Source organism: Calidris pugnax, unplaced genomic scaffold, assembly GCF_001431845.1.
Source record: "Calidris pugnax isolate Ruff unplaced genomic scaffold, ASM143184v1 scaffold187, whole genome shotgun sequence".
Lineage (NCBI taxonomy): Eukaryota > Metazoa > Chordata > Aves > Charadriiformes > Scolopacidae > Calidris > Calidris pugnax.
This window is the reverse complement of record NW_015090969.1, coordinates 1284681-1354567: the sequence shown is the minus strand read 5'-3', so window position 1 is coordinate 1354567 and position 69887 is coordinate 1284681. Positions and strand designations below refer to the sequence as shown.

At 51.4% G+C, this 69887-nt stretch overlaps 2 protein-coding genes across 5 annotated transcripts; both read right to left on the bottom strand.

The window, feature by feature from the left end:
- Positions 1 to 29615: 29615 nt before the first annotated feature.
- Positions 29616 to 47658, bottom strand: KIF23 (kinesin family member 23). 4 transcript variants are annotated; one of them, XM_014952782.1, is made up of 24 exons: positions 47546 to 47658; positions 47350 to 47419; positions 47090 to 47218; positions 44913 to 45018; positions 44101 to 44237; positions 43411 to 43520; positions 42660 to 42830; positions 41669 to 41710; positions 41128 to 41240; positions 40856 to 40977; positions 40236 to 40338; positions 39843 to 39922; positions 39632 to 39751; positions 38975 to 39134; positions 38292 to 38459; positions 37914 to 38071; positions 37362 to 37535; positions 37020 to 37199; positions 36339 to 36644; positions 34125 to 34355; positions 32556 to 32638; positions 32204 to 32285; positions 32017 to 32087; positions 29616 to 30424 (listed from the first exon to the last, which is right to left on the bottom strand). In XM_014952782.1, exons 1-24 carry the CDS (start codon positions 47554 to 47556, stop codon positions 30409 to 30411), a joined length of 2943 nt encoding a protein of 980 aa, XP_014808268.1. In that variant the 5' UTR covers positions 47557 to 47658; the 3' UTR covers positions 29616 to 30408. The 4 variants fall into 4 exon arrangements, with proteins under 4 accessions (XP_014808268.1, XP_014808270.1, XP_014808269.1 ...); XM_014952784.1 differs by lacking the exon at positions 36339 to 36644; XM_014952783.1 differs by lacking the exon at positions 41669 to 41710.
- Positions 47659 to 49754: 2096 nt separating this feature from the next.
- Positions 49755 to 61025, bottom strand: PAQR5 (progestin and adipoQ receptor family member V). Its single transcript, XM_014952677.1, has 7 exons — positions 60839 to 61025; positions 60346 to 60473; positions 60020 to 60225; positions 58875 to 59001; positions 54186 to 54282; positions 52822 to 52963; positions 49755 to 51385 (listed from the first exon to the last, which is right to left on the bottom strand). Exons 1-7 carry the CDS (start codon positions 60887 to 60889, stop codon positions 51153 to 51155), a joined length of 984 nt encoding a protein of 327 aa, XP_014808163.1. The 5' UTR covers positions 60890 to 61025; the 3' UTR covers positions 49755 to 51152.
- Positions 61026 to 69887: the final 8862 nt, after the last annotated feature.

Sequence of the window (69887 nt, the reverse complement as noted above, 5' to 3'; positions counted from 1 at the left end):
GGAGAGAGCAAGAAGGTCTCCCCTCAGCCTCCTCTTCTCCAGGCTGAACACCCCCAGCTCCCTCAGCCTCTCCTCATAAGACTTATTCTCCAGACCCCTCACCAGCTTTGTCGCCCTTCTCTGGCCCCGCTCCAGCACCTCAATGTCTTTTTTATGGTAGGGGGCCCAAAACTGGACACAGTACTCAAGGTAACCTCACAGAAGAGTGTTAAGGAAAATCAGGAGCCCGGGGTGCAAAGGGCCAGGGAAACTCCAGCAGGGAGAACACCCGGAGGAGTGGAGGAGCCTGAGAAGGTGATGGGCTGTGGGAGCCCCGGGTACCAGACAGGAGGAGCTCCCAGTCTCCCCATCACCCCACGCACCCCCAGCTCGGCACAGCCATTCCCCCCTCCCACCAGCCCCTCGCCAGCTATTAGCAGATGAGGATATTACTATTTTACCCTTACTTTGCATAACTATAAATGACAGAGCAAATTGCCACTCGGTGAGAAAACAAGCCTGATGTATTTAAGCCGACAGCGTCTCTTTACATTATGATTATTTATAGCACCGGGGCGGCTTCGCCAGGCGCTACCCGGGGCCGGCAGCTCCCGACCCGCAGAGAGGCTCCTTCAGAACAATAAACCTCCCCCCCCAACAGCTTCCCAGAGCCCGCCAGGGTGCACCCAGCCAAATAAAAGCCAGGGGTGATGACATTTATAAGCACTAAGATCTTAAAGACAGAAAAAATGCTACCGTGGATGAAGGCTTTGAATCAAATTTTAATAAAAAAGCTGGGGTTCCAGCCAAGGGCTGCTCAGCTGGAACATTAAGAAAATTCACACCCTTTACCAGCTCCATTTTTTCCATGGGAGGCTTAAAGAAGCTTCTAATTACACATATGCATATATACAGGTACATATATGTGTATGTACATATATGTGTGGCCTTAAAAAGGAAGAGGAAAAGAACCCATCTAACCTGCCCTTGAACCCCTCCAGGGATGGGGCAGCCACAGCTTCTCTGGCCAACCTGGGCCAGGCTCTCACCACACTCACACCAAACAAGTTCTTCCCCACATCTCAGCTCCATCTCCCCTCTTTCAGGGTCAAACCCTTCCCCCTCCTCCTGTGGCTCCCCTCCCTGATCCAGAGTCCCTCCCCATCTCTCCTGGAGCCCCTTGAGGGACTGGAAGGGGCTATGAGGTCTCCCCGGAGCCTTCTCTTCTCCAGGCTGAACCCCCCCAACTCTCTCAGCCTGTCCTCCCAGCAGAGGGGCTCCATCCATGGGCCATCTCCTCTGGCCCCGCTCCAACAGCTCTATGTCCTTCTGATGGTGGCCCCAGAGCTGGAGGCAGCACTGGGTGGGAGGGGGGCTCCCCAGAGCAGAGCAGAGGGGCAGATTTCCCCCCCCTCACCCTGCTGGCCCAGGATGCAGCCCGGGATGCGGGGGACTTTCTGGGCTGCCAGCACACGTTGCTGGGGCGTATTGAGCTTCTCATCCACCAACACCCCTAAGTTCTGCTCCTCAAGGCTGTTCTCCATCCATTCTCCACCAAACCTGTCTTTGTGCCCAGGTGCAGGACCTTGTCCTTGGCCTAGTTGAACTTCACGAATATTATTGATTGAATACTACTAATAGCACCCCCTGAGCCCTCCCAGCCCCCAGCCCAACCTTCCCTGAAGGAGCACCAACACAGTACCATGGGCTGATACCCCAACACCTTCCCCATCCTCACCGTTGGTGGCTCCTCAGGTGCAGGAGGTGATGTCCTGCAGGGCGCTGGGGACCTCCTCGGGGTGTTGCCATGCCCAGACCCTCACTAGCCAAATGCCACCACTCACCCCCGGCGGGTGCGAGACGGCCGAGTTCGTTAATGTGGCCAAGTTCGTTAATGTGGCCTGACGAGGCAACTCCAAGCTGGTGGAAGGAGGAGCTGGAGGTGGTTCCTTCTCCCTGGAGCGGTGGGACTGTCCCACGCGAGGAGGCTTCCAGGGTGAGAGTGAGCTGACCCACAGGTAGTTATCGTGTCTATCCCGCCTGTTAACACTCACTAATCGGCGTGTGAAAGGGAGCTGAAATCACAGAGCATAATTAAGATGTGAATTCTGATGGGGGGGGGGGGGGGGGGGGAAGGAACGTGGCCTCTCAAGGTCAAAAAACAAACCTAGACAAAAGTGTTATCTCCAGTGTTGCACAGCTGATTGCATCATCTGCATATGAAATGAAATATAATTAATATTTGTCATGCACAGACTGTTGCTGAACTCCCCTCACCCCCGCCCTCCCTCCTTCATTAATCTCCTAGTAACAGCCAGAAAGTTGCATGTGGTAATAAAACACCAAGAACCCTCTCCAGTGATCTGAATTGGAGATAAATCCATTCTCTCGTCAGCAAGCCTAGAAGGCAGAAACTGTAACTTCCCCCGGAGTCAGCGACCTAGCTCGCAACAATTTGCTTAATTAGGAGAAAACAATATTTTTCACTAAATCGGGTGGCTAATGTATATCGTTATAATCTGCCAAGGAAGTGGATTTGCCCTCGTCCGCCGTGCCAAGAAGACAGCTGAACATTATATTTACCTAGAAAGTATCCCTCAGCCCGGCGTTAAGGAGGAGGAGAGACAAATTATCCCTTCACGTTAATGCTCGATGATTCTCTCATCGCGTGTCTGGAGGCCTCTTAGCTCTTACTTCTCTCAGACATAAAACAATGATTTGTCCCAGGTATATTTTTCATCAATCGCATAAAAACTTCCAGTTGATGTTAATGGAGGAAGAGTTTATCTCCGATAGGTCCCAGACAGGCTCATACCAAGGATATGCCAAGTACCCATTAAGCAATCAGACGTAACGGGGCATGTGTTGGAGAGCAATAAAGACACCCCGAGTTGAGGGAAGGTGATTACACAGTGATGAGAAAAGCTCCTTTCAAGCAGCTTTATCCTGAAAAAGGGTTTGGGGAGGGGGTCAGTCCTGCACGGGTACAGGCAGCCCCCCAGCCCTGCACACACTTATTTACTGAAATACCCTCATTTACTGAAAAGCCTCCCAACAAAGAAAACTCCAGCCCAGCTGGAGCTCCTCCAGCCGCGGGGATGCTGCACCCCAAGGCCTCAAACATCCATAAAACCCGCGGGGGCACACACTTAAAACACACAAAACCCCAATAGTTGGCACAAGCGGGGAGCACACAAGGCTGGGACTGGACTGGTTTAAAGCCCAAACTTTAAAATATTGACCAAATTGACCCATGTGGGTTTTTGCACAGACCATCTGTCCCCCCGAGGGACCATCCTTGGACCTTGACAGGACGAGGGGTAATGGTTTTAAACTGGAAGAGGGGAGATGGAGCTGAGCTGTGGGGAAGAACTTGTTTGGTGTGAGGGTGGTGAGAGCCTGGCCCAGGTTGGCCAGAGAAGCTGTGGCTGCCCCATCCCTGGAGGGGTTCAAGGGCAGGTTGGAGGGGGCTTGGAGCAACCTGGGCTGGTGGGAGATGTCCCTGCCCAGGGCAGGGGGTTGGGAACTCGATGATCTTTAAGGTCCCTTCCAACTCCAACCATTCTATGATTCTATGATCCTGTCCCACCATGAGCTGCTCTCCCCACCCACACGGGGCAGAAGGCTCCTGGGATGGAGAAGGGGAGTTTTCCCAGCACTAAATCCTGAATTTCTGCCTGGGTTTGTTTTAAGGTGAAGTTTAGCAGATCTCATTAATATTCCCTCGCCAGCTCTAACCCGAGCACTGACGACTTCTCCCTGGTGTGGTGACTCTGCACTAATTACCAACCTGCCCCAGATGGATGCAAAAGCCAATTTTTTTTTTCCCAGAGTGTGATTTTTCCACCTCCTCCGCCTTTGCTTCTCCACCACAGCCTGCCCTCCTCTGACACCTCCCTGAGCACACGCTGGTGCACCTTCTCTCAAAGAAAAAATAATAAAAAAAAAAATTCAAATTAAAACCAGGCCCACACCTGAAAAAATGTAAAGATCTTGTGAGAAATTGGCAGGGGATGGAGCTGCCCGGGGTCTGCCAGCTTCGCACACCCCAGACCTCACAGCTTCCTGCATCTTGCCCCCATCCAGAGCCACAAGCTGAGTTTTGGTCTTTTTTTGTTATCTTTTTTTTTTTTTTTTTTTTTTTTAAAAGCTGGGCCCAGATCTGAAGTTTCGGCTCCGGTCCTGGCTCTCACACAGCCCCATTCCACTACGTCTTCTCCTTCGCTTCTTATAACTTTTATGAGCCCAGCAAAAGCAGTTGAGGCTTGGAAAGCCCCGTCGTGTTCCCCACGGCGCAGACCTCAGAGGAGACCACACTTTCCCAAAGTTTACTTTTGACTGTAGCTTTCAGCTCAGAAAACAGAGCCTGGCCTTTTCCACCTCGTTTGCTGACTTCTCACTAAACCAGTGAAAACCCCATTTACCGTCCTGTTTATACCAATTCCTTTTTTTTTTTTTTTTTCCCCCTTTTTGGCTGCTTCCCTGCCTTTACAGCCTGTGCCGGTCTGATTTCACAGAGTGCAAATTGGGTGCCTTGTTCTGGGGAAACTGGGGTTTAACCAGCATTTTGCTGGCCTTGGGCTATTTCCAACCCACCCCCCCTCCCCACCGATGCATCACTTACGGGTCTCATTTTTGGGCAGCCTGCAAAAGAAGGGCTGGGGTTCCGCAGAAGAAAATTCCCATGCTGGATATCCAGACATCAAATTTGCAGTTTTTAAACCCAATCTCAGTTTTTAAACCCCCATGAGGAGCAGCACGGCTCAGGCAGAGCCAGCCCACCACCATGCCACCAGCATCGGTCACCCCATCACCCCCGAGATGGAGCAAGCACAGGTCCCCTCCCTGAAACACAGCACAGGGGCTGGCATCGAATCTCTGCTGGGAAGGGAAAAAAATCCCCCTCCAACCTGCCCTTGAACCCCTCCAGGGATGGGGCAGCCACAGCTTCTCTGGCCAACCTGGGCCAGGCTCTCACCACCCTCACACCAAACAAGTTCTTCCCCACAGCTCAGCTCCATCTCCCCTCTTTCAGGGTCAAACCCTTCCCCCTCCTCCTACGGCTCCCCTCCCTGATCCAGAGTCCCTCCCCATCTCTCCTGGAGCCCCTTGAGGGACTGGAAGGGGCTCTGAGGTCTCCCCGGAGCCTTCTCTTCTCCAGGCTGAACCCCCCCGCTCACACACCTCCCCATGCAGGCACACAAAGGAGACCACCCAAAGCTCTGAGCAAGGGCAGCCCTTTCCAAGCCTTTCTGCACATTCCCATGGTTGAAAAACCCACCCCACACCATCCAGCTCCCTCAAAGATGAGCTGCTGTTGCACTGAGCTACTTAAAACTGGCATTGAGGCTCAACAGAGACAGAAATTAAGGATATTCCATCCCAGATGGGGGTATGCATCTCCCTCCTCTCATCTGAAGTGGCTCAGAGAAGCTGCAACTCAAAGTCTCTCATGAAAAGTGAGCACCACGCGGGTGCTGTATTCTTGTAGGACCCTGCATTGAAGACAGATCAGCCCCAGAAGGTCCCCCTGATCCACCTACCCCATGGTCCATCTTCCAGCACGTCCCACAAGAGGCACCTGATGTCCCTGTGCAGACCTGGACCTTCCAAGGCTGCCCAGCCCCGACAAAATTGCTAAAATAGGAAAAGAAAATAGGCAGGTTCAGGAGAGTTAGTGGGGAGATAAACCAAAGGGAGCCCAGGGGAGGGTCCGTGCTTGGGGATCAGCGGTATAATGGGGGAGGAAATTGCGAAGGAATTCCTTGGAATAGGACGTGCTGCTAATGGGTTCCCTCTGCGCCGCCGGAGCCGAGCCTCTCCCCATCTGGATCCAATGCCAGCCTTATCCCAGCACCGGGATGTGTCACGGACAGACGAGCTGTGCTGAGCCACACGGTTTGAGGGAGAGAAGGGAGCAGCACCCGCAAAAATCCCATCGGAAATGAGTGAAACTGCCTCATCCCTCCACATTCCACGTGCAGAGCCGGCCGGGCAGCATGGGACAGGGGCAACGGGGGCTTCTAGCCACCCTCATCCTCCTGGAGTCCATCCCCACCAGGAAATGAGTGAAACTGCCTCATCCCTCCACCTTCCACGTGCAGAGCTGGCCAGGCAGTGCGGGACGGGGGCAACGGGGGCTTCCAGCCACCCTCATCCTCCTGGACCCATCCTCACCCCCCTCGGGAGCATCCCAGGGGATGCCTGCAGTGGGTCGGGAGCTGCGGGGATGGGCAGGGGTGCTGGGGGTCACCCCTGATGCTGCCACGGGTGGTCCCCCCAGGCTGGCAGGGACCATCGTCCCACCACGGTGACACTGCTGGTCCCAGCAAAGCCATCCCTCCGCCAGAGGCAGGGCCTTGGCGTTTGCACAAAAGCAGCCTTTCCAGCAGGGAAATGGCCATTTTCCAGCACGCCATTATTTCTGTTTTATAATGTTTGCGCCGCAGCCAGAGAATGGATCCGCGGAGCCTCTTTGGCACCGGGGAGGGTTAACATTTTCCTCTTGGCACTTGTGCATTGATAGCTGTTAAGTGCAGGCTGCTCCTAGGCCAAAGATATGCCTTTCAATAATCTCTTCCTTTACCATTTCAAAGCCTCGACAATAAGTATTGCTTCCTGGCAATTCCCCTCAGCGGCACAGAACGTGCTCTGCCTGGGAGACAATACTCTCCAAGCAGGAGAAGGCTCTTTGCCGGAGCCTTGTTGTCGTTCCTGCTTTTGTGGTAAAGCAGGAATTCATCTGCTATTATATTTTCATCTCTCTGTCATCTGTTGGTATTGGAAAGCGCGCTCCCCGGGCTTGCTGGACACCACATGAGCTAGTTAATGTTAATAAAAGATTAAATTAACTACGGGATCAGCAAGGCTTTCAAGAAACATATAACATTAGATTAATCCCAGACATGCAGATTATTACACATATTACTGGATTTAAATATCAAATTGAAACCGGAGAAGGAAAAAGGACTGTGCAATATCTGAACTATCCAAGCGTGCCCGTTACCCGGGGAGGAAATAAATCCCCTCGGCCCCTGAAGTCCTGGCTGCTGGAAGAGCGGGGGCCGGAGCGCTGTGCTCACAGCCAGCCCTGCGCAGGGAGAGCCCTTTCTCTGCCATTAGGCATCGATCCAGCCCTTAATGAGGTCAACGGGAGGCTTTCCATGGCCTTCAGCAGCCTCTGGAGCAGCTCCTTCCCAGCAAATCCAAGACTAGGAACCCTTAAGACAAGCACAGCTTCGTCAGCGGGGGCAATTAAGCCCATGCCGGGAGTGGAGGAGCTGCTGCCACCACCAGGCCACCTCCCTGCAGATGGGCAAGCAGGGGAGAAGAAGCATCCTTCTTCCTCTCTTTGCCCCAAGGCTGGCAGCCACCGTTGGAGAGAGCATCACGGGGAGCATCGTGGAGAACAACACAGGGAGCATTCTGGAGAGCATCATGGGGAGCGTCGTGGAGAGCATCACGGGGAGCATCCTGGAGAACATCACGGGGAGCATCGTGGAGAACGTTGTGGAGAACATCCCGGGGAGCATCCCAGCAGCTCTGCAGGAGGACAGGGCAGGGCTGAGCCGGAGGAGCTGGCGGGGGGCTCTGGTTCCAAGCTCAGTCCCACGTTAGGAGCCAAATCTTGATACTGAAAAGATCCTAGCACAAAACCAGCAGGACGCAGCCCCGAGTTACATAAAGCTCCCCGCTGCGTTACAGCCGCAGGCTTGCGGGGTTGTTCCTTGTGCTTCATGGCTTGGAGCCCTGGATGGTTTTCCCATTTGCTGAGAGCCTGTATTTCTCCTAATAAGTCCGATTTCTTCCTCTGGGCTCACCCGTGGCTCAGCCAGCAAAGCACTTGGCTCCAAGCACCTGGCCAGCTCCAGAGGTGGCCACCTCCAGCTCTCCCCACAGGTTGGCTTCTGGGGAGAGAACATCCCACGAAAGGGTCAGAGGAAACATTGCCTGAATATCCACATTTACCCACATTGATGGATTCCTGCCTTCCCTTCCTCGTGGACGATCCAAGTCACACAGTAGCCAAAAGCATCTTGAAGTAGGTTGGTGGTTTTTTTTTTTTTCTCTCCCTATTTTGGTTACATCTGGTGCACAAAAGAGATCCAGAATATTATTAATACGCCAAGAATTTTCCCCGCTTATTGTTTCAAACACAGAGAATGGAGGAAAGAGCATTCGAGGCTGAATTTTTTTGGGGGGTGTGGAAGAAGCCCCACGGAACCAGCGGGATGAAAGCACCGATGGTGCAGGGGCAGGAGGAGATCCCTGGGCTGCTGGACACATCTCACACGGGTTTGAACACCCCGGGGATGAGCCATGGTCCCTCCGTGGCACCAGATCAGCGCCACAACTCACAAAAAAAATTAATGCCCTGAGCTGCAAATGAGCTGGAAGTTGGTGGCGGGCCAGAAGATGGCTTTCCAGCCTCTGCCTGCCGGGGATTTACTCCCCCGACTTACAAACAAGCATCCAAACTCCTGTGCCACACTGACATCTTATGGAAAAAGCATTTGTTACAATTGCAGAGCTGCGGGAGCCGGGGAGGCACTGAAAGGACAGGTTTTTAATATGAATTTTCAATATTAAAGCACCAAATTTTGTTGCCCACATCTCACACGGGTTTGAACACCCCGGGGATGAGCCATGGTCCCTCCGTGGCACCAGATCAGCGCCACAACTCACAAAAAAAATTAATGCCCTGAGCTGCAAATGAGCTGGAAGTTGGTGGCGGGCCAGAAGATGGCTTTCCAGCCTCTGCCTGCCGGGGATTTACTCCCCCGACTTACAAACAAGCATCCAAACTCCTGTGCCACACTGACATCTTATGGAAAAAGCATTTGTTACAATTGCAGAGCTGCGGGAGCCGGGGAGGCACTGAAAGGACAGGTTTTTAATATGAATTTTCAATATTAAAGCACCAAATTTTGTTGCCCGCCTTGTCCCAACAAAACTGTTTCTGTTTGGATAAAGACCAGCTAAATCTTTCCACAATTAAAGCGACGTAAGTGAGACCGTGAGTCCCCTCGGTGCTTGGCACAACCTGGAGGAGGTCTTGTAGCTGTAAATCTAACACTTAACCTCCAGCCTCACTTCTTTCCAGTGATTTTATATTAAAAAATATTTTTAATTAAAAAAAAAAAAAAAAAAAAAAAGAAAAAAAAAAAAAGAAGTCTTTCGGTGCCCTGACCCCTATAGCAAGATACAAAATTAATTGGCTAGAAATTAATGAAGGAAGCAAGAGGGAATCCCGAGTTACCGGGTACAAGATAACGACGTGCACGTGGACCCTCAGGACACTAAAGCCCGCTGGCAAACGGCCACTTTGTCCTTCCCTCCATGGGGAAAAAGAAGAATGTGTGTGAGCAGCGTCACCAGCACTCCCAGTCTGCCCATCACATTTTATAGCCAGGAGATTTTTATTATTATTATTATTTTTGCAGGGGAGCAGAAATAATCCCACTGCAAGTGACTGGGAACCTTATCTGAACCTCCGGGATTGCTTTCAGCATCACTGCCCATGGGTAAACAGAAATCACTCACAATATTTAGCAAAATTGCTTAAAATAAACATCGCAGGGAGCAGCCATCCAGGATGCATCACCCTCCGGGGAGCCCTGCTGCAGCCACTCAGCCAGACCTCGTTACCACCAGACCCCACAGCTCACGAGCTTTAATGCCTTTTACCTCGAAGCCCCCATCCCAGGAACTGGGCACAGGGGGCCATGGGAGCAGGGATGAGCCTCGGAGCAGGCAGCAAACCCTGGGGGGCAGGAGCAGAGCTGGCCTATAGCAAGATACAAAATTAATTGGCTAGAAATTAATGAAGGAAGCAAGAGGGAATCCCGAGTTACCGGGTACAAGATAACAACGTGCAGGTGGACCCTCAGGACACTAAAGCCCGCTGGCAAACGGCCACTTTGTCCTTCCCTCCATGGGGAAAAAGAAGAATGTGTGTGAGCAGCGTCACCAGCACTCCCAGTCTGCCCATCACGTTTTATAGCCAGGAGATTTTTATTATTATTATTATTTTTGCAGGGGAGCAGAAATAATCCCACTGCAAGTGACTGGGAACCTTATCTGAACCTCCGGGATTGCTTTCAGCATCACTGCCCATGGGTAAACAGAAATCACTCACAATATTTAGCAAAATTGCTTAAAATAAACATCGCAGGGAGCAGCCATCCAGGATGCATCACCCTCCGGGGAGCCCTGCTGCAGCCACTCAGCCAGACCTCGTTACCACCAGACCCCACAGCTCACGAGCTTTAATGCCTTTTACCTCGAAGCCCCCATCCCAGGAACTGGGCACAGGGGGCCATGGAAGCTGGGATGAGCCTCGGAGCAGGGATGAGCCTCTGACCAGGCAGCAAACCCCAGAGGGCAGGAGCAGAGCTGGAGGTGCCTGGGGCAGGGGGGTGATGGACATGAGAACTGGAGGGCTTTGGACATGATTTTTCCTTCCCTTCCAAGCGCTGAGGTTTGAGACATCATCTCTTTCAGCGCAGTAAAAGCAGACAGTTCTGCCTTTCTTCCAACCCCCCCAGCTACACTGGTGGGACACCGGTGCCCCCACACCCCCTGGAGCGAGCCTGGCCCCTGCACCCAACCCAAATCCACGGGTGATGGGTCCTGGGGTCTCCCCTGGCACCTCCAGGCACCTGGGAGTCCCCCCTTGACAAACCCTGGCAATAAAAGCTTTGTTAAAATCCTTGGCCAGCCCCAACACACCTTTTTTTTTTTTTTCTTTCCTTTTTTTGCAAATCACTTCTGGGAATTAATCCCCCCCCCTCCTCTTCCCCGCCCCCATTACCTGCTGTGGCCACGAACAACGCCATCACAAGTGTCCTTTAGATAAGGTTGCTGCCACTTAATTAGCTAATATTTGCAGAGCGGCGGCAGATGTCGGCAGCTCCCCCGGCGCCGCGCGTCGCTCCAAGCTGGGAGATGATCCCTCCGTATCGCCCAGGAAAGGATGCAGACCAGCAGGCTCTCCCAGCAGAAATGAGTTTGGCCCCTCCCGAGGCTTTATTATTTATTGCCACCTTTATTATTTATTATTTCAAAGAATAAAGGGGCCAAGGGCAGATTAACCAGAGGCTTACCGAGCCGCTTCTGCATTTCCAGAGACACCTTGGGGTTCTGCCCTAGAGAAAAAGAAGATGTTGAGGAGGAGGATGCAGGGCAAGAGCAGGAGGCTTCGGAGGGGGTTCATCACCCATCAGCCCACCACCCCCAGCAGCGGGATGCCCCATCCTGATGCTCTGTGGATGTGGGATCTCCCTGGACAAGGAAACACCACATCCTGATGCTCTGTGGACATGGGATCTCCCTGGATGAGGAGACACCACATCCCACTGCTCTGTGGACATGGGATCTCCCTGGATGAGGAGATACCACATCCCACTGCTCTGTGGACGTGGCGGATCTCCCTGGATGAGGAGACACCACATCCTGATGCTCTGTGGATGTGGCATCTCCCTGGATAAGGAACCACCACATCCCACTGCTCTGTGGACGTGGTCTCTCTCCTCCTCACTGGACCATCACCCCTGCAGCCCCCAGGGGCTCCCAGCATCCCTGGTCTTAGTCCCCCAAACCATTTCTTGCCTCTCCTTTCACTATTGCCATGATAACACTGCAGGCCGAAACTTGGAGGCTCCAAGTAAAGTAAACACTTTGGAGAAAAGCTGTTTATGGTGAGGCAGTAACTAAAGATACCAGTAGCAATACCCACACTGCAGGGAGAGTAACAGAAAAAGAGACAAATATGCAGAAACCCTGAGAACCAGTGGTCAGAGCACAGGACAGGACGGTCAGAAACCTGGGCTTTGGCCTATGCTTTGGCCCAAAGGGGAGTATTTGGGACAAACTCACCGACTCTCAGTTTCCCACATCCATAAAACTTCCCGGAGGGAGTCCTGTTCACCGGGAGCAAAGGCTGCTCCCACCTCCCGTGGGGCTCACACGAGCCACGGCTTCAGATCTCGGGTCACCTTCTTGGCCGAGGACCCACGGTGCAAAAGTGTAATTACACGATCTCATTTTTAATAAGAAGAGTTCTAAAGAGTTTTTGCTCGGGTCCAGCAGGATCTGGTTCTCTCCGGGAATGTCAGGGCTGAGCAAACAGCTCTGGTTTTGGTTTTTGGGAGCGGAGGGCGCTGGCACGGGGCTGCCTCCAGCAGATGGGAGCGCTGGGTTAGCGAAGCCTCGCCGTAATTTATGCCCTGGTTTGGGAACCCACAGCCCTCCAGGGAGCTCGTCAAATCCACATGGTGGGCCAGAAAGCCAGATCTCCCTGCTGGAGCCCTGCTGGGATCACTGCTCACTCCTTTACCCCCTTCCCACCCCCTGCTCACCAGCAAATCCACCTCCTGGGCTGAAATGGGGTGGTTTGAGGCCGATTCCTGACTGTCACCAGGGAATTTCCAGAACGATGAGCAGAAACCATCAGCCTTATTTCATGCATTTTTAGCCAGACTCTGGTGACTGGAGGTCACAGCCCCTCGCTAATGGGAGGCTTCGCCTGCCCGACCGATGCCCCAAAGCAATTAGCCCCTCACAATGCTGATTATTTCTATATGAAATGGAAAAATGAAAAGTTTTCTTACTCTTGGCAGAAGGTAGTCCCTGTAAAGTAAGTGGGATGGTATTTAACCAATCGCCGTGTCCCCAGTGGGGCTCTCCTTGAGGGAGAACCAGCATCGCTCCATCACAGCCCGTCTCTCTTCCTGGAAAGCCCTGGAAGAGAGGCTTTTAGCCCAAACCCCACACCCGTGAGCTGCCCTGGCATGGTCAGCCACAGAGCCTGCAACCCAACCAGCAACGCCGACCCCAAATAGCGATTGGTTGTCTCCTTAGGTAAGTAAGTGGGATGGTATTTAACCAATCGCCGTGTCCCCAGTGGGGCTCTCCTTGAGGGAGAACCAGCATCGCTCCATCACAGCCCGTCTCTCTTCCTGGAAAACCCTGGGGGCGAGGTTTTTAGCCCAAATCCCACACCCATGAGCCGCCCTGGCATGGTCAGCCACAGAACCTGCAACACAACCAGCAACGCCAACCCCAAATAGCAATTTGTTGTCTCCTCAGAATCACAGAGTAGAATGGTTTGGGTTAGAAGGTACCTTGAAGATCACCGAGTTCCATCCCCCCCCGAGGGAGGCTGTGCTTCACCAGCATAGAAGGGACCTTGAAGATCACCGAGTTCCATCCTCCCCCTCCTCAGGGAGGCCGTGCTTCGCCAGCGCTTCTGACCACCTCTAACCTTCAGCTAGAACACCGTGACATCCGTTTATAAGACCCAGGGATTGTAAAAAAACTACATTAGAGCCCTGGAGCAGCTCAGCCAAGTCAACCACTGAAGGCATCAGCACCTCCCTCGCAGCCCAACCACACAAACCCAGGCTGGCAGCATCCCCCCAGCCCAGGAGGTGCCATCCCACCCCACATACCACCCCAAAGGCCACACTGGCTGCGGGGTGCGAATCATAGAATTGCCCAGGTTGGAAGGGACCTTTGAGATCTTGGAGTCCAAGCATCGACCCAAAACTGACAAACCCACCACTGACCCATGTCCCTCAGCACCACGTCTACCCGGCTTTTAGATACCTCCAGGGATGGGGACTCCACCACTGCCCTGGACAGCCTCTGCCAAGGCTTGGTGACCCTTTCCATGAAAAAATTTTCCCCAGTATCCATCCTAAACCTCCCCTGGTGCAACTTGAGGCTGTTTCCTCTTGTCCCATCACCTGTTCCTTGCCCAGGGCTGGAGACACAGCAGCATGAACTCAGGAGCAGGCTGAGGAGCCCCATGTCCTCTGTACGGGACCTCAGCAGGTTCTGCCACCACTCAGCAGATGCCAAACCAGCCCAAGCCAGAAGGACCCGGTGTCTGCCCCCACATGGAGGGGTCCTCCCAAAGCACAGTGATTTTTTGGCATGAGAACGTACTTATCGGCCCGCAGTTTATGTGGGGCTGTGCTCCTTCAATGTCCTTTAAAGCACTTGCCTCCTGATTCGGAAGGGAGACTTGAAATAAAAATTAAAAGGCAAACAAAACCAGTGTCTCCACTTAAAAGCCCTTTAAAGGCTTGGAAATGATTAATGTGTTTAAACTATAAACTGTAGCTGTTTTAAGAGAAGATAAATACGAGATCAAGACTTCTGACTGCACAAACAGTGCCAAGGCGTAAGTAAACAGCCGTGACAAGTTTAGTGCTCTTGTGGAGACGGAGTTCTGTGTAGGACACGTGTGCTCTGTGCCACCTCTGTGGGATTTAAAGAGGAAGCATCGGGCTGACACCAAAGAGAGTGACCCACAATGAAGCTTCTTCTCAGCCGGCAGCACCACGCAAGGTCAGAGCATCCCTCTTGTCCTGGGGTCTGGGAAGAGCAGCTGAGGGTGGTTTCCAGCCAGAAGGAAGCAGAGCAGCAACACCTGGGTTTGTTAGAAAGGTTAATGAGCTATTGGCAGAAGAAGACTGGCACCCAGCACCTGTATCTGCCTGGGGGAGGCCGTCCATGGACAATGTGCAGGATGCACCAGTGCACCTCGCTCAAGGCAGGACAGGTTCCTCTCCCAGCTCCCCAGGGAACACATTGCAGCACCAAGATTAGTGGAATTTATAGAATGGTTTGGGTGGGAAGGGACCTCAAAGCCCCCCCAGTGCCACCCCCTGCCCTGGGCAGGGACACCTCCCACCAGCCCAGGTTGCTCCAAGCCCCCTCCAACCTGCCCTTGAACCCCTCCAGGGATGGGGCAGCCACAGCTTCTCGGGGCAACCTGGGCCAGGCTCTCACCACCCTCACACCAAACAAGTTCTTCCCCACAGCTCAGCTCCATCTCCCCTCTTTCAGGGGCAAACCCTTTCCCCTCCTCCTGGGGCTCCTCTCCCTCACCAAGAGCCCTCCCCATCTCTCCTGTAGGGACTGGAAGGGGCTCCAAGGTCTCCCCAACGAGTCATTGCTGTTGATTGTCAGCTTCTCCTTCCAAATCCATCCAGGCAAAACACCCTGCTCCAGATCTCGCCACAGAATCATCTAGGCTGGAAGAGACCCTCGGGATCATCGAGTCCAACCGTCTACCCTACTCTAAAGTTCTCCCCTACACCATATCCCCCAACATCACATCTAAACTAGCCAGAGCACTAGTTCAACTCAGCCAGGGACAAAACCAGGGTGACAGAGGGAAGCCATCTCTGTCTGGTGCCTCCTGCCACCACGGCAGGGGCAGTGCCATGAGGCTGGAGGTGACACAGGTGGTGCATCCCCTCTTTGATGGGAACAGGATGGCAGAGCTGCAACCCACAGATGCACTGGTCCGTGCTGGGAAGGGGCTCTCAAAGCTCCTCATCCCCTTTGTAGCCCAAGAGCAGCGTGAGCAGCGATGGACAGGAGGGGACATGGTGGGAGGGACAGGCAGAAGCCCCTGACCCACGTCAGGAACACAACCCCCATGTCCCCAGGAGTAAAACCCATGCTCCGTGGCGCTGGTTGCTCTGTTTGGTGTTAAACCTGAGACAGAAAAACCCGTGTGCCTCCCTCAGAGCCCTGGTGGGACCCCACCGCTCTCCCCACCCCCAGGGCTGGCAAGTGACAAATCTTCCCTCCAGCCTTGGCAGATGGTGAAATACTTTCTAAGAGGAAGGAGGAAAAGAAGCAATAACAAAGCCATCGCTGCCACAGATGAGTAAAGATCCTTGAACTCCCTCCAGCAAGAGGCACGGTGTCCTCCCGGGTGGCTGAACGCTCTGCCTGACAGCTCAGCTCCGTGCTGCTCCTCCACCACCCCCTCCCACCGGCACCAGCTCCAGTCCCTGGAAATCCCAGGATTTACATTCCTGTCTCGCTCAGTGTCCCAGCACCGAGAGCTGGTTCATCCCCGGAGCTGCTGCACCGAGCTGCTCACCCTCCCAGGAGCACCGAGGCAAACCTCCCTGCCCTTCCCACCACCAGATTGACATCTATTTTTCCCCTTCAACACCTGAAGAACCTTCACCCTCATTTTTCCCCCCAGGAGAAGGGCTGGAGCTGTTCCATTTATCACTGCTCCCCACCTTGCCATCCGCACCTCGCCAGCTGGAGGTCCCCGATGTGCTGGTGTCACCATGAGCCGTGGCCCAGTTCCCTGGTCTTTTCCTCGATGATCCAAGTTGGAACCAAGTGGTCCTTAAGGTCCCCTCCAACCCAAACCGCTCTGGGATTCCAAGTCAGAGCTGCAGGGACAAAGAGAAGGCACAAAACATAAAGACCAGCAGATCTGAGAGCGAATAAACTCCTTTATGGGCCTCATCCTGAAGAGCAGGATGCCAAAGATGAAGATGGAGCCCATACTGGAAACCCCAGTATGATTCCCTCCATGAAACACACAGTGACATCCCATGAGGAGCCCAGCGGGAATGGTTTTGGGAAGCAAGGAACATGTGGACATGGACAGGGGGATGAGGATGCCCCTTGCTGTGCAGCAGGAATAAGAAGGGAAGGGAAGGGAAGGGAAGGGAAGGGAAGGGAAGGGAAGGGAAGGGAAGGGAAGGGAAGGGAAGGGAAGGGAAGGGAAGGGAAGGGAAGGGAAGGGAAGGGAAGGGAAGGGAAGGGACTTCTCTGCTGGAAGATGCACGTGAAGTTGAAAGGGCCATTTAGCAGGTAACTGTCACTTCAAACACCACGGATTATTCAGACGACGGGAGACAAGCCAGCGTAACGCTGCTCATAATCCTGTGTATGCTCAAACACTCTGACGGCTAGATAAATAGACTATTTAATTAAACCAACAAGTCATAGTTTATTTTCACATCACAATAGGTTAAATGACTTTTTATTCCCATTTTCCATATCAACAGAGCAGACTTTTTGGTAATAAAAGCTAAACTCTAATTAACAGCTGGTGTGGTTGTACTTGGCAGCGCGGTGAGTAATTCAGTACAAAGCAAACACATTTACTATAAATGGCTTTTGATTGCAGAGACCAAGGTAATGGATGTTTCGCGGGCGGGTGCCAGCTCCCGCCTGGGTATTGTTTCAGCAGGACGGGGTGAGAGCGGGCACCGGCCTGGCCAGCGAGATGGAAGTGAAAGAAAAACACAACTAAATGGTTTATAAACACAACCCAGCACCCATGGGTGCTGCTGAAATGCCTCTGGGGGAAGGAATTCTCCCCCAGGGCTGGGATGACATCCCCTCAGGATGCTCCCCATCACCAGCGCGGCCTCAAATCACTCCCTGCAGCTACAAATCAACACAGGGATGGGACATAAAACCAGCCCGACTCATCATTTCCTATCATAACCGGGTTTTTATTATTATTATTAATAATTTTTTTTCTCGCTTTTAAATCAGCGCTGCTTTAATAAGTGCCTCGCTGCTGGGGGGCTGCTGCTGTCAGCACGGGGGAAATCAATGGTGTGCCAGCAGCCTCCCCCATCAGCAGCACCCCCCCCCCCTCCCAGCCCCCGGGAACGCTGCCCGTCGCCCCCACCCCCTTTTTAATGGTTTTCATTATTAATGCAGAAAATATTGACAACAGCTTGAAGTCCCCCGGCCATAAAAAAAAAAATAAAAATCAGACTTCCAATCAATCCCTCATGCTTCACTTACTGATTTCCCCATTTCAAATGGTCTCTCTGATGATTTAAATATCACATCCTCATCCTCATCCTCCGTATTGACCTGCTGCTGGGCTGGGGTGGTCCCCACGCTGGGCAGAGCGTGCCCGAGGGATGGGGACCACCAGGAGTTGTCCTCCCCCAAGGTGGCAGCTTCCCTGTAAGGTGCAAGCAGATTTTTCTCCAATTAAAAGGGAGGGAAGGTTTAATTCCATGGTGTTATAGTGGGGCTTAAAAAGCGAGGGGCAGGTGTGGAGGAGGGATGGAGGGTCCCCCAGGGAGCCAGGTCTGCTCTGTGGGATGGGGTTTGGGGTCACCTCCGGAGTAGCTGTGACAGCCTTCCTCTGCTGCCCACCACCGAGGGCAGAAATCACTCCAGATGCTGTATCTGAATCCTCTGTGAAGTTCTGGTCCAGTGGGAGGTCACCATGCTCTGGTGGGAGGTGTCCCACCTGGGCAGGGGGTGGCACTGGGAGGGCTTTAAGGTCCCTTCCCACCCAAACCGTTCAGTGAGTCTATGACTCTGCCCACCTGCTATTGAGCAGAGCATCTTCCTTCCCATCCCCACCCCAGCAATGGGTCAGCTCAGTAAAAATCACCATTTATTTTAATTTTGGGCAGTGCAGGGGGGTTGGGGAGCCTGGGGAATAACAGCTGGGTTCCAGGGGGTGTGAAGAGGGACAGCCCCACACGTGCACCCATGCCGAGCACATCTCCGGGTGGGACACGCCGCTGGCTTTTGCCATCCCCACCAGAACATGAGCCCCAGGAGCACAGCACAGTTTGGGACAAGAGGGAAGAGATTTTCCCAAAGCCCCACGAGCCATGAAATCAGCCAAAAAGGTGATTTGATGACGAAGCTGCAGTTTCCAGCACTAAGGTGGGGGCAGCTGAGAGCAGGGCATGGGAAAGGGGATGGAGCTGCTCCAGGGAGGGGGGATTTGAGCCGCCTTGTTGGGGTATCACAGGAGCTTCGTGGGGAAAAGGCTGGAAGGGTGTTTGGAGATCTGCACCCCCCACAGTAGGCATCTGCCTCCAGCCCCCTCCCAGACCCCAGGGTCCCCAGTGTGTGGGGGATGTACAGCAGCCCATCGGGGGATGCTTTGGCAGGGACACGGCCATGGAAGATGAAGATGATGCATCCAGAGAAGATGATGGAGATGTGTCCTGCAAACCCAGAGCAGTCCCCTGGAGGAGAAGGGGGCTGTGCTCCCACGAGGACAACTCCCCAGCCCCAGCACCCCTATAGCCTCACCTGTACAACACCTATAGGTATCTTTACAGAGCAGCTCCTTTGCAGATGCAGGGAGATGGAGAGGGTGGTTTTAAGCCCAGCAAGAAACCAACAGGCAGCATCCTCCACCCTTGCAATCCCCTGGGAAGGGCTGGGGACAGGGAAGGAGAGCTGCTGCCCTGGGACAGGGCAGGGGTAACAGGCTCCCTGGAGGGTTTCTGCTCCATTTTCCAGCCTCTTCTGAGCAACTGGTCTGGTTTCTGCCACCCTTGAGTGCGAAAGGAGGAACATAATTTTGTGCAGATTCCCCTCTTCCTGCTAAATTGAGCTCTTATTTCTTTTTGTCACCTCTCATTTGCCACCTTTGGTGCTGAGGACCCACCAGGAGAGGGAATCAGGAGACACATTCAGGGCAGATCACCCAACCTCCAAAAACAGAACAAAAACAAAACCCAACACAACGAGGTGATGCTTTTAGAGCCACATCCACTCTGCTGACGGAGAAAGGCAAACTCACCGACGGCAGCCAACCCAGGGGAAAGGAAAAAAATTAAAAAAACCAAACCAAAACAACAAAAAAACCCCCAACGAATCCATAAAAAAACCCCAACCACCACCTGCATTTACTTTGCGTGACCTCTAGCTCCGACTATCGCCGGCGCAGAACAAATACAGAAGGGAAGAGGGGGGAAAAAAACACCGTGTCCTAAAGCAAACAGCAAGGACAAGCTGGATGAGAGTATTTAAGCGGTTATTAGAGAGGGCTTGATTGCAAACCTTGTCGGAGCCCCGCCGAGCATGTGATGTTTGTTTTAGCAGCACTTAGCAGCCGGCCTGGGAAGGAAGAGAACAAAGTGTAGGTGTTATAAAGTCAATATTGTTACAAGGAGGCGTGTGACAAAGGGCCACCGAGCTGCCGGTCAGCGAAATCACTCTCCCCTTTGGGTTTAGGCAGCTCAGCCCAAGTTTATATTATTTCCCCCCCCCCAAAAAACTACTTTTCCAGATGTGCGCGGCGTAAAAGATTAAGATCATAGACCCAACGTGATTATTTCCACCGATGAGATTAATGTGTGGGTTTGGGGTTTGGTTTTTTGGTGATGATTTTTGGGTTTTTTTGTTTGGTTTTGTTGTGTTTTTTTTTTAAACTTAACCAGAAGATGGATTTTTTTAGATTGACTCAAAAGCATGTTTTCCAACAGCTTCACATCCCCAAAGCCGCAGCCCCGCTTTGGGTGGGGAGCTGCTCTCCTCCTCCCATCCCAGTTTTTCCCCTAATAATCCCAAGAAATTAGCCTTTAAATTGAAATTTATCCTGCTGATTGTTGCCAGGAGGCGTATTGAAACGGAAGGCCACAAATCCCACTGGCATCTTCTTGAAGGGCTGGATTCTAAGTAGCAACCTTCAGGAAGAGAAAAAAAAAAAACAAACATAAAAATACTTCTTTTGCACCTGGATCGTTAAAGTATTAAAGCTTCTAATTGCCCATATACCCATCCCTGGGGCAGACACCTCAGAGCTGCCAATCCACACAGAGATTTATTTTAATACTTGCTTTTTGGTTGCCAAAGTTTTGGTGGCCTTTGCCAGAAATGTTGAATTGCAGTTAAAAAAGGGAGGGGAAAAAAAAAATAAGAAAAAAAGAGACGTTCACAGAACCACCCACGCCAATAAAATGGATATTTTTCCATTACAAACAGAATTCCTTATAAAATTATGACCCAAATCACACGGAAGGAACCTGCCACCCCAGCTCAGATGTCATTTATGTCCCCTCTGGACCCCCCCATCTCTGACCCAGCCCCACAGGACTGGGGATCCCTGCGTTTACCCTGGAACCATTGCTCAACACCCCCAAATAAAAATAAAAAAAAAAAAAAAAAGATCACAGCCCATATTTCCTGCTTCCTTCAGGGGAACCACTTGGGCAGGGCCCTTCCAGGTTTCTGCGTTTAAATTCCACCCCAATTTGTGCTTTCGGGGGGAGGATTAACTTTATCCTTATTGCTGCTATTAACCTCTGCCTGCCGGGACACTGGAGGTAAATGAGTAACCTCATTTCTTGGGTAACAAGAAAATCTCCAGCACTGTCGCCAATGCACACAGAGAAGTGATTTTCTTTCCATATGGGAGACTGAACATTTTTGATTATTTTTTTTTTGAGCGCTGTGGATTGTTTTTTTTTTTTATTTTATTTTTTTAAAGGAGCTTCCCAGTTTGCAAATTTTCACATTTTTATTAGGCCTGTGCACCCATCAGGGGCTCGGCCTCCACTCCAGATCCATGTTTTTCCCAATCCATCGCTTCTTTTTTTTTTTTTCCCCCTTCTTTATAAAACCAGAGGTGTCAGCGCCAGAACTGGGGAGGAAGGTGGAAATCCAGGCTGGGATCCCAGCACCGCAGCCTGACCTCTGCCTTTCACACCGCTGGAAATACCATCAGCTTTTTACAAACCCTGCTTTTCCACTTAAACACCCTTTAAAGATGAAATTATCTACGAGAACACCACCACGGTTTTTGTGATACCTGCCCTGCCCGGGGGCAGGGGGGGCTGCATCCCACCCCACCAGCCTTTGCTCAAGCATCCTGCATCCTTTGGCTGTGCCAAACTGGGTACCAAGGTCTCCAGCTCATGGGACACCTCCCCCTGCCCCCCCAAATAGCAGCAAACAGGAAACCACATCCCAAAACCCGCATCATTTGCTCGTTTCTGGGCTTTGTTGCATTTTCAGGCTCCCCCCCCTCCCCTCCAGAGCTCTGCAAATACCAGCTCTGCCTTGTTTATAAAGGCAATGTTGACATTTTGTTATAAACGGTAATGTCAATTTGATAAAGTTAATTACTTATTATTTGGAATCCAATTTGCATGGGAGGTTGAATTCATTAAAAAGCAGATTTTTGTGTTTAAACAAGGGGTGGGGGAGCCATGGGCAGCCCCCCAACGTGTGGGGGGTTTGGGGGGTGTGTGTGTGTGTGCTCCAGCCCCGCTGTCAGAGGGTTCATTAACACGACAGATGAAAGTATTAACGTACCAGAGCTGAGAATTCCCAATGCAATAACGCATTCGGACAGCCCAGGCTCAAGTAAATATTTACTTTGTCTTATTTTTCAACCGAATTTCTTGAAGGGGCTGAGGAACTGCGCTTTTCCAACCCTGCTCTGGTTTCAAGTCCACAGCAAAAACCACCTTCCTGCTCCTACTAATTTTAATATCTGTATTATGCTTAAAATACTTCTATTATTGCCATATTTTTTTTTCATGGGTTCATTCCAACGGCGTTTCTTCTAAACCTCAGAAACCCAAACCCTTGCAGGAGGCACACACCACCCCCCCCTGATTTTTTTCAGCCACCTCTCATCCCTCCATCACACAGCCCTGAAAATATTCAAACCAGCTGATTTTTAGCACATCACAGGCAGAGAGGAAGCCCCAGACCTGCTGGCCCCTCACCCACAGCCAAAGCCACGTGCACTCACCTTCTTCTCTGGGAAACGTGGGGGTTTATTCAATAGGAAAGAGTGGTTCTTCTCAAAAGAATCTAATAAAACCCCACGTTTCCTAGTGAATAAATTTTCATAGAATCATAGAATGGTTGGGTTGGAAAGGACCTTAAAGATCATTGAGTTCCAACCCCCTGCCCTGGGCAGGGACACCTCCCACCACACCACGTTGCTCCAAGTCCCCTCCAACCTGGCCTTGAACCCCTCCAGGGATGGGGCATTGTCTTCCCAAAGCCCCTGTGCTGCTCAGTGCTCCTAAAATCCCCAGGGCATCCACCAAAGTGCTGCTCAACCCCCATCTCTCCTGACGTGGCTGTTTGGGGGATGACAGCTGGAGGACACAACACAAAACGGGAGCAGCAAAGCCCCCAGACCCACCACCAAAGAGCAGGTCCTTCTCCAGAGCTCAAGCTGGGGGCTGGGGAGGAAGAAGGTAACGAAGCCCGCGTGACCCATCATCACCCCCCAGGTGCGTGGGGGTCCCAGAGGTGTTTGGGGACAGACAGAGGAGGGGAGCAGAGGTGGTGACAACACAGCTGAGCACCATTGGCCACCACCACGTGTGGACCAGGAGCCACATGGGACCCATGGCGGGGGTGGGATGGGGCTGGGGAAGAGGGAGCAGAGCGAGGGGCTGCTGTGGGACCCCCAAACACCCCTTACCAGGCAGAGGGCACATGAAGGGCTGCCAAGGCTGGGAGCAGAGCAGGGAAAAAGCGCATCCAAGCCCAAGAAGCCAACAAATGGGTACAAAAACCATCTCCAGGACCAGCAGAAGGGGTGGTTCAGAAGGAAACACGGCAGGACACGAGACTCAGCAGGCAAAGCTGCTGGTACCAATGGACGTGTTCTCCGTGAAGGTTAAAGCTCCACCAGCCAACAGGGGTTTAGGGGCTTCACCACAACCCGTGGCTCCACATGCTCCTTTAATTTAATTTCTCTGGCTTTTGTCTGCCCAACACCTTCTACCCCTTTCAACAGCAAAGAACCCAAAGCCCAGAGCTAATATTTATGCCTCAGATCTCCTTGATGATGCAATCTAGTAACAAATCACTACTTAAATAATCCAGCCATTTAATCATCCAGAAATGTGTAGAAATAAGAGGATTAGCCTGCTATCCCGGGGAATTGTATTTTACAGGCTCTATGTTCTTTCCCCCAATAAAACAACAAGAGCAGCTCGTGGTATTTTAGAAATAAATCCAAGTATCCAAAGCTTTGGGAACAACCGAGCTGTGGGGCAGGAGGAGGCTTCTCCACTACCAGCTAAAACTCCTTGCTCACTAATTAAAAGAGTTCTCATCTGAGCTGCAGGTTAAACGACGTGTTTAACCCCTGCACGCCCAGTCTGGGGCAGGAAACATGAATTCTTGGCAGGGGCAAACTGGGAATGGGCCCGTTGCCTTTCCCTGGGGGGTAATTGGGGTGATCCGACTGTGCCAACGCTATCCCTGCCCCGGAGAGTCTCTCTGGCCAAGGACAAACATCTTTCCTAAGGCAAACAACAGTTGTTCCCCACCACCACCCCCCAAGAAGCCTTTTCCTCATCTTTTTATAGGCGCTTCACCCACAAAGCTGACTAGAACAAGAGACAGCGTAATTTTAGCGGGCGGATTATTTTTAAACAGCATCTGAACTGGACATAAATCACAGCAGCCACGGGAGGCAAACGCTATTTCTGGGAAGCAGGGAGCAGCTCGTTGGAAAAGATCCTTACTTGTATGTCCCTTGGGCCGCAGGAGCAGGTCCTGCCCGAAGGAGGACGGTCACCAGTGGTGACCAGTGGTGCTGGGGGGTGGCCACACATAAACCTCTGCCCTGGCCATAAGGAGAGATGAATCACAGAATCTTCTAGGTTGGAAGGGACCTTAAAGATCATCTTGTCCAACCGTCAACCTGACTGACAAAAATAGACACCCACACAACAAACAAGGAGCATCATCACTAAACCAGACCTCCCAGCACTACATCAACCCGTCTTTTGAACACCTCCAGGGATGGGGCCTCAACCACCTCCCTGGGCAGCCCATTCCAATGGCTGAGAACCCTTTCAGTGAAAAAATTTTTCCTAATCTTCAGCCTGAACCTCCCCTGGCGCAACTTGAGGCCATTTCCTCTTGTCCTGTCGCCTGTGATTTGAGAGAAGAGACCGACCCCCACCTCTCTACACCCTCCTTTCAGGGAGTTGGAGAGAGCAATAAGGTCTCCCCTCAGCCTCCTCTTCTCCAGGCTGAACACCCCCAGCTCCCTCAGCCTCTCCTCATAAGACTTGTGCTCCAGACCCCTCACCAGCTTTGTCGCCCTTCTCTGGACCCGCTCCAGCACCTCGATGTCTTTTTTATGGTAGGGTGCCCAAAACTGGACACAGTACTCGAGGTGAGGCCTCACCAGTGCCCAGTACAGGGGGAAGTCCCATCCCTGGGACGCAGACGCTGCCGCGGTGTCACAGCCACCAGCCCTTTTCCCACACCAGTCGCCCTCCCCTTTGCCTGAAGCAGCGAGGTTCGAGGTGGTTTTCATCATCTGCAGAAGCCCTCGGAGGCTGCTCCCCATGTTGTCCCCACACGATGCCACCCTGCTCTGCCAACACTGGCTTTGCCACGGGCCAGTGGTTCATCTGCTGCCAGGATTTCACGCCAGGATTATTGCCTGTAACTCCTCACGCCGGGCCATGAACAACAACTCCAATTTTAATTCCTCCGGGCGATTCTACAGCTTATTCCTGCAACCTCTGGAGAGCCAGCACCCAGCCCCCAAGGACCACTCACAGCCCATCACCGTGGACCTCACTGGGGCCACCCCACCGTGGACCACCCCAGGCCAGTGAGGGCTACCCCATCCCGTAGCCACAATCCAGGCCACACACACTCTGCAATAACTAGGGAGACCACAAAAGGGAGCAGAAAATAGAAAACAGCCGACTGGGCAAGAAAGAAGCAAAATAAGCACTAAAAAGTGAGCGCATCCCAAGGATCTGGTGGTGGATGGTCTCTGGTCCCAGCCTCCATCCTTTGGGGTGTGTTCAGAGCCAGATGAATTCCTGCATCCCTGTCACACACACCTGATGGACAGGGCAGCAGAAGTCAGGTTCTGCTCCATCTCCCCACCACACAGTGAGGACAAGGCAGCAGCACCGAGCGCAGGGCTCTGGGTACCAACACTTGGCCCAAGCAGAGATGTTCTGCAAGAACTTTGAGGCAAAAAGCCAAGTCCCACCTCAGCCAGCCCCACGTTAGCCTCTGAAAAAGCAGGGATTTTGGCCATGCCTTCGACCCCTCTCTGCAAACAGCTTCCTCCCAGCAGGATGGGGAGGAGGGTCCCTGCCCGCGGCTGGGGACAGTGTGGCCATGGGGGTTCAGGAGGAGACCATGTCAGCACCCAAGGGTGAAGCCCCTGGGGAAGCTGCTGAGGTCCAAGAGCAAACGGGCTCCACGAATTCATGTTTCCCCCCAGCTCTCTGGCAGCCAGCTGGGCTCTCAGCGCCGGGCTCAGCCAGAACCCAGCTCCTCACAGCAGCAGAGGGCAGGCACCTCCAGGTTTCTTGCAAAGTGGTTTCCAAAAAATGAAAAAAAGCAGGCAGTAAAACCCCATTAACTTCCCCGGGAAGAGTTCAGCTAATCCTACAGGCTTCTTCCATCCTTAGCTGTGATTCACTGCCGCAGAAGGACCGAGCTGGACCTGGGAGAAGGTGGGTGTCCTCAACTTTCATGCCTTATCTCAACCCGGTTTTGGACAGCAGACATTGGAACAGCCCCAGTTCACTCCAGCTCCCCGTGTCTACGGTTTCAGGGTCGAGCCTGCATGTTTTTCTTCTGCTTTTCATTACTCAGCAGAGGCTGGAGCCAGTTAATGCCAAGAACATCCGAGTGACAGAGTCCAGAGCCTTCACCCTTTGCCAGTAGGAAACTCTGACGACTGGAACTGGCAGGAGGACGGGGCAGCGTTAGCTCCCAGCTTCAGCCCATTGTGGCTGGAATTTGTTACCTCAAAAGGTAAACACGAATTCAGCTCAGTGCTCCTGACAAAGGCTGCCTCACTAAGAAACTAAAGGATGAGCAAACCAGCTGAGATTCTCCTCCTACACCCAGGCCTGCTCACCAAGGCGGGCACCCGCAGCTCATCAGCTCTCAGCCAGACAGAGATGGGACTGGATGTGCTGAAATTCCACAGTTTTCCAGCTACATGAACCAGAAACCACAGGAACCAGCCTCAGAAGAAGGGCACTGCAGAGCTGTCCTCACCACCAGGCTACAGCCCTCTGCACAACAGCCTCATGCATCACCCTGGAGTGGGGCACGATGCTGTCGGCACAATGAGTGGCAGGAACAAGGGGGAACCTGCAATAAACCTTGTTTAAATGAAGAAAAGCACTAATCATGTAAATCATCGTGCCTTTAGTGACTTTGTTTCCGTATATAACCAAGTTCTCCTCAGCAACAGGTTTGTGCATCTCAGCAGCATCCCAGTCCTCCACCTTCCAGGCAAACATTCCCACTGCCGACAGCGAGAGACACCCCAAGGTGCCCTTGGGTTTTGAGCCCCTGTCATAGAAATCGCTTGAGCCCAAGAAATCACTCTATTTTGGGCCAATAACAAAGCCCCCCAAGCTTGCCTGCTAGAAACTTGCACTTTGAGCTATTCCATGGGGCTAATTCCATACTCGCCCTTGGGAAGCGTTAGCTACAATCAGCGCCAAGCTCCAGGGAGAAACAAAGGAGGGAATAAAAAAAAAAAAAGCTGAATTTCCAAAGATGAAAATCCCCCTCCTCCCCAAAATTAAAAAAATTATTTAGAAAGGCTTTTCTACCCTCAGTGAGAGCAGACATGGGAGGGGGCAGCCTCGTTGAGCTATTCCAGCGGGAGCGTGGATGCAGGTCCCCCTCCCGCTGCCGGCTGTTTGCCTTCACGCTTCCCACCGCACGCCAAGGGAGCTGGGGAACGACCAGCACACCCAGAGCCCCACCAGAAACACCAGCCCTTGTTAGCCCAGTACACTGTGTGCTGAAGCCCAGCCCGGGAGGAATCTTTGCAGAGTAAACACCACCAGCAAGAGCAAATATGTGAAGACGACGCAGAGACGGGAAGAAGGGCTTGGGAGGAACGTGATGGAGCAGCACCCAACCCAACCCAACCTTGTTAGACCTGGGCTGCGGGACACAGCCCCCTCCTTCCTCCCAACCTCATGGGCTGTCACCTCCTCCCAACGAGCCCACGGCCTTATCCAAGCCCTGTTTCCCTCCAAACACCACTCTCACTCATTAGGTGTCAATCTTTAAGGCTGTGTCACCCATCGCAGGAGGTGCTCATAGCAGTTGAGTAATTAAGACCTCGAGGGACACGAAGACCAAGTCACCCACTCCAGACAAGGCCAGGTACGTCCTCCCCAGCGAGGTCCACGCATTTATTAACCTTTATAATAGGCCAAGGCAGCCACACAACTGTTTGCTCTGTGCTTCACAGCTTTCTCCTGCAAGACAAGGAATTTCTGAGCAAAGCCCTCGCCAAAACGTTACGCGTCAAAACACCCCACTTGGCAAGGGCTGAGAAATAAACACTTTGGCCACAAATCCTTTGATAGGAAATCCCAGCGTTTCGAGGCGAGCGAATTCCAGCAAAGCCACATCCCGCAGCGGAATGTTTTCCTTCCCAGGGATCCCAACACCAGTTTCTCACATCTCCCCAGTAACACTTCCAGTGTGATTTACACTGATGACAAGATGATCGAACCCAAATCAAAGGTATCACATTTGGCAGCTTGCACTTCATTAACAGTAGATTTAGCGTATGCAAAGGCGTTAATTTAAGCGACAGAAATAGGAGCATGGACCTTATTGAAGTTTTTTTGGCTATTTCTGTTGGCTGCCCCTCCTGTCCCCGCTCCCCCGGAGGAAGGTGGGTGCCAGGGGGATCTCTCCCCCCAGATTTGGGGTATGCCAAGGCTCTGCGAGGTGGGAAGGAGGAATTCCTGCTGCCTTCCCGGGGCAGAGGGATGCGGCCCCGATGGTTATTTCACACCATCTAGTGGCTCCAGCTCATCGTGCAGCTCCAGCAGAACCACCTCCCACCCTTCTCAGCAGCCTCTCAAACCCACCCACGCCTTTCTTCAAGGCTGGTTCTTCCCCCCCCTTTGGTTTTCCTTTTGTTTGCTACTTCTGACTTATTCCCTGTGTTCTCAGATGGCGTGTTAAAGGCATCAGTCTGGCAGTAAATAAAAGTGAAACTACTTCAACCAGCATCCTGAGTACACATAGAATCACAAAATCACTCAGAATAAAAGTGAAACTACTTCAACCAGCATCCTAAGAAAAACATTATGGAATCACAAAAATCACCCAGGTTGGAAGGGACTTTTCAGATCATGGAGTCCAACCATCAGACCAGCAACTGGGAAGGGACTTTTCAGATCATGGAGTCCAACCACCAACCCACCCCTGACCCATGTCCCTCAGCACCACGTCTGTCCGGCTTTTAGATACCTCCAGGGATGGGGACTCCACCACTGCCCTGGGCAGCCTCTGCCAAGGCTTCACAACCCTTTCCATGAAGAAATTGTTCCCAATATCCATCCCAAACCTCCCCTGGTGCAACTTGAGGCCGTTTCCTCTTGTCCCATGGCCTGTTCCTTGGGAGAAGAGACCAACCCCACCTCTCTCCACCCTCCTGAAGGGGGTTGGAGAGAAGGAGGTCTCCCCCCAGCCTCCTTTTCTCCAGGCTGAACACCCCCAGCTCCCTCAGCCTCTCCTCACATCCAACCAGGTGAGGACAACCATAAGGACAGCGTTGGTACCAGCCCTTACTGCCCCTCTGCTGCTCTCTGCTCCACCTCAGGGCCTGAGACCAGTGGAAAAAGATGCTGTTTCCTTAGAATATCAGCCTTTTCATGGTCCATCTGAAAAATAAATTTGTTTATACCAGCTGCAAACAGGCACTCATATCAGTCACTTTTTTTTCTTTAAAACATACTTAAAAAAAACCCAAACAACACGAACTAGGGGATTTCTAAACTACTTTGTAACAAAAGCTTTTTCCAGTGCTGGAAAAAAACCCTCAGCTTCTATGCCTTTTAACTCACTCAAAACAGAACCAACTGCCCTTAAAAGCAAATCAGCAGCCATGAAGACAAGGCTGTCCAACCCATCTCCTGGGATCCAAGCAGATTCCTTGGGTTAAACCCCAGGAATGGCCCAAAAGGTGCCTTTATTCACAGCTCTTTGCACAAGGAGGTAAAATGCGGTCCTTACCTTTGCTTCTGTGGCTTCACAACACGCCTAAGTGACAAAAACATTGTTTGTAAGAGCCATTAAATGAAAATCTTTTATTTTAACACATTTGCAGAGCCACACGTATAAAGTTCACACCGCATCTGTGAGAAAATTACCCTTTTACCCCATATCTACGGATGGAAAACATTTATTTACTCGCGCTACAAAAAGTAGGTCTGATGTGAAGTCACTGCTACTCATCATCTCAGTGTTCTTGCTTCGCTGCTATGAAGGTTTGAAGATTGAAATGGTTTTTGCAAGCTGATTTGCATATTAAATAATCAAAGGTAATTCTTCCAAGAAGAAATCCATATTACTGTGCTGTTGCAAGTTATAATAAAATATGAAATGGCATAGAAACACCCCTAAAGTGCGTTACTGCATCTAAATGAATAGCAGCATTTATGCCTCTTCAAAACAGAAGATCTGACAAGGAAGGGATAGTGACCAGGAGAGAAGTATTTTGCACTATAAAAAAGAAAAAGCTGCAAAAAAATATACGCAAGGCGAAAGCCTTGTGTCATTAGTCTATAAAGGTAGAGCTTAATACCAAGGGCTTCATACATACGAGACAGATGTTCCTCAGAAATCCAGAGGACACACGGCAGAACTCCCCGACACCGACTGGAAACACACACACCCACACACAGCAGCTTCTTTGGGATCCAAAAAAAAATATATATCTCCCATTTAACCATTGCCCAGCACAGGCCGTTATAAAAATATAAGCCTGTAGTGATACTAAAGCAGTGTGTCAAGTTTATCCCTGGCAGCAGATGTTACATCAGTCTGATAAAAGTCAAGAGGATTCCACCACGGTACTACAGCAATTCATGGCTTTCTTCGCCTAAGAAAAAAAAAAAAAGAAAAACACCCAGATTTTAGGAAAAAAGTCAGATTTTACACAGTAGCAGGTTTCCTTAACAGCAGTCAACAGCTGTATTATAGAAGTGTCACATGCTACAATTAACACAAGAAAACTAAAGGGCTTATTTATTAAAAACCAAGACTTTGCTTACTTTTTTGATCAGCCATGAGCTTAAACCAGTTTAATTTCAAATTATTAAACAAGTGTAAATAAATACGGGCTCCACCTCAAGGTACAGGTGAACTAAAGGGTTTCCCACAACACTACTACTAACCAGCAGCAGTAGCCACCTCTGGTGGGTCCCACTGCCTAAAAAGAGATGTAATAAAGCACAGGAAAGGCACGTATCTGTCACCGCTTCAAAGTTTAACAAAACTATCTTGTCTGAAGCGTATCTTTTGTCAGCAAAGTGTTTTCTTAGACATGGGGCTCAGATGTTGGGCACTAACCCTACCAACTGCAGGATCACTTGGCTTTTTTTGCTAGAAATTGCAATTCTGCAGGGGTAAACCTACATTTCTGGGTGTAACTGCCACCAATCCCACCGCGTTAAGGAATGATAGGGCAGCCCTGAAGAATTCAGACTTATATACACATTTGGAAGAGAGGAAAGTTTCTTCCTTAGCAGGTGCCTTCACAATTCCACAGCAGGCAGCAGCTGGAATATTAGCTACATTCCAGTATACCCTTAAGTATATTCCCCAGTTGCCTCAGTTTCCTCCTTCCTAAACCATACTGAAATGAATGCCAAGGTATTTGTAACTTTATTTCATTTAAATTTATCTAAAGATATAAAACTCAGGATATTTTACTACATCAGCACCTGATAAAGCCTGAGGGAGAAGAAGAAGGTGGACAGAGCTCAGTACTTTGTCACTGCCACACTTAACCCCCTACATTTCCCTACATCCTGCAGTTCCCAGCTTTTCACAGTCAAGAGAGCACAAGATCAAATTTGACATTTTCTCACTGCGCCAAATACCAAAGTTTTACTCAGAAGTTAATAATTCTACTTAGAGTCTCTTACAGATCCATCCTGCCCCCAGTTTCCCCACGCTGAACAAGCCCTGCTTATCTCACGGTACCAAGGAGGTATGAACCCCTAAAAACCTAAAGCGGGGAGGGCAGCAAGGTCAAGGGGATATTTTACTACATCAGCACCTGATAAAGCCTGAGGGAGAAGAAGAAGGTGGACAGAGCTCAGTACTTTGTCACTGCCACACTTAACCCCCTACATTTCCCTACATCCTGCAGTTCCCAGCTTTTCACAGTCAAGAGAGCACAAGATCAAATTTGACATTTTCTCACTGCGCCAAATACCAAAGTTTTACTCAGAAGTTAATAATTCTACTTAGAGTCTCTTACAGATCCATCCTGCCCCCAGTTTCCCCACGCTGAACAAGCCCTGCTTATCTCACGGTACCAAGGAGGTATGAACCCCTAAAAACCTAAAGCGGGGAGGGCAGCAAGGTCAAGGGAGGAAAAAAACCACAAAAAAAACCCCAACAGAAAACCCCACAGTTATCAGGAGAGAATGCAATATCCCAGCTACAAAGGAGAGATGCACTTACTTGGGCTTAGCATGATGCTCGTATCCAGGTCCCAGAGCTGACCCTGCCCTCATCTCCACTGCCACAGAGCACTGGGGAGACACAGAAAATCAGTCTCTACCACTAACCCCCACAAGCTGTCAGCATCACCCCAAAATCTCAGGCAGGTCAAGCACGAGATATCCCCCTCCCTCCTTTTTAAGCTTACCCTGGTTTCTACATCAGTCCATTCCGACTCCGCAGCGTCCTCAGGTGGGTCGGGTTTGGAAGGGGATGATCTTCGCTTTCGACTGAAGGAGGAATACGTGGGAGGGGGAAACAAGTCACAAGAATGACATATTTTAGCAGATTCTCACACACAATTTCTAAATAAATACCTCTCTCTCAGCAGATCAACCTTAAAAGCAGCTACATATCCATACACCTCTCTGAGGCGTGATTTCAAGTTAGATGCAAAACTTTCTGTTTCAGCATTTGGCCCAGCAGTGGTTACACACACACTGTTGTGGTGATTTCTATCTCCAGCAGTGTGAGAACCTAAAATTAAGGTGACAACTCACCCGGTCGGAGATTCTTGCTTCAGAGTCTCTATATCTGTGAACTGCACAGCCTGTCCTCCACCCCTGGTTTTGAAAACATCACCCTGGAACCAAAAGCCATAAGAAGGTACAGTCACCAGGTCAGTACGATGGCTACAGTGCTGGTTTTCACAGGAAAACTTAAATGCTTACAGCTTCTTTTCCTTGCAGGTTAGAAGTCAGCAAACACATGTGCACAAATACACTCTCCCCTATTATCTATCTTATTATACACAGGACAATTAAGAGTGAACACCATCTGCCCTGGTGGTTGTGCAGGATACCCATAGCTCAGTCACTTCTATGACAACAATTTCTGTATCACGATGGCTAAATAATAATACAGTAAGTAATACTGCAATAATCAGAAATGGGCTTAGTTTCAACAGTTTCACTCCCCAGCATGAACAGGTATGTGGTCTGGTATGTAAGACTTGGCTTTTGGAAACATCACTGCAGCCTACAAGGTTTCCTCCCAGGAGCGAGGGGCTTTTTGAAACTCAAAAAGAGAAAAAAAAAAAACAAACAACAAAAAAACCCAAAAAGGCAATAGTGGAAGGCCTGTAACTACAGGAAAAATGAACGAAAAGCTTCTCGCTACAGATTACAAAGAGCTCCCAATCCAAAACTTGGCTTTTGGAAACATCACTGCAGCCTACAAGGTTCCCTCACAGGAGTGAGGGGCTTTTTTAAACTCAAAAAGAGAAAAAAAAAACAAACAAAAAGGCAGTAGTGGAAGGCCTGTGACTACAGAAAAAATGAATGAAAAGCTTCTCGCTACAGATTACAGAGAGCTCCCAATTGGCCTTAGGTAACAACAGTCAGCATTTTGGGATCACCTTGAAATCTCTGGGCTGTCTCACCACTTGGCTTGTCAGGTGCCTACTAGAACTGGTGTCCTGGAGCATTAGAGCACCCACCACACAGCGAGCGAGCTCATAGCACTAGTGGAAATCAAACAACATCGCTCCAAGACCACCGACTCCACAAGATCAGCTGCAGCCACACATCTAAGAAACTTTCACTACAAATGGACTACTGCATTTAACCAGGGGAATAAAAACAACTACTTTCAAGGAGAACAATGGCTGAGATAAACAAGCTTGTAATGGTTTGAAGTAATGACTGGTACGGGAAGTAATGAGGAAGTTCAAGAAAAGCCTTTTCAGACTCTAAAATCATAGAATCATAGAATGGTTTGGGTTGGAAGGGACCTTAAAGATCATCTAGTTCCAACCCCCCTGCCCTGGGCAGGGACACCTCCCACTAGAGCAGATTGCTCAAATAGCCATCCAGCCTGGCCTTGAACCCCTCCAGTGATGGGGCATCCACGACCTCCCTGGGCAACCTGTTCCAGTGCCTCACCACCCTCACTGTAAAGGATTTCTTCCTAGTATCTAACCTAAAGCTCCCTTGAATCCAACTGCACGAAACTTTCATACCAAGTCTCTTTGAGTCAGACATACCCCTCCGTGAGCCTGTCGTGCCAAATCTGCCAGAAACAGGCTTTGGGAGGGTTATCACAAGTTGAGGAAGGTGTTTGTTTTTTACCTTGATGAGCTTTGTCTCAATCTCCCCATCGGAGGCTAGCTCCTGGTGCGTCAGCATGTACTTGTCACACTTAGCTAGTGCCTTTTCGCTCGCGGCCGCCACCGTGATGGCGTGGGGGACGTGGGGCTGCATGACTGTCTCGGTGGGCAGGTTAGAAGGTGGTTTGTGATCCACCCATCTCTCCCCAGCCGAGCGCGAGCGGCGGTGTCGGAGGCGAACCGGGGGCGCGTTCTGAGCAGAGCGGGAGAAAATCAGAAGAAATGAGCACACAGGAAAATCTCTCCCAGGGCAGCGTTAAGCAGAAGTGACCTCAGCAGGTCTGGTTAAGATGGCATTTGTGTGAAGATCAAAGCTTCATTCCTAAATTGCTTTAGGAGTGCATTTCTGAAAGGCACCGTTACCCAGAGCCTTGCATAAAATTATTAATGGATTATTTCTGTGCCAATTCCTCTTTCTTGTAAATCTCAGCTAAGCGTTATCCAATCTGTTGCACTCCATACCCAGGAGTTTCCTCAAGGAGGACACCTTTATGTTTGGTGGCGTTCCTCCCGAGTTTTCAAAGCCAACCAGATTGCTCTGAACATATTAACCAACCCGAAAATGAGACATTTATGTTTCCATGGACACATTCATGGATCAAAATGCATTTTCGAGGTAGCAAAGCAAGCAGACTGATTTCCAATAGCCCTAAAGGATGCAAGACCTCCTAACCCTTCTGAGCCAACAGAGCAGAGGAAGCAGCCCCTGTCCCAGTGCTGTTGCTTCTCAACTCAGCTGTTGGAAACCCATGAGAAGTGATTGAAGTTAATATATTTTGATTTTATGAACATTATTGTCAGTTGCTCAGAGAAATCAGAAAAAAAAATCTGGAAAACTCATTTAAAAACCTGGGGCTGCCTTCAAGATCTTTAAATGAATATTTCCAGACTGTTTCATTTACATACTCATTCAGACACCTCTGAATCACGGGGAAGTTACAGAACCCAACCCTATGAATGCAAATTGGACCCACTGTATTTTTAGGTGAGCCCCAATTAGGATTTCTTTGGCCAATAGAGAGGAGATTGGATGCACCCCTTACAGATAAGCCACTTGAAAGCCTAAAGCAGCTCTTCAAAAATTAAATGTGTATCAGGAAATGTGGCTTTCAGCCAAAACCTTCCATTAAGATAAAAATTAAAAAGAAAGAATTTCAATACTTTTTTCCCCCCCGTTTTAGTGGGCAAGTACTTATTTCCGTTAATTTTTTTTTTTTTTTTTGAAGCAATTCTGCCCAGGAGCCTCAGAAGTTTTGTTCTAAGGAGCAGGCTCACTACTACTGGTCACTTTTTCCTGTGGCAGAGCCCACATCCCTCACTCTGCTGACAGTGGTTTGTGCAATTAGTTAATTGGAATAGCATTTGCTTAAAAGCGCGTCCCTTACTTCAAAGGGCCAGAAGCGACAGGAATTGTGAGGATGCTGTCAGAAATGAATCACACCATGATTAATTCCTCCTCTCCAGAAGGTCTCTCAAGAGGCTGGGCTTCTACAATTCTCTCCAATTGACCTGAGCCACTGCGCCAGAGCGACAGACACCACCCATACAAACATTTGCACCAATCAATTTAATGAGGAAAAAAACCTCCCAGCTGTAAGCAAAGCCCCCAGTTTTAAGGCAGATGTGAAAATTAGGGAAGACTATTCTAAGAGAGTTAAGGTTAACAGCCACACAAATGAGACATCTGCCCAAGCACTATCCCAGCAGACATTTGCAGATATGGCTTGTGAGACCACCTTTTAAGCTGCCCAAACAGACTATGGGAAATTGGAGGCTGCAAGACAGATTTGAGGAGACAGACACTGGTTAACACACAAGGACTAGGGAATAAGTGTTGCTGCTTCAGAGTTCTCTACTAGACTTATCTAGGCACTAGGAAGAAAAACACGTGCTACTTTCTAAAGAGTTTCTAAGCATCAAGTTAAGAAGTCGTTCTGCTCGTTTAGTGAGGCACTAGGAAGAAAAACACGTGCTACTTTTTAAAGAGTTTCTAAACATCAAGTTAAGAAGTTGTTCTGCTCGTTCTACTTAGTGAGACTCAACTTTGAAAGCCATGAGAAATATTAGGGGAGAACTCCCATCTGTGTTAGGTGTGTTCAATTAAAAGAGGAGCTGATGAACTTTTAAACCAGACTAAGCACCACTACGTTTAGCTTTTGAGAGGAGCAGCACCAACCCTGCAGCATTGATCCTCTTCTATCTCTAGCTCATCTCTACGCCTGGGAACCTCAATGACTCCAGTCCAGCACATCCCTCGCCTTCTGTCTGAGGTGTTACAGTCTCTATTTTGTTCTGGTTCCTGTTGTCTACTCCTGGCATTGGGAGTGCCACTGCTGTGCTTGTGCAAAGGGGTTTTCTGCTCCCATTCCATAACGCAGGATGCCACAGAAATGCTGCTACAAGACTGAGAACGTCTGTGGACCTGGGGGTTGCTGCCGAGCTGCTGGCTGCTGGGGACCTGAGCCATAGAGTTACTAGGAGGCTGGAGAGAACAGGAAAGAAGTTAGTGAACATACAGAACTGGCAACTTCTAAGGCAATAAAACAATGAATGCTGAAAATGGGTAGGGTTCCAGTTCAGCTATTCAAGCTATGAATAGCTCGGGCAGGGGTGGTGTTGCAGTGACAGCTTTAGGAACTGAGTATTCTTCCCAAACTAGCAGCATCAGAAGGTATGAGCACAAATAAAGAGCACTGATAAATACAAGGGACAGAGGATCAAAGCAAGCTTAAGTTACCCAAATTCTGTGCTTGGGCACTATATTCTAACCAATAAAGAGAAGTGAGCTGCACTTCAGTTCATTCTTATATATAATGTGCTTTTCCCTGTATCAAGAAGCATTTTAAAGGCAACTTACAGGTACTGGGGGAGGGGACACTGATCTCTGAACAGGCTTCTCTCGGTCTCTCTCCCGCGAAGGCCTCTCGGGCTTCTCCTTTTTTGGTTCAGTAACAATGGCCTTGAGTTGCTTCAGCTTTTCATCTTTGACCCAAAGTTTGTTCTGCATCTCCAGCTGCTTCGCTGCTACACGACGCTCCTACAGAGAGAAGCGAGGAAAAGCATATTCCACATGGAACAAGTCTCTTCCCCACTGAGATACAAGATATTGAAAATAACAACATTGCAAGCGAAAGACAGACTTTCCAGATTATAAAACGTGAGGATAAAGAGAAACCCTCACCCCCCTCTCAGTACTTACACACTCTCTCTCCCATTTCATGGTCGTTTCTGCCACCATGCCTTGGAATCGCGCCTCCAACCTCCGCTTGTCCGAAGCCTGACGTTGCAACTTCTGGCTCTTGCTTTCCAGTTCTTGCTGAAGATTACGCTTGTCTTCTTCATAAATGGTTGCAGTTTTCTCTAAAATCTCAATCTGGAGGACGAGAGGAAGGACTTGGTTCTGCTTCTTAGAAATGCAACCATCTAAACCCAGAATTGCTAGTTCTATTTGATTGTTAACTTAGGTTAGAATATATTAGCTGTTGTACAAATATATCCAGATAAATAGTCCACATTCTGAAAAGTTCCAGAGAATTTACAATTTTCTTATAACCTACCCATTTTAAGGTATTAAGAAGAGTCAAAAAGAAAGCCAAAATGCTGAAAGTGTTCAGTAAAGTTCCCCACAAAACACTTTTAATCTTGTTTCTAACATCCATTTTGCAAGCAACTTCCAGTGTCAAGAAACTTGCCAAATGGTACATAGAAAAGTGCATTTTGTGCCTGGCTTCAGACATTGGAAAAAACTCACCTTGTATTCCAAAGTTTTAATTTTCTTCTCCAGACGTTCTATCTCCGTTTTCTGTCTCGCTATTGTTTTCTCTTTGTCAGACAGCGTTACTTTAATTTGGTTTTCCTTGGATGCAACACTGCAGTCAAATTCTTGCAGCATCGCTTTCAAGTCAAGTACTGCAAGAGAATTGATGTATTTTATCTTCTCGGCGAATCTCCATCACATCAAAAGCAGTTCCTTTCTTCTCCTACCATTTTGAGGCTACCAGCTATTTCGTTACCTCAAATATTTGTTTTTTAAATGATCGATCTAGACAAGATGCTTATTTTATGGTGGTACAGAACAGACCCTTAAGTAGTAAGAAGTCACCCCAAAAAAATCTAACTCCATGCTCACCAGCTTTGGAAAACTCCTTTGACAGCATTTGTCGTAGTTTATGGCGTTTCTCCAGGACTTCAATAAGCTTTGGAAGTGTTTGATCATCATTAATATCCAATAGCTCACATGAGGGCAATGGGGGAAAGTTCTGCAGAAACATTTCTAAAACAGATTGCTCTTCTGGTTCTGTAAGATTTAAAGCCAAGAAAGTCTGTCAGGAAGTTACAGAACAGAGAAATTCCATCTGACAACGCGCAGCCACAGATCATCCATCCCACAGTAGCATGAAGCAGACAGAACTTGGAATAATTAATGAGAACTAGAAGTTTTCAGAAGAGAGGATAAGTACTAAGGAAAGATTAAGTGTGACATTCTTGATTCACTGCTTTATAATACACCTCCAGGCAACTCTTGATTTCTAAAGTTGGCCCTAAGCATCCAAGAACATCCAAGGATCATGCCCAGCACAATTTCCTTTCAGAGGCTCCAGTAATGGGACCATGAATTCAACTCCTCACAGCGATTGAGCTTACACTGCAAGTAGCACCTTGGTATGAAAACAGCAGGACCCATTGCAGAGAAGGCTCACAATTAAGTTCCTTTGGTGCTTTCAAGGCTCAAATAATTTGTTTTAAAATAATCTTCAACTCCTAACAGCAGAAAACACCCATGCTGTGATCACCTGGTGTCCTAGGATTTACCTCCATCTATGGGGCCACCCCGCAGCTCCAGCTTCCTCGAGAGTTCCTCCTGGAAAGCCTGGTTCCTGAAGCGCCGGCCCGGCGTTAAGCCACAGAGCGGCCTGTCCACGGGTCTGGTCACTTCCACTTCCTGAGTCATTTCTGCAAAACGCATCACTTGCTGCAAAAGAACACCAAAAAAAAGCAAGCTCAACAGCAAAACTAACCAGAAGCAGCCCAACAGACATTGGAAAGCGATACTTTAGGTCAATAAAAGCATTAGAGGAGATGTTATCAAGCCATAATCTCCTGGGGAGCAACCAGAAACCTTCCCAGTAACACCCCCCCAACCCAGTGCCCAAGGAACCATGAAACCAACTGCACAAGAGCTGAAGGTTTTGAAAGTACCATCGTAGTGGGGATTAAGCCTCAATTTGGCTCTTTGGACTTCCATAATTAAGAGAAACCTCTCCTATTTTACAAGCAAGTAGCAGTTGTAAAGTTTAAGAGGAAAAATAAGACTTAAAGGGCACATTTACTGTACAATATTGTATTTGATTACCTGTCCAAGCAACTAATTTATCATTCCTCTCATCTACTAACAAAGTACAAGAGTTCAGTGACAAACATGAAAAAAAAGAGGAGGAGGGAATGAAGTAAGATCTGCAGGGAAGTTACCAAGCTCTCCTCGTAGTCCTCGGCCTTGGGATTAACACATACAATCATACGCACTTTTCCTTCACCATCAAAGTAGTTCTTGAAGAGATGAGTCAGTTTGGAGTCTCTGTATGGAACCATCTGAAAATAAAAGGCCATGAAAGATCTAGTAAGCTTTCATTACGCCAGATCTTAATCAAATCCAAAGATAATTAAGTAATGAGTTGCATACCTTATTTATTCCATACATCTGGTTTTCCCTGAGAACTTCAATACATGTTCTTAATGTCATTAGTGACTGATTAATATTACCTTAAAAAAAGAAAATAAGACAAAAAACTCTGTAAGCAGCTGTTTGGATGGATAACATTCCTGAATTATCCAGCAATTTACTTAAGAACAAATTGTGTGGACTTAAGTTATATTTGTTACAGATAACTGCTCCGACCGATCTAAGCACCAGAACAAGTGCTACTAAACTTGTGGCTTCCAAACTGGAGGATTTAGGGTCATTAAATGAGAGAAGTGAGCACTTTGGTCCTTCCTGGGAGGTCTTTCCAAGGAGCCAGGGCCCGAGGAGCACACGCTGTGCGTACGGCCCCCGGGCTGGCTGGGGGATACCTACCTGCCTCTCGCAGCCTGTTCCCTTCTGCTTTTGTTCTGTTTGTTCTTTCACTTCCAGCCAGATCCACTAAAGACAGTTGGCTTAAAACGATCTGTTCTTTCTCCTGTTACAGAAAATAAATTATCTTGGGCTAATTATTAGCAATACATTCCTTCTAACGGGGTGCAAGGAACGCTCCACTCCCCCAACCCTAAACCAGCGAGTCCACTTAAAAATATGCTTTGAAATAACATGTGAAAGTGTTTTTGTAGCCCTTAATGCAAGCAGCTGTGCACCACTGGCTGTTTCTCTGAATTTTAGCAGATCCCTTCTGTTTTGGCCACAAGACTGAACAAGTGCAGTTGTTATATCAAATCCTCCAGGTTTTGGATTCTTAACGGTTCTTGCTCGAAAGAAGCAGAGTTAAAGACCACAGGAGTAAGCAGCTTTGCACGCTGTTTTAATGCCCTACTTTCATGACAGAAAGACAACCAACTCTGCCTAAGATAAGAAAATTAATAATTTTGAATGTCTTCAAAACGAAACGGCTGTAACTGTTTTGGCAGCCCCCACTCCAAGGTCCATTTCTAAGCTACAAACACCCGCAGAGTTCCCCTGTCACAGCCTGCCCCGGGACCCACCTGCAGCACGTTATCTCCATCTGCATCCAGGGGAGCCTGGGCCAGCTTTATTATAAACACACTGTGAGAGCGACTGGACTCTCGATTCAGCTGGGTGTTTGCAATATGCCTCTTCTTTTGACCTGATTCAAAGAACAAAAAACAAGCCCTCCGAAAAAACCTGGTTTATTTAACAGGCTTGCCACCCGGCAAAGGCAGTTTTGTTTGCAGCGTGATAGCATAAGGGATTACACACCCAGGCTCGATTTAAGAAGTTATATTCTAAGATTTACCTCTCCAAAACACTTCAAAAGCTTCTTCTGTAGATTTCACTTCCACCTCTGTGCATCCCATGACATACATGTTGTGATTCTGGTCCTCACGAAGTATTTTGGATTGGGGAGGTCTTCAGGAAAGGGAGGAAACAAAAGAAAAAACCAAATTGAGTGGAGTCTCCTTAAAACAATACATTGCATCATGCAAATTTTCTTTTGTTTAAGTACAAAATTCAGACTGAATATGCCAATTATCCACACAGCAGATGGAAGAGGAAGTACGAGTACAGGGACACACACTCAGCAGAGATTAGTTACACTTCAGCTACTGCTTTAATTTAGAAGCTACTTTTAATGGCAATTCTCACTGCAAGTCATGGCTTTGGATGGCAGCTCTTTTTTTTTCTACATGCACACACTCCTACAGAAGCAAGACAGCGTTCTAGACTGGCCAGCAAAGCAAGAGGAGACAGGGAATCAGCCCGAGTTTATTTTCTGCTTCTACTAAAAGGGAAATTTTGCTTTTCAGTAATCGGGAATAATCCGCTTAATCACATACATAAAGTCACCATTTCGCAGAGGAGTGTTGCCATTGTTCCACCTACCAAAAAAACAGGGTTAAAAAAAAATATTCAGTCATTCAGCTCGTGTCTAAAAAAAAAAAATATCTTTTCATACGTAATGCACTGTAGCTTCCACAAATTGGAATAATCCAAGATTCTTCCCAGGCTGATTTTTGGACAGAAGCACAAACCAAATCATTTCATTCTTCTTTCAAAAGCATTCACAGACAAAGTCATTTCCAATTAGTACTCTGGAGGCAGCTCTCGATGTTTCAGAGCAATAGCACGTTTTGCTCTACTTAGTCTTTGCAAATCAGCCAACTCTTTAATTAACACATGTACCAATGGATAAGCCTAGGGTTTTCTTTAATGGATTTAGAATTCAAAAATATATATATATATTCCAAGTTTAATTTGCAGAGAATTTGTTTTTCCCAAATTCTCAAGATTTACTGATTTTTGACAGCAGCCAAGTACACATCTGCCCAAAAAATACCCAGAATTTCATTTATGAGACTATTTGTTTCTGTTTCTATGGAAATGATTGGCATCAAGTGAAGTAATATGCAAACTCGCATTAACTGTAAAGCAACAACAAAATAGCAACTGTCATCCAATGCACTTTCCAGGAGAAAACTGGCAGCCAGGGAATGGCTCACTCTTCAAGCTGCAGTCACCTGCTACTCACAGAATAGCAGGAATAGACTTAAAATCTCAGCGAGACACAACACGTTGCCTGACAAATTAAATATTTGCTTATTAATCTCCTGTTATAACGAGGAAGGGAGCACGAAGAGAACAACCATCAGTACTTGGCACACTTAAAATACATTAGCTGGATTCCTTTGCCATCGCCTTTTTCACATGAGCTTTTAAGCAGTTCCTAAAAATTGAGCCAGATTCACCAAAACTACAGCCACAAAGACAGAGCATAGTTCCCACAAAAGCATAACTGAGGTAGGAGTAACTTGTCTTCATAAAACTCACTTTGGTTTTATAGGCTCAAAGGGGACTTCTTCCAAGAGGTCATAGATGTAGTTGTTGTAGATCTCGATATAGGAGACAAAGACACTGTAGACATTGTCTTCATCAACTTCTTCCACTTTGCAGTGATCTTGCACATTGATCATATCCGCAATTTCTGGGTCTATTTGTCGCCTGTTGAACACACAATAAGTGACTGTAGTGGAGCATCACACCCACTCACATTAAGATTAAAAAAAAAAAGTACTCTCAAAAGTTCAAGTAGATAAACTATCATCTGACCCTGCTGTACTGGGCTGCAGTAAGAAATGCCTTGCAGAATTCCCAGAGAATCAACATTTCTATCCTCCATTCAGCAATATCAGTATTTTGCAAAATATACCCAAGTTTAACTTCATGGTATTTCTGCTCAGCAAATACTCTGGGGTTAGCAGGTAGGAAAAAAAAAACAACAAACTTCTGTTGCCCACTTCTGAGTCTTCTAATACTTAATTACACACTTGCTCAAACCACATGACACGTACTAGGAAAAAAAAAAAAAAAAAAGAGAGTATTTCTGTTGCCCACTTCTAAGTATTCTAATACTTAATTATGCACTTGCTCAAACCACATGACACGTACTAACTTTCCATTAATATCTTTCCTTCATTTTTCTCAAGGAAAGGATAAGGAGACCAAGGTAAGCTAAAACCACAGTAAGGGAATATCATTTATATTAAGGAAATGTATTCTGCGCATTACACTAGTTACTTACTTGCCAGATGGAGTTTTGGGAACAGGCATGGCATCTCTCTTCTGGCGCTCTAACAGAGCATCCACCTCACACTGGACATCCACACCGTTCTTGTCGTCGAGCTTAAAAACCTGAGCAGGGAGTATGGGGTGTTCAGACATTGTAACGACAAACACTGGAGAACAGAAGGCGTTGGCCAGCAAAACCAGCTATTTGATCAAGCTGTCTGGCAACAAACACACCCCATGGCCCTCACCACCGCTCCATCTGCTGCCTAATGCAAAGTACATCTGACAGAAAACAGCTATTTCCCAGATAATATTTCATAAAAGCTCCCACGCTACCACGCAAAAGACTTATTTCAAATGTTTTTAAGATACCAAAACTCCAGAGATGTTTGACCACAAGAAAAGCTTCACATCCTATCCCATAATACTTTAGATATAGTTTCCTGCGGATTTTGTGTCTTGGGGCTGGATTTCGTTCTATAACTCAAGAAGCTTCCTCTTTCCTTTTCTTGTTTTAAAAAGTTAACTGAAGAATGAGTGACAATTTTAAGGACAGCCAGACCACACAACTTTGTGAAACATCTGTCCCAGCTACTACACCCACCTCCTTGGCCCTGCTCTTCACACCTCAAGGGGACGGGGTTTTTTGGTTGCTTTTCTCTTTAAAGCACTTTAAAAGACAGGAGATAAACAAACTACTCACAAATCGCTTGGCCTGGAAGGGTCCTATGCTGTTGAAGATCATGTCCAAGCACCGTGGGAGGAGTCCTCCATCACCAGGAGAGCCTGTCATGGTGTGTGTTTTTCCACTGCCCGTCACACCATATGTAAAAAGGAGACCTGGGGGGGACAGTCAGACAGTCACATTTTGCTGTCTCATGAAAAAAGCTCAGGTACAATCATACACTCTGTCTTTCTTGGGTCAAATGTACTTAGAAAACACAAGGACTCTTTTTAACAGTTAACAATAAACTATTCCAGCCCATCAAAAGTCACTGTCATCACTGGTGTTTGCACGTCTCCTTCACAGCTACTTCAACTCCAACTGACAGCACCTATTGTCCTCTCCAGGAAAAGCACATTTGGAAACCAAAACGGAAGGAAGCCACTAAGTCCCAGGTACAGGAGGTTGATTTGGGCGTTACTGAGGAGAATGACATAAGCCTGGCATTTCAAGGCCCAACACCATGATATCAAGCCCCGCCCAGGAGATCAAGCCCTACAAACTGATTTATTTCTGTAGTCATTCTTTAGCTGGATAAGTCATCTTTCTTCTGCAGAAGAAAAGCTTCTCCAGTTAAGGGTGTACAAAAAGATTAGACCTTGACACAAGTAACACACACATAGGAACAGAGGTCAACAGGATGTTGTACAGGGCAGCTATTCTTAAATAAACAGCTATATGCCTTTTTACTTAGATGAGCTAAGAAACCTCGAGACACACAAAAACACAGCAATGTAAGAAACTCCACAGTAGACACACAGAAAAGCAGTAGGGAACAAAAACTAGCTCACCATTTTTCCCACGAATGAGATCTTCCACTAGAGGTTTAGCCACCACATCGAAAAGCTTTTTCTGAGCAACAAGGGTGCCAAACACCTCTTTAAACGAGTACTGCGTCTGGAGAAAAGAAGATACATCGTCCTAAACCTTAAGTATCCCTGTCCAGAGGCCCGTTGCTTCAAAATGCTTCATGGTTTCCTACCTCAGAACTGCCTTCCATCTGCTTACCAGGACGATAAAGATTCTACTTTAGGATTATATCAGTGTTTGAACAGGGGCAGTTACTCCAACGTAACGATTCTGCTTGCACACCTCTGCCGGGGTGTCGCTTCAGGGATTAGTCAAGATTAAAATTTGTTCTTTGCCTTTCATCCATGGTTTAGTGGTTGTTCCTGCACCAGCTCACACAGCAACAAAGAGCAGCAACAGTCTCATTTTTACAGAGCCCAAGTCCAGAAATACCAGCACCATCACAAAGCCTGACCTCCCAGCAACGAGAGAATCCCCATTTCCAGCTTCAAGCTCAAATTTCTCCTTGAGCTTCCACCACCATCTACACAAGAACTGAGCAAAGTAACACCCACAATGGCCAAAATCAGGTTGTTAGAATATTTAATCATTTTGGTTTAAATTTGTGTCTTTTCCTGTCTAGCCTCAGTTTCCAGCCACTGGTTTTCAATATACTTTTTTTTTTGATGAATCTAGTCATTTTTCAACCAAAACACCTGCTCGCGTAAATATTTGAATTTTAAGTTTTTGAGCAAAACTTTGTTTACCAAACTTTTAACTAATCTTCACCTATTTTACTTAAGCCTTTGAAGGTTTCTTTATGTACTTCCTATAAGAATTTTCCATACTGAATTTGGAAACAAAGTATTCTGCATTTCACCACTTTGTGTACACCATCTACAGCTTCCCCTTCGTTCTATAAATAGGTGGACATTGCTTTTCATGCAACTGAAGTCTGAAGTAAATCAACCCAGTTAATTAATTTGTATCTGGCTTAGCTTAGAACTGATTTCCTTTCAATTAGTCCTACATGAAAAAGTCCTTCAAACAGTTTAAATATTTGCCAGCGTCACTTTTGCTCCTTTTGCCCTCTCCCTGCAGAAGAGGGAAGTTGGTCTCTTCTCCAAGTCACAGATTAGAGGAAATGGCCTCAAGTTGTGCCAGGGGAGGTTCAGGTTGGATATTAGGAAGAATTTTTACACTGAAAGGGTTATCAAGCCTTGGAATGGGCTGTCCAGGGAAGTGGTTGAAGCACCATCCCTGGAGGTGTTCAAAAGACGGGTTGACATGGTGCTGGGGGACATGGGTTAGTGATGGTTTTTTCAGTTAGGTTGATGGTTGGACTAGATGATCCTGAAGGTCCCTTCCAACCCAGATGATTCTATGAGTCTAAGAAGCTGTTTCTTACACAGAGATGGCCAAGGGGACATTTTTTTCCTCTAAGTAATTTTCTGGTTTTGGAAAATTTGCTTTTCTAAAAGCACAAACTGATCTGCAGGCTGCAAGAGACACCGCAAACCAGAGGAAAACAGCGACGGCCGGAAACCATCCCTGGAGGTGTTCAAAAGACGGGTTGACATGGTGCTGGGGGACATGGTTTAGTGATGGGTTTTTGTCAGTTAGGTTGATGGTTGGACTAGATGATCCTGAACCTTCCAACCCAGATGATTTTATGATTCTAAGAAGCCACTTCTTACATAGAGATGGCCAAGGGGGAATTTTTTTCTCCAGGTAGTTTTCTGGTTTTGGAAAATCTGCTTTTCTAAAAGCACAAACAGCTGATCCGAAGGCTGCAAGAGACACCGCAAACCAGGGGAAAACATCGACGGCAGGGATGGGTTAGTGATGGTTTTTTCAGTTAGGTTGATGGTTGGACTAGATGATCCTGAAGGTCCCTTCCAACCCAGATGATTCTATGAGTCTAAGAAGCTGTTTCTTACACAGAGATGGCCAAGGGGACATTTTTTTCCTCTAAGTAATTTTCTGGTTTTGGAAAATTTGCTTTTCTAAAAGCACAAACTGATCTGCAGGCTGCAAGAGACACCGCAAACCAGAGGAAAACAGCGACGGCCGGAAAAAGGACCTCGATCCCTAATTCCAGGCTGGCAGGCAGCCCCTTCAGCTGCCCCAGGGAGGAGGGCACACGCCCGGACCCCCCCGCCGCCCCGCAGGCCGTTACCTCCCGGTACTCCCCGTTGCGGAATATCCTGTATCCGTCGGGCGGGTGGATCTGCACGGTGGTCTCGTCGATCACCTCGATGCAGCACTCCTGGTCCGGGCGGCCGAGCGGCCGCACCCTGCAGTACACCTGGGGGAGGAGAGGGGGGACACGGGGCCCGGCGTCCCTCAGAGCAGCCCCGGAGGGTGGCGGAGGCCGAGCCCCCCCCCCGGGCCCCTCACCGCGGCCCGCCCCGCCTCGCCCGGCGCCCCCGCACTCACCCCTACGGGATCCTTCAGGCTGGGGTTGGACGGCTTCTTCAGCGCCGGCCTCCGCGGCTTCTTGGCCCTACTGTGAGAAGGCGTGAGGGGCGGCCCGGTAAGACCGGACCGGACCGGGCCGGGCGGACCCAGGCCCAACCGTAGCCCGCCGGACCCGGGCCCAACCGCCGCGTAGGGGCTAGGGGGAAGGACTTACGCCGGCTGCATATCGCGGGGTGTCGCGATGAGGGAGTGGGGTGCGGGGGGGTCCGTCTGTCGCGATCGTGGCCGGTGCCGCCGCCGCTCCGCCGCCGCCTCCCACCGGCAGCCTCGCGCGCTCGCGGCGCTTCAAATTTAGCCAATCAGCGGGCACGACGCGGCGACCGTCACCACGCAGCGCACGGCGGCGACGTAAGGGCGGGAGGGGGGGAGACAGGGGCCGCAAAGCGTCGCCATGGCGACAACAACGGGCGCGGCCCCGGAGTGCGGCCGCCGCCTGCTGGGCCCCGCGGAGCCGCCACCGCCACGGGCGGGGAGGAGGCGGCGGTGGGGGCCGATTCCCGGTCCCAGGGACTGGGAGCCCCGAAGCCAGGCGGGATCCAGGCCCGGAGGGGAGCACGGGGAGCCCCGAGGCCTCGCTGCGGCCTGCGGTGATCCCCGGGGCCTGGCCCGGTGGTGCTCCCGCCTGGGTGAGCCCAGAGCTGGGCCTGGAGGCGGGAGCCAAGCCCTGCCTCAGGAAACGGGCTGAAGCCTCTGTGCCCAGGGCTCTGGGTGCCCCACGGGGGAGCGGGAAGCCTTCCCTCCTCCGCACTCCGCCTTCCCACCCCGGGGCCGCTTCTCCAGCCGCCAACCCGCCATACGCTGGAGCAGGGATGGAGACAAGATGTGGCTGGAGTTCAGGGCCCGGGCTTCAGGCTGGGCCAAGAGAGCCGCTCCCTGGCCTGCGATTTGTCTTGTATTTGCCTGTTTAGCAACTTAGTGTAAATAAAGGTCGGGGCTCCGGAGGAGCGGTGTAATCCAGCAAGTTCACCGTGCCTCCCTGTGGCTGAGCCGCTACCTGCCTGGAGGTAAATGACTGCAGGAAATGCTTACTGGTGGAAAACAAAGCCTAAAAGGTGGAGTTACAACACACATAAAAAGCCCAGCCAAACGAGATCATTAAAGACCTGTTTCCTGACAAGGAAACACACTTCTAATTCAAATGGGGAAACTGGGGTAAAGGATGAAGTAACTTGGGTTTGAACCCTGATGGCCTCCCCTGGGTTGAACTCCATCTTGGTTAAACCACTGATTCCAGTTAATTCTTTTAGTACAATTTAGCTACATTGTTAGTTATCCCCTTCAGAAGAAAAAAGTAGAAAAAGAATATTCAGAATTCTGGAATATTCAGATTCACCTCTTACTTCAACCCAATGGAACTCAATAGACCTAAAAATCTGCTGTATCGACATGGTTCATCAGCCCAGGGAAGCCTCCACGAGCAGATGAGTGATATTCCCTGGGATTTGGTCCTTAAATCAATAGTTCTGTTTGGGGTTTGCTGTGGATTGGGCGCAGACACACGACAAAACACCATGTTCCAACAAATAAATATCCTGTATTATTTACTCATAACGATTTGACACAGTTTTTATTTCTTTCTGTGAATAGAATTTAGTACATTGAACAGATTTTTGAAGGCCTGTCTCCAGCTGAAGGAGGAATCTGGCCAACCTGTGCCGCTTCTACATCAAACGTTTGCTTGTTCAGTGTGTAAAGTATGTGCCCAACCAAGGGTCCGTGCAAAGCACTGCAGGATCTGGAGGGATTATGGCAGCGTGTAATACGGTGTGACATTTTTTATGTAGTGTTCCTACAAATGGTTTCACCTGAAGAGGACGGAAGGACTTTCTAAATTCAAAAGTTAAACCACCAAGAAAAAAATTGTATAATGATTCATGTAGGTTTTACAGACTCTTAAATCACGTCTCGCAGGCACAGCCAGATTCCTTTCCGGTCACACAAGTACACAAGGTAAATAAGCTTTGCAATTATCAGCAATTATCTCTGAAGTGATTAATTTTCCCAGACAGTGTTTTCATGAAACTATACACATCAGGTTAGCATATATCAGTGCGATACTTATATTAGTTTTCTCTTTTAATGAAATAAAACTGTTGAATAAACAATTATGTTCCAGTGCTTATAAATATTAATATAAATCTTGGTCAGCTTTCAAAAGAAAGCTATTTTTCAAAAAGACTTATTTGTCCCGTAAGATATTTAACGAGCCGTTGTATTGTCACTCAAAAGTGCATCAATTATACCTTGATAGAGGTAATTATATGCAAAAAACGAATGAGACACCCGTATGATTATCGAGCTTGATAATATTCCCTCGCAGTAATCTTTGCATCGTGTGTTCCTGGGTGGCTTTAGGTCCCGTGGCTGGAGCCACCCCCAGCCACTGGAGCCACCAGTCCCTGTGGGCTGCGTCCCCCTCGCCCGGACCAGGACTCTCTGCTTCTGCCCATGAAATCCAGGTGCAGCAGCAAAGGACAAGGAGGAAGAGCCGGAGCACGTGGCTATTGCTGGGTGAGCAGAGCTCTAACTCTGGAAAGGCTTTAAAATTAGAGAGTTTGACCCCTCCCAGTGCATTACCCTCTGAGCTCTTCCAACTCCTGCCTCTCATCTGACAACGCTCGTCTCTCTGCTCTGCACACACTCCCGCTTCTTGCTCAGCTGCTGTTTTATTCCCCCCAGACACCCCCATCCTCTTCACTCATGAAAAGAAAAACGTTCTTCTCTGCAAGAGGGACCAGAAACGAGGGCAGTTTGGAGGTGATGGCTCTACCACCCTCACACCTTCTGTCTAGCCCTGTATCTCACCTCCAGTAGCCCCCGGGAAGTGACTCCTGGACTGGTGACTTTCTCAGTGCCCTCCACAAGGTGTCAAACACCTTTTTTCTGGACAGCACAGCTGCCCCCAGACAACTTTGAGTGTTAAACACTCGGTACAAAACAGCGCTTCTAAGGAATCTCCTCCTCATCTCTCACCTCGAGCTCACCTCTCCCGTCAGAATTAATTTCCCAGGACTTACCTATGCACCGGAATTGGACCCAAAATAAAGCTATTCTGGAGGAATGCCCCGTGAAGAGTTCTAGAATAACTCTTTTCAGGTCATGATTAAAAATTGCTGAATTTAAAACGTAGGCAAACTCTAGTCTCTCTGAATCCCACATCTGTCAGGCACTTGGGTGTCACGTAAGGCTGTGTAACAGGGATATTTGAGGTTTTAATCTCCAAAAGAATGCCACTTTTAAGGTGCAAACCTCGGTTAGGGAGCTCCTGGGTGAGCCCTTGCTCGTGCCTTTGCCAAGGAGTCTTGGCTGTTGGTCTACACTGATGACAAGGACGTCCATGTCACCAGATGACCAGCTTTACCTACATTCACTTGCCCCCCAATTCCTCCGTAAGGCAGACCTGATGAATGCCTATTGCTTTGGAAAAGTATTAGCACTTATCTCCCCTTCACAGGAGAAAAAAAAAAAAGATTATTTTAAATAATTTCTTGTGGTGAAATAGCAACTTGATTAAAAGCATTTGCATAATTGCTCCCAGCTTTAAAGCTATATGTACAAAAACCAGTGCAATATGTTTTTTTTTTTTGCTCTCGAGGAAATTTTAAATAAACATTTTCTCAGAGAGCGAAGGCAAATAAACTCCTCCTTGTGCCCTACCGTAGAGGTGGTGTTGAGGGTCTCTCCCTCCTCGTGCCCTACCATAGAGGTGGTGCTCAGGGTCTCTCCTGGGGAGCAGCAGAAACACCACGGAGACGTGAAGCCTAATGCCCGTGTGGTTTTTCCCTCTGGAGAGGCTCTGGCATGAAGCGCAGGGAGGAGGAGCAGAGCCCGATGACAGCCAGGCTCACGGCCACGCAGATGCCCATGGAGCCCAGGGTCTGCAGGGAGGAGGGTGGGAGCCGGTGGTGGCCCTGGGCCATGTCCATCATGATGGCTTCCATCTGGAAGTGCGTGCCGAGGATCCCGCAGACATGGAAAACTTGGTGGCTGTGCCCTGCAACAGAGCCAAAAGAAAGTGTCCTGCTCTGAGCGACTGATTCCTCCTCTAGCGCTTGGGAAAACAGCACTTTTAGAAGACTCCAGTGTCTGAAATGGTGAAAATAGTTTCTTTACAGCCAGCTCTGGGGTGTGGGTTTCAAGGTCTCAGTGGTTTTGCCCTCCCCAGGTGCAGGGGCGAGGAGGGGCAAGACCCAGCTCAGTGGTTTTGCCCTCCCCAGGTGCAGGGACGAGGAGGGGCAAGACCCGGGCACTTGACCCAGGGGTATTTCATACCATGAATGGCACATTCAAGATAAACTGCCAACAGGGGTATTTCATACCATGAACGGCACATTCAGTATAAATTAGAAAGTTCTCTGAGGAGTTCTCCCTCTCTCTCTCTTTCCCTCGATGGCTGCCCCCCTGAGAACTCCTTGCCCTGATGCCAGAGCCCTGAGCCCTTCCCTCCCTCCTGAAGCACTCGCAGGATCCCACATTGGCTGTCCCTGCAGGGAGGGACCAGCTTCCTGCTGGGGGAAAGGGCTGGGTATGATCCTTGTGTATTTGATATTGGTATGGGGATCCATAATGGTTCTTTAGTGCTATTAATGTTAATTAATTAGTGTTATTCTACTAAATCTATTGTTACGTCAGCCCTCAGGTTTCCTTGGTTTTCCTCCGATTCCCCTTCCCAGGTCACCGGGTGATAGAATTGTCCAAACGATAATAAATTATTGTGGGTTTCTCAAACCATAACACCAAGAAATTCCTCAGACTTCACTCAAACACCGCCGTGAGGGCTCAGCAGACCTTCTGCCATCACATTTTTAAATAGTTATTCTCCTAATTTCTGTGGCTTTTATGATTGCACCACCAGAGCACAGAGACCTTCCTCTCCAAAATGTGCTGGCAGCGAGGGAGGTGCCGCTGGTGGCTGCAGCGGTGGCACAGGAGGGGCTGAGAAGCCCTGTGCTTGTGCACGGTGTGATGGGGGGGATGGGGAACACCCCACCATGGCCACGATGGCCACCCAGTCACAGGCCAGGATGCTGGTGGCCTTCTTGGCCACCTGGGTACTCTGCTGGCTCCTATTCACCCAGCTGTGACCACCAACCCCAGGTCCTTCTGCACTGGGCAGCTCCAGCCACTCTTGCCCAAGCCTGGAGTGTCCATGGGGTTGGTGTGACCCCAGCACAGGACCCTTCACCTGGCACCGTGACACTCCCCTGTGCACAGCTGAGAGTTTTTCACCTGAGAAATGAGTGTTTGCGGTCATGAAACCCTTTGAGACACATTTTGGAACCAGCACGTTCCCACTTCACTGCTGCATCTCGGATGGCAAACCCCATTTCCAATTTCCAGCAGGGAATAGATTGCAACCTCTGGGAGTCCCTCCTGGATTAATGTGCCTGAAAATAACGAGGAAGCAACGCCAGCTCTTCTGGCACTCACCGATGTAGTCAAAGTGCCCTGGGGCCAGTCTCTCGGGCAGGTGGCTGGCGAAGATGAAGCAGGTGAGGAAGGCGAAGACCGTGTGCTTGTAGTGGACCAGGATGGCGGGCTCCGTGCAGCTCTCCGTCGCGCACAGGTAGAACTACAGCCACAGAGAGGGATCCACCGGGGGGAACCGGGCGAGGGAAAGAGGAGAAAGACATTTCTACAGGAGACAGCCCCATTTCCTGAGCCCCCACCGCCCCCGGCTGCCCCTCACCCAACAACGGGGCTCAACACAGAATCACAGAATCTTCTAGGTTGGAAGGGACCTTAAAGATCATCTCGTCCAACCATCAACCTGACTGACAAAAATAGTCACCCACACAACAAACAAGGAGCATCACCATCACTAAACCAGACCTCCCAGCACTACATCAACCCGTCTTTTGAACACCTCCAGGGATGGTGCCTCAACCCCCTCCCTGGGCAGCCCATTCCAATGCCTGAGAACCCTTTCAGTGAAAAAATTTTTCCTAATATCCAGCCTGAACCTCCCCTGGTGTAACTTGAGGCCATTTCCTCTTGTCCTGTCGCCTGTGACTTGAGAGAAGAGACCGACCCCCACCTCTCTACACCCTCCTTTCAGGGAGTTGGAGAGAGCAATAAGGTCTCCCCTCAGCCTCCTCTTCTCCAGGCTGAACACCCCCAGCTCCCTCAGCCTCTCCTCACAAGACTTGTGCTCCAGACCCCTCACCATCTTTGTCGCCCTTCTCTGGACCCGCTCCAGCACCTCCATGTCTTTTTTATGGTAGGGGGCCCAAAACTGGACACAGTACTCAAGGTGAGGCCTCACCAGTGCCCAGTACAGGGGGATGATCACCTCTCAGGCCCTACTCCCCACACTGTTCCTGACACAGGCCAGGATGCTGTTGGCTTTCTTGGCCACCTGGGCACACTGCTGGCTCATGGTCAGCCCACAGGCCACCAACACCCCCAGGTCCTTTTCTGCCAGGCAAAGGGCACAAGGGCTGTCGCCTCCGTTTCCTGCAAATCCCAGCCCCGAGCCTCCTGTCCTTAGACCTCCCCGCAGCAGAATTCCCACCCAGCTCTGGTTTAGGAACTGGAAAACTTGGAGCTTGCAAAGGCAGTAACTTTCCAGCCCCGGGCAGAGTTTGAGCTCGGCGCTTTGAAGTGGGAGGAACCCGCCTATCAATAGGTGCAGGAAAAAATAACCAAATCTCTTTTCCTGCCACAATTTGTTTTTCTTTTAAAAAAAAATAAATAATAAAAGGCTGGCATATTTTCCCAAATATTTTCAGGCTGAGGTGAAGCAGCTGATGTTTCCAGCCCTGCAGCGAGTGAGCGCCGTGGTGGGAGCATACCCTGTAGAAGAGAGGGATGCTGTCGAAGAGGTAGGGGTAGACGAAGGCCAGGGTGCGGGACGCCTTGCTGAACCGGGGCTGCTCCACCTCCAGGAACCTCGAGGAGAAGAGAGAAGACGTTTCACCTCAACCGCAGCGCGTGGACCCCACCTGCATCCCCCCACCCGCGGGGGTTTGGCTGCCGGTGCCATTAACGCTGTGCCCACCCTCAGCAAAGCCTGGCCCAACCTTCCCTGGCTGAGCCCTGAGCTGGGGGAGGAAGGATTTAGGGGTCCCCCCTCCCCTGTCTACACTCTGGATCTCACAGGTGCAGCTCTGAAAATGACCTTTTTTTACACCATCCTGGCTTTTGCTTCTTCTGCCGTTGCTCATTAACCGTTGCCCATCAGCAGCCGGGTCCTTAAACAGCTGCTGTCCCTCCCTGTGGTTGTTTTTTATACTGAATTTTTCACTCTTGGTTCGGAATCCCAGCTTTCTGAGCACCGCAATCAAGGAAAATACATCTGCCTGGGTTTGGAAGGCTCTGTGGGTACCGCTGCGTGCAGGCTGTGATTGCTACTCTTTGTTAATTAAGCTGTGTTGCAGCTTGTGCCTGCAACGCGTGAGGCTCTGTTTTACACCCCCCAGGACTTTGCGATCGTCCTCTCAGAGGACACACGGAGAGAGTTACTGAAATCACAAACTAAAGTAGTTAAACAAGTTACTCTTTAATGACACCCCCGTTATAATGGCAGAAGCAGCCTGGTCGTTAGAACCATGTCGTGTACCAGGAGGAAAGAGTTTGGCTGGACAGAGAATAACAGCCTGCATTTTGTTCCCCAGGAAATCACGCTGCTGAAATGTAAGACAAACTTCACAGCTGAAATCACAAAATGATTGACCACCCAGGTCCCCAAAAAAACCCATTGTAAAACCTGGAGCTGGGTCACAAGCCCTGAGCCCGCTCCTGCCACCTGGGGAACACAACTCGAATGAAACCTGGAGATGGAAAGCCCAGGGGAGCCTCAGAGAAGCAGGAGGGGCATCAGGATGCTCCCCACCACGGGAGGGCTCCAGCAAGGAGCCCATCACCCTGCCCAACCACAGCAGCTCCAGCCCAGGAACAGAAAACATCCACCCGTGCTGGGAAAAACCAGCTTTTACAGGGTTTTAGCCCAACATGGAAATGGGGAGATGAACTTGAGCGGAATTACAACAGACCTGCCTGCAAAGCAGAAGGGCTCTGTCAACACGGCCCAAAATGTGGGTTGAAACCCCAATAATTCAACTGGTGCTCAAGAGCCACAACTGCCTATGGGCTTTCATCTTGCTCCTCCTCTGTTCGACCTTCCACCGAGCTTGTGGCTTGCCCAGAAGACATCCTGATGGTGGTGAAGGTGCCTCCTGCACTGCTTTCTCCTGCATTTCTGCATGATTCCTGCTGTGTTTTCCCACCGTGCCGGTGCTGGACTCCCATCCTGCTCTCACCCTTGCCACGCACCTTCCCTCACCTTCAGCAATGTGCCCACCCAACCTGTTGCCAAAATCGAGTCTGGGCCCACAGGAACCCCAAGGGCAGTGCCCCATTCACAGGGGACAGTGTGAGATGGAGCAGCAGAGTCTACGTGTCCTCCCTTCTCCTTGTGAAGGAAAAGCCCATACAGGTTTTTCTGCTTTCCTGGAGGATTTCTGCAGGGAGACACCAAATCCTCCAGCGTGAAAGAAACCTTTTGTTCGGCTGCTCATCCTGCAGCAGGGCAGGGGGACACAGAGAGAGGTATCGAGCAGCAAATACAGGATAAACACATGCATTTCTTTTTACAAGGACCTTCAAACTGAAAGAGGGGAGATCTCAGGAAGAACTTGTTTGGTGTGAGGGTGGTGAGAGCCTGGCCCAGGTTGGCCAGAGAAGCTGTGGCTGCCCCATCCCTGGAGGGGTTCAAGGGCAGGTTGGAGGGGGTGCTTGGAGCAACCTGGTGTGGTGGGAGGTGTCCCTGCCCAGGGCAGGGGGTGGCACTGGGGGGGCTTTAAGGTCCCTTTCCACCCAAACCAGTCTATGATTCTATGATTACAGCCCATCTGCACGTTTCCCTGTGTGGCAATTCAACCTTCCTGGGCCAAAGGATGCAAAAACCCAACCAAACAAAAATCTTACAGTTGACTCATGAAGCAGCCATCTAGGACCGGAGAATTTTCCTGGGAATCTGATAAAATCTGGCGCAGTAGCTTAGCAAAATGCCTTTCTTCAGATAACCCCACTGCAAGTCCCTGCCTTCCCCCCCTGGCTGCATCCTCCTCCTCAGTGACCCCTCCTTCATGGGGGCACACCAAGAGGCTGCCCTTGGCCACTGTGTAGAAGCCCAGCCAGGTTCAGGTAGCCCAGGGCTGGCAGTTTAAGCGTGAAATGCTCCAAAATGGGGAGTGACCTGGGTCCCACCGACCCCCCCCCCCGGCTCCTGGAGCCAGCCCTGCCCAGGGTGCGGGTGGTGGAACCACCCCAACAGCATTGCTGAGCCCTGGGGAGCTGGGCAGGACCAGCAGTGCCCGGGCAGGTCCCCTCCCAGTGCTCTGGGCCCCCCCGCCCCCCCCCCCCGGCTCCTGGAGCCAGCCCTGCCCAGGGTGCGGGTGGTGGAACCACCCCAACAGCATTGCTGAGCCCTGGGGAGCTGGGCAGGACCAGCAGTGCCCGGGCAGGTCCCCTCCCAGTGCTCCCAGCTCCCTGCCATCACCGCCCATTGCACAATTCGGTTTCGGGTCCCCTCCCGTCCAACATCCCCACCTCGGATGGACATTTTGGATGGTGTGACTCAGCCAAGGGTGACACTGAAGGGAATGCCATGGGTGAGCAGCACCAGCAGGTGCTGGTGGCCTCATGGGGTCTCTGGGGTGGCCAGCTTGACCACTTCCCTGTCCCCAACCCACCAGCTGTGGCTTGGGCACCCAGGGGGGTGCGAGGTGGGCACAAAACCATGCCCCCTTGTTCTCTGCAGCCCCACCACCCTGCAAGAGGAGAGAGATGGGGGACTGGGGGCACGGCCAGGGGTCACACACGTGGCTGGGATGCTCACACGTACGCAGAGGGGCACGGGGATGCTGGTAGCCCCATGGCTAACGTGGTCCCCAGCCCTGACCTGGTGTGCTTGGGGTGTAGTGGTGAATGAGGGGGGCTCCATTCACCACCATGGGGGCAAACCAGCATTGCTGGCCCCCACTGGTACGGTGTGTCCAGTTTCCCTCCTCACCCAGGGGCCTTCTGTTTATTTTTTATTATTTTTAAACTGACAGTCAATGGATGTGCTACTTCTCTACTGTCAATTGCCCAGACAGCAGGAACTGCTGTTCTACCACGTGGCGCTGGGATGGTTCTCACACGACTGCACTTACAGGTGTGGGCAAGAGAGAGGCTGGCAATTAAATTTGCACATCAAGAATTCTTTTGTTTAAACCACCCAAATTAATCTGGAACTGATCCCAAGCTGCTGATGCTTCCTAAGCGTTATCTTCAGGTGGTAAGTACTAGGATTAGCACACAGGCAGGGAGCTTTGTTTTCTAAGCCCATCTAATGAGACATCAGAGGTGCACAGGGCAGAAACTAGCAGGGGGAAAGAGACAAAAAAAAGAAAAAAAGAGGAAGAAATGAGGAATATAAGGAAAAAAATACCAAGCCCCAGCTGGCACTATCCACAGAGCCATCCAAGAGAGATCCTTGATTTTGCTGTACGGCTCAGTAACACCAAGAATAGGTCCAAAAAGCAAAGAACCCCCCAAAATATAAGGAAAAAAAATGCCCAAATGATTCATATCCTTGTGAAGCAGAGGAGCTGTACACGTTGCACAACCCACCGCGTGCCGTGGCAGCGACAGGCACGAGCGCTCTGCAAACACAGCCTTTTGGGGGAGGGGGGGGACCTGCCATGAATCAAATAAAAACCTCTCTGTATCGCTGGAAATCAGCCGGGTAGGTTGGATTCTTGAGTTATTCCAAACAAATTGGCTAAGGCCAGCCAGGAACAGAACACCACGCACGCAGCGCTGCTCGCAAATGGCGCAACCGGCTGCAGGAACGCTGAGGTTCCTCCTCTGTGAGTGTGTGACACACACACACAAACACACACAAACACACACAAACACACACAAACACACACAAACACACGTGGGCTGACACGTGCCTTTGGCAGGACCACGCTCCTGTCCAAACCTAAACACCTTTTCCAGAGGTGGGGGACACAGGAGCCCCCCCAACTTTTTGCACGTCACATTAGAAAAGCACAAACACACACAAACACACACAAACACACGTGGGCTGACACGTGCCTTTGGCAGGACCACGCTCCTGTCCAAACCTAAACACCTTTTCCAGAGGTGGGGGACACAGGAGCCCCCCCAACTTTTTGCACGTCACATTAGAAAAGCAACAGCCCAAAGCAGAGGGTGGTGGTGGGGGGGGATGTCCTCCTGCCGGGCACAAACCCTGTGAAATTACCTTCTCAACTTCCGAAAATTAAAGCTAAAAGTCATTTGTTTTGCATTTTTGATCACCAAACTCTGCTGCTGCCAACAGGCAACGCGGTTCCCAAACAAAAAGCCCTTCCTCTTCCTGAGCTCAAGGCTCACGTTGTTATAACACAGCCTGGGATTAAAAAGCTGTATTAATAATACTAATTAACGATTACGCCGTAGCAATCAGGGCAGAGGGAGCAGCAGCTCACCTGGAATAGCAGGACAGACCGGTGCTGACGAGGGTGTTACAGAGGGCGATGGGGACGTAGCAGTGGTGGAAGGTGCTGTTGACCCAATCCGCTGGGAAAACGTAGGCCGAGTACGCCAGCGCCGACCCTGGGAAGGCAGAGGGTGCCCAGTTAGTGCCAGGTCCCACCAGGACCCTCATCATCCTCCAGGGGGGCAGCTCTGAACCTTCACGTGGGCACAGGGCACTCTCGGGAAAGGGAGATGTGAGTTAAGGTAGTGGAGGAGGGTAATCATGGAATCACAGAGTGGTTAGAGTTGGAAGAGATCTTAAACATCATCTGGTTCCAACCCCCTGCCCTGGGCAGGGACACCTCCCACCAGCCCAGGTTGCTCCAAGCCCCCTCCAACCTGGCCTTGAACCCCTCCAGGGATGGGGCAAATACCTAAGGGGAGCATCAGGCAGACACCCCGGTACCAGCTCCTGCAGGTGTTGCTCCATGAGGAGCTGGAGGTGTTTTGTGCCACCAGAAGACCCTGGCTCCTGGCACTCCAACAAGGTGCCACCCGCTTCACTGACAGCATTCATCTTTTTTCTTATTCTATTGACTACAAATACCAAAGAGTGTCACACAATCCAGGCCTCCCTCCCAGGGCTGCCCGGTACGAAACCCAGCCCCAAATTACTGTTTGTGGTGGTGGCAAAGACGCTTCCTGGTCCCTCTCAAGTGCCAGGCTGTGGGGAGGAGCAGCAGGAGAAACTACACGCAAGATTTCTGCTTGTCCCCTGGGCACGAGCCATCTGAGCACCCAAGACCAGGTTGGAGCGGGCTTGGAGTAACCTGGGCTGGTGGGAGGTGTCCCTGCCCAGGGCAGGGGGTGGCACTGGGGGGGCTTTAAGGTCCCTTCCAACCCAAACCAGTCTATGATGCCACCTGCACCCTTCACTGTGGGCATCTCCCACCCTCAACTTGGCTGGTGCAGGGCTGTGGAGAACATTGTGGTGCCCTCAGGGCCACTACTTATGTCACCCCAGGGGTGGCCAGGGGGACAAGCCACTGTCTGGCCAAGACTCAGGGCTTGCAGAAATCCTTCAGCCCCGTCCCTAATGCCTCCTCGTGGTTCAGGGGGAAGTGCTGGGGACCGAGACCTCTGCAGATGCCCTCACCCAAGCTGTACATGCTGAGGGCCGCGTAGTCGAAGAAGTAGCAGATGTGGCGGGCGCGGGTGGACATGGTGCTGAAGGTGTGGGCGCAGCTGGAGGCCAGGGGGTAGATGCAGCAGGTCAGCAGGTAGGCCAGGAGGGGCCAGGCATGGGGGTCCTCTGGGCCCCCCGGCCCCCGCAGCCGCCCCACCAGGGTCCACACGAAGTACCTGTGGGGTGGAGGAAGGTCGGCATCGCACCCCTGGGTGTCCCCCATCCCTGCTCCCCAAGCCTTGCTCCCACCATGGGGACCCACCAGGGATGCTGAAGCCCCAGGACATGGTACCTACCAGGCAGGCACAAAATGTGTCCAGATATTCAGCGTCTCGTTGGTCATTTGGAAGACGCTGAGGAGACAATCTGCTGCCGAGCTTCGGGGGGGACGGTACCCAAAGAGGATCCCCTGCTCCTGGTACCCCTGCAAGGCAAGGACTGGCACCAGGGGCAGCCGGAGGAGAAGGAAGGAGAAATTGGAGAAGGAAGGACAAATCAGAGGAGAAGGAAGGACAAATCAGAGGAGAAAGAAGGACAAATCAGAGGAGAAAGAAGGACAAATCAGAGGAGAAAGAAGGAAGGTTGCCAAAAGGAGGGTGCCCATGATTCAGGACCCAAGACCCTGCAGTTAGGACAGAGCTGTGTCCCCACGGTGGGAGGTGGCCCCAGGAAGGGGCTGAGCCCTGTCCTGGGGGGGGGTCATGGCCACCCCAGCATGCTGCTCCCACTTCTCACCTCCCAAAACCCCACCAAACCTCGGGGTTTAGGGAAGAAAAGCTCTTCTCTGACCTTGGGCACCTGGTGGACGCTGAGCAGCCGGGGTAACTTCAGGCTCAGCATCGTGCGGTCGGGGCTCCGGCTCCGAGGGATGTTTTGGGCTCAGCTTCCCTGGGGACCAGCCCCACGGCTCCTCACACCCCGTCTGGCCACATCCCCACTGGGCAAGCGATGGGACGGGGATGGGGCTGCCCCGTGGTGGCCACGGGGTAACTTCAGGCTCAGCATCGTGCGGTCGGGGCTCCGGCTCCGAGGGATGTTTTGGGCTCAGCTTCCCTGGGGACCAGCCCCACGGCTCCTCACACCCCGTCTGGCCACATCCCTGCGATGGGACAGGGATGGGGCTGCCCCGTGGTGGCTGAAGGGACGCTCCTGGGGCTCAGGAGGGGTGGCCTGGGGGGGAGACAAGCATTCGTGGGGATGTGTCCCCATGGGGGGTCCCAAACCCACGTGTGGCAAATGCTTCCTGGGGGGGCTCCCATGGCATGGGGGGGGGAGACCTCATCCATCCCCGCAGGAGATGTTGGGGTCCCTCCCCACCACTCGTACCCGAAAGGGGCAGGGGGAGAAGGAGAGCACATCCCTGTGCCCACCACCCCGAGGGACTGAAACTCCCTGTTGTCACCCCAACGGAGCCAGGGGTGATGCAGGAAGAGCACCCATGTCCCCGGAGCACCTCAAGGTCACACAGAAAGCCCTGGGCAGGGGCTGGGGGTCCGTGGGGTGCAGGCAGGTCCCCTCTGGTGAGTGGGGAGGACTCAGGGGCTGGTTCCCCTCCACCCAGCGCCGCGGTGCAGCCCTCCCATCCCCGGTGTCTCCATCTCTCACCCGCTGGTGCCTTCGGCAGCCTCTCCCCGTCCGTCTCCACCTCTGCTCTGCGAAATAAAGGGGAGAAAAAAGGAATTAGCATCTCCTGCACCCTCCCGCAAGGGACCACTGGGGCAAGAAGGGAGCCTGACTCTCAGCTTGTGGGATGGGCTCCCCTTTGCTGCTCCTGCCGGGGCATTTGGGTTGTCCTCACCGTCCCACAGCCTCACACGAGGACACACCGAGCTCCATCCGTGACTCACCAGTCCCAAATAAACCCCTTCTCTGCCCTTTCCCGGCCCTGGCATCAGCCTTTGTCTTCCCCTGCTCTTCCTCCCTGCCCGTACTCTACCTCTCGGGGCGGCCGAGCGGCTCCGGTGCAAACCCACTGGGGACAAACAGCGTGTGGGGAGTGCCCGGGGAGGGGGAGCTGGCTGGAGGCGCTGAGCAGGAGGGAAAAAATTAACGAGGCAGGAGAGCAATAAACCCGGCATAAAATAAAATTGGAAATGCCTTTAGTTAAAGATTAGACTTAAATCGGGAGCTTTTTTTTTTTTTTTTGGCTGTTGGGCTACGCAGAGGATGGAGCCCCCCCCAGCCCCATCCCCTCGGAGTCTCTGTGCTGTGGGGAAAAGGGGTCCTGAGCCCTGTGGTGGCCTCTGGAGCCTTGGGATCCGGCTGGAGGGCAGGGAGTGAAATCAGGGGGAGAAGGCAGGGAAAGAAGGCAGGGAGTGAGGACAGGGAGTGAAATCAGGGGGAGAAGGCAGAGAGAGAAGGCAGGGGGAGAAGGAAGGCAGGGAGAAAAGGCAGGGAGAGAAATCAGGGAGAGAAGGCAGAGAGAGAAGGCAGAGAGAGAAGGCAGAGAGTGAGGACAGGGAGTGAAATCAGGGGGATAAGGCAGAGGGAGAAGGCAGGGAGTGAAATCAGGGAGAGAAGGCAGAGGGAGAAGGCAGGCAGGGAGAAGGCAGGCAGGGAGAGAGGGCAGGGAGTGAAATCAGGGGGAGAAGGCAAGGAGAGAAGGTAGGGAGAGAGGGCTGGGAGTGAAATCAGGGAGAGAGGGCTGGGAGTGAAATCAGGGAGTGAAATCAGGAGGAGAAGAAGGGAAAGAAGGCAGGGAGTGAAATCAGGGAGAGAAGGCAGGGAGAGAGGGCTGGGAGTGAAGGCAGGGAGTGAAATCGGGGAGAAGGCAGGGGGAGAAGGAAGGCAGGGAGAAGGAAGGCAGGGAGAAGGAAGGCAGGGAGAAGGAAGGCAGGGAGAAGGAAGGCAGGGAGAAGGAAGGCAGGGGGAGAGGGCTGGGAGTGAAATCAGGGGGAAAATGCAGAGGGAGAAGGCAGGGAGTGAAGGCAGGGAGTGAAGGCAGGGAAAGAGGGCAGGGAGTGAGGACAGGGGGAGAAGGCAGAGGGAGAAGGCAGAGGGAGAAGGCAGAGGGAGAAGGCAGGGAATGAAGGCAGGGAATGAAGGCAGGGAATGAAGGCAGGGGGAGAAGGCAGGGAATGAAATCAGGGGGAGAAGGCAGGGGGAGAAGGCAGGGGGAGAAGGCAGGGGGAGAAGGCAGGGAGTGAAATTAGGGGGAGAAGGCAGAGAGAGAAGGCAGGGGGAGAAGGAAGGCAGGGAGAAAAGGCAGGGAGAGAAATCAGGGAGAGAAGGCAGAGAGAGAAGGCAGAGAGAGAAGGCAGAGAGTGAGGACAGGGAGTGAAATCAGGGGGATAAGGCAGAGGGAGAAGGCAGGGAGTGAAATCAGGGAGAGAAGGCAGAGGGAGAAGGCAGGCAGGGAGAAGGCAGGCAGGGAGAGAGGGCAGGGAGTGAAATCAGGGGGAGAAGGCAAGGAGAGAAGGTAGGGAGAGAGGGCTGGGAGTGAAATCAGGGAGAGAGGGCTGGGAGTGAAATCAGGGAGTGAAATCAGGAGGAGAAGAAGGGAAAGAAGGCAGGGAGTGAAATCAGGGAGAGAAGGCAGGGAGAGAGGGCTGGGAGTGAAGGCAGGGAGTGAAATCGGGGAGAAGGCAGGGGGAGAAGGAAGGCAGGGAGAGAAGGCAGAGGGAGAAGGCAGGGAGAGAAGGCAGGGAATGAAATCAGGGGGAGAAGGCAGGGAGAGGAGGCTGGGAGTGAAGAGAAGGAAGGCAGGGAGAAGGAAGGCAGGGAGAAGGAAGGCAGGGGGAGAGGGCTGGGAGTGAAATCAGGGGGAAAATGCAGAGGGAGAAGGCAGGGGGAGAAGGCAGGGAGTGAAATCAGGGAGAGAAGGCAGAGGGAGAAGGCAGGGAGAGAAGGCAGGGAATGAAATCAGGGGGAGAAGGCAGGGAGAGGAGGCTGGGAGTGAAGACAGGGAGTGAAATCAGGGAGAGAAGGCAGGGAGAGGGAGCTGCCCTTGGCTATTTGCATGCCCAGGAATAAAGGGCAGGCGGGCACAGAGCTCTGCCTTTGCCCCCCCCGGCCGCACCTCTGATACAAACACAAATGAGGGAGATGGTGGGAGAGAACAAAAACTACTGTCTCTGATGTGGGTGCAGCCGCAGCAGCTCCTCACAAAGCCCCGGGTTGGCACAGGACCCGTGGCCGATAGCCCTGACCCGGGTGAGAGCGGGTCCAGCCCGGGCAAACCCCGGTCCTTGCGCCCCCCCCAAAAACCCGGGCTGGCTCCAGGGGGGGGAGGTGGGAAGCACCGGGCCCAGGCTTCACCAAGAACTTGTGTTTTTAAGAGGCAAATGAGTCACCGGAGCTGCGGGGAGCAGAGCAGCCCGGGCACACCCTGCGGTCCCGTGTTTTCCTGCTCCTTCGGCTGATTTTTTCCACCCGGGGATGGGGGGGGCAGGGGGGGGCACAGGGGGACCCTCTGCTAGAACAGCTCCTTTGCAACCAGCGGAGGGACAAACTCCCCAGGCTCACCCAGCTGGCTGCAAACACACCTCTTCCTCCTTTTCTTCCTCCTCCTCATCATCCTCCTCCCCCCACGGCCACGCAGGAGCCCCCGTGGGGATGTCGGGCACAGATCCAGGCTGGGAGCCTTTGCTTTGTGCTCCCCCCGGGGAAGGTTCCTGCCTGGTACCAGCTTTCTCCCTCCAAGGCTGGGGTTTGTCCCCTGACATGTCCCTTGTCACCCCCCCTCGGACCTGGCCCCAACCAGGGGGGCTGCAGCCCCTCTCCCAAGGGACCAGCCCCCCCACCAGCAGCCCTTGGCTTTTGATGGAGGGGAAAAAAGTATTTTAGCTGTTCAATCATTAACTTTTATGACTTTTCTTACGGCAGGGCCTGGAGAGAGCCGGGCTGGGCTGGGAGATGGGGGGGCCGTGCTGCTGGGAGCACTGGGAGCCGGGCTCAGCAGCACGGGACACGCCAAGCCCTTTTCCAGCAGAACAGAGGGAGGTTTGTGGGGAGGCTGCTGGTGCTGCTGGGACGTGCTGGGGAGCCCGGAGGCAGCCCCGAGCATACGCAGAAGCTCAAGGCTTTCCAAAAAAACCCAGTGCGTCTCAGGCACGTGCTGGAGCCCTTTGCCAGACCCGGAGCCTTCATCCCTCCTCTTCCTCCTCCTCCTCGAGGGGGGGACAGCGTGTCCCCGCGCCCCATCCCGCTCCTAAAACGCTGCCGAGGGGAATTTCCCTAAATCCTGCAAAAGCATCAGCGTGGGCTCGAGCTGCTGGAGCTGTGGGAGGGCAGGGAAAAGGGCAAGGAAAAGGGCAGGGAAGAGGGCAGGGGGAAAAAAAAAGGGCAGGGAAAAAAAAAAGGGCAGGGAAAAAAAAAAGGCAGGGAAAAGGAATGTCCTGCCGGCCCCACTGCCCCCTCCCCGTCCCACACGGCTCTTCCCCACCTTCTTCTTTTCAGGACACGGCCAAAAAAAAAACTTGCAAGGAAAAGGGCAGGGAAGAGGGCAGGGGGAAAAAAAAAGGGCAGGGAAAAAAAAAAGGGCAGGGAAAAAAAAAATGTTGGAGCTGTGGGAGGGCAGGGAAAAGGGCAAGGAAAAGGGCAGGGAAGAGGGCAGGGGAAAAAAAAAGGGCAGGGAAAAAAAGAAAAAGGCAGGGAAAAAAAAAAAAGGGCAGGGAAAAGGAATGTCCTGCCGGCCCCACTGCCCCCTCCCCGTCCCACGCGGCTCTTTCCCACCTTCTTCTTTTCAGGACACATCCAAAAATAAAACTCCACGGGGGAGCTCACGCCGTGCAGACCCCCGGCATCCCCAAAGCGAGGGGCTGGAGGGGCGGGGGGGGTTATGGTGAGGGGGGAGAGAGAAAAAGCAGAGCGGCCGGTACTTACGGGGCTGCTCCCGGTTGCGGGGCTGGGTCGGATGCTGCGTTATCGGCGGGGCTGGCTCCGGGCGCCCGGATTACTCATCTGTGTACAAACACAGCACACATGGCCCCGCTGGGAGCCGAGGGAACGGGCCGGGGCAGGTTTGCCAAAAAAAAAAAACCGGCAGGGAGGGCTTTGCCACAAGCCCTTCTTGGCTACCGGTAGCCGGTGGGACCGTCAGCCCGCACCCCGGGATGGAGGGATGGGAGTTTGGGGGGGAAGAAGAAGGCGGCAGAGGTCAGTCCCCGCCGGCTGCTCTCCCAGATTAGGAGCAAATTAATTCTGGCTCGTCTTTTAGTGGAACAGGAAAAAGGCAAACAAAATAAAACCGGAAATAACTGCGGCCAAACGCTCTCAGCCCCAGCTCTCGGCATCGGCCCCGGCCGCGAGGAAGCGGGAGAAGGGCAGGAAAAAATATTAACTCCCAGCCCTCCCCCGAGCATCTTCAGCTCCCGGGACCCCTCAGCCCCAGCGCCGGAAAAACACCCCAAACTTGCTCAACTGTCTGCAAAGAGACTGGGGAGTTAAAACCCGGCTGTAGATGGGGAGGGAGATGCTCCCAAACTGTTCTTACATCGTTCCCTGTTGGACGGGGGGACCTGGCGACGGGGGGAGCTGGTGATGGGGGTCTCCAGCAATGGGGATCCCCTCGGTCCCCTCGGAGCAGGAACCCCCAGCTCTTCCCACTCCTGCACCCGCTGCGAAACCCGGCGTTTCCCCTTCCCCTCCCCGATGAAGCCTCTTTTTTTACTGCAGCCGTTGGTAACGTGTTTCACAACATTTGAACCGAGCGGTGGCTGGAGGCGGGCGAGTCCCCGGGGAGGGATGCCCGGGCTCTCACTCCTCTGGCATTAAGGAGCTGGAAGGACTGGAGCCAGCCATAATGCACAGGTGAAGCCGTGGGGCTCATTTCAGATCAGGGCTTGTGAATGTAAAAGCACTATTCTGCCTTTTAATCACAGGGGAAAGCCTTTTGGCAGCAGTTTCTGGGTGTGAGCACATTAACTCTCCCCTGACAACCCTCCAGCGTGGCTTCCCCTCGGACCACGGCTTTCCTGGGGCTCTGGGATCTCTTTTTGGGTGCTGCTCCCCCCAGGAGGGATGCCCCAGGGCTGAGATGGTGCCTGTTTCCCAGTCTCAGAGCCCTGCTGTCTGACCCACGGATGGGAGGCAGCTATGGGGCAGGCAGGGGGATTTGCACCCATGGGTCCAGCAACAGGTCCCTTAATGAAGCAACCCCCACGTAGAGGGCCAGCAAAACCCAAACCCCATGGCCACGACCTCTGCTGCCACAAAACTCATCCCTGGCAGCAAACAGGAGCTTTGGGGGGGGGAATTCTCCCCCTGGCAGGGATGTGGGGCTGGACACGTGCCGGCAGATGCCGATGCTCAGGCTCTGGTGTGAGCCCACGCGAGGCTGGGCTTACAAACAGCCCTTTTACTGGGGTGAAGGCAGTAAATCCCTCCCCGGGCAGTACAAGGAGGACAACTCCATCGCGGTGGAGGAGGAGGAGCTGTGCCCCACTCACCCACAGCTCCTTCCCCCCCAAAAAGAGAAAAATCCCACTGTGTTTTCCCTCCTTGCCAGCAAATGGGCACAAAATTCGGGTGTACTTTGCACGGGGTGGGCTGGGCAGAGGCACATCTGCATCCAGCTGTGGGGCTGGGGACATCTCAGCTCCAAGGGGAGGTTGTCACTGACTTCACCACCCCACAGCCCCTGTCCCCGCGGGGCTATGGGCCAGGAGAGGGGGCAGCAGGAGGAAAATGCTATCCCTCTGCCCACCCCACGCTGTTAGCACTGAGTGTGTGCTTTAAACCACCTCCTGGGCTCTTTTTTCCTTCCAAACCACTGCCCGCAGAGAGTGAGATGGGGATTTACTCTCCTCACCCCCTTCCCTGCCCGGGTTTATGAGCTGCGGCCGGTGCAATGAGCCGGAAAGGATGAAATCTGCTGCTGCGCTGCAATAAAACCATGAAAACCTTTGAAAATGACTCCTGATTGTTTCTACACGCTCATCGACACGAGCCCATCAAACAATCCAGCTGCATTTGTTGGCACCGGCCGCTCGGGCACCCGGCAGCGGCGGAGGAGAGATTTCATACCCGGGTACTTTGACCCCGCTTCGGGCACGACCTCCAGCCCCAGGCAGGACTTTCTTCCCTTCTTTCTGCCCTGGGAAACCTCGTGTTTCCCAAACCCCAGCATTTGCCAGCTCTGGGTGAAGGCTGTGCCAGCCCCACGCTGCCTCCCGTGCAACTGGTGCAACGAGTTCCAAACCGGTGGAAACTTCCCAGCGCTGGACGGCTGGGGTTTGGGTTTTTTGCAGCAAAATAGGAAGGGAGCTGAAATCCAGCCGTGCGAGTTGGGTGTCCCGGGGGGCTGGGGAGCAGCAGCGAGCACAAACCAGCCAACAGCTTCTGCCAGCTCCCATTTTTGGGGCCAAAGCCCTGGGAAAAGGAACTTGCAGGGGGGAAGCTCCCGGCTGCGCGGCTCAGCTGCCTCCTGGTGCCCGTGGAAGAACCTCAAAACCGGAACTTGCAGGGGGGAAGCTCCCGGCTGCGAGGCTCAGCTGCCTCCCGGTGCCCGTGGAAGAACCTCAAAACCCAGTGCAGAATCACAGAATCACAGGATCTTCTAGGTTGGAAGGGACCTTAAAGATCATCTTGTCCAACCGTCAACCTAACTGACAAAAATAGACACCCACACAACAAACAAGGAGCATCATCACTAAACCAGACCTCCCAGCACTACATCAACCCGTCTTTTGAACACCTCCAGGGATGGGGCCTCAACCACCTCCCTGGGCAGCCCATTCCAAGGGCTGAGTGCAGGTTTTGGGGGGCCCAGTTTTGGCTCAGTGGGTGACTGCTGGTACCCGGGGACTGAGCAGTGCCAGCAGAGACACCCCACGGCTCGGGGAGAGGGACAGCAGTGGCTTTGGGGGCACCCCACTGCCTGGGGAGCGTGGGGCACCCCCACAAATCCTCTGTCCCCCAAGATGTGCACAGAGACAGCCCCTGCAGATGTGACCACAGCCTGGGGACAGCCTGGGGACAGCCACCCCTCAAGGAGCAGGGGATGCTGGTGGCCCATCCACGGTCACAGCTCATCCCACCCGTGGCCAGGGGTCCAGGCTGCACCCCTGCACCCCCCGGCACAGCCCACCCCAGGTTTTAATCACTCCCTGCTTTTTGTTTTCCTTCTAACCAGGCAGCAGGAGCAGAAAGGTGACTTTCCCAGCTGGCCCTACCCCAGAGGAACGGCCGCTGTTTGCTGAACTGCAGATAAACAACCACCCTCAAAAACCAAAAAGACTCAGTGGGAGCTGGAGGGTCCAATGTCACCCCTGGAACTGCCCATAAAGCCCCAGGAGGGGCCACGGGGGGGGTCTGCCCGGCCACCAGGCACCCCCACAGCCCTGGGAGCTGCAGCCTGAGCCCAGATTTCAGGCTAAACTCAATTTTTAGGCTGAGTCCAACTTTTCTGCCAGCCCCGTCTCCCAGTCTACCCCTCTGCTCTGGTGAGACCCCAGCTGGAGTACGGTGTCCAGCTCTGGGGCCACCAACAGCAGAAGGACATGGAGCTGTTGGAGCAGGGCCAGAGGAGGCCACGGAGATGACCCATGGATGGAGCCCCCCTGCTGGGAGGAGGGGCTGAAAGAGTTGGGGGGTTCAGCCTGGAGAAGAGAAGGCTCCAGGGAGACCTCAGAGCCCCTTCCAGTGCCTCAAGGGGCTCAAGGAGAGATGGGGAGGGACTCTGGATCAGGGAGGGGAGCCCTAGGAGGAGGGACATCCCAGGCAGGGAGCAGGACCCCCTGCCCCCTCGGCCCCCTCTGCGGGCACAGCCCATCTCACGCAACGCGCTTCTGGGCTCCAGCCTGCCTTAATTAGTATTTTTTTAATTACAAAATGAATCTGCTGACACCTTCCGCTCGGGGGGGCATGTGAGAGGGAGGGATGTGGCAGCGCTGACATT

Excerpts from the sequence above, each read along its gene's own strand:
- KIF23 (XM_014952782.1), bottom strand. Across the intron at positions 40,978-41,127 it reads TTTTGAAGTGTTTTGGAGAG|GTCAAAAGAAGAGGCATATT; the intron begins GTAAATCTTAGA and ends TCTTTGAATCAG. Across the intron at positions 39,135-39,631 it reads AGGACTACGAGGAGAGCTTG|CAAGTGATGCGTTTTGCAGA; the intron begins GTAACTTCCCTG and ends GTTCTTTTGCAG.
- PAQR5 (XM_014952677.1), bottom strand. The coding sequence starts at position 60,889 with ATGCTGAGCCTGAAGTTACCCCGGCTGCTCAGCGTCCACCAGGTGCCC. Across the intron at positions 60,474-60,838 it reads GCGTCCACCAGGTGCCCAAG|GGGTACCAGGAGCAGGGGAT; the intron begins GTCAGAGAAGAG and ends CTTGCCTTGCAG. Across the intron at positions 59,002-60,019 it reads CCTCAGCATGTACAGCTTGG|GGTCGGCGCTGGCGTACTCG; the intron begins GTGAGGGCATCT and ends CTGCCTTCCCAG.